Source organism: Camellia sinensis, chromosome 1 (assembly GCF_055761805.1).
Source record: "Camellia sinensis isolate YWXY chromosome 1, ASM5576180v1, whole genome shotgun sequence".
NCBI classification, from domain to species: domain Eukaryota; kingdom Viridiplantae; phylum Streptophyta; class Magnoliopsida; order Ericales; family Theaceae; genus Camellia; species Camellia sinensis.
The window spans coordinates 161,105,116-161,177,204 of NC_138961.1; the positions used below are offsets into that span (position 1 = coordinate 161,105,116).

General features: G+C 36.3%; 1 protein-coding gene, 1 long non-coding RNA gene and 1 pseudogene across 2 annotated transcripts; 2 read left to right on the forward strand and 1 right to left on the reverse strand.

Moving 5' to 3' along the window:
- The first annotated feature begins 948 nt into the window (after window positions 1-948).
- Window positions 949-3,710, forward strand: LOC145798864 (uncharacterized). The gene is made up of 3 exons (XR_014340647.1): window positions 949-1,200; window positions 1,343-1,429; window positions 3,532-3,710. It is a non-coding gene; the product is annotated as an uncharacterized LOC145798864 (long non-coding RNA).
- Window positions 3,711-27,186: 23,476 nt separating this feature from the next.
- LOC114283854 (1-deoxy-D-xylulose-5-phosphate synthase 2, chloroplastic) lies at window positions 27,187-36,959 on the forward strand. The gene is made up of 10 exons (XM_082888094.1): window positions 27,187-27,411; window positions 27,600-27,770; window positions 32,743-32,907; window positions 34,395-34,545; window positions 34,652-34,923; window positions 35,017-35,290; window positions 35,367-35,674; window positions 35,753-36,034; window positions 36,143-36,427; window positions 36,505-36,959. The coding sequence occupies exons 1-10, from the start codon at window positions 27,304-27,306 to the stop codon at window positions 36,649-36,651; spliced, it is 2,163 nt and encodes a 720-aa protein (XP_082744220.1). The 5' UTR covers window positions 27,187-27,303; the 3' UTR covers window positions 36,652-36,959.
- A 1,293-nt stretch (window positions 36,960-38,252) lies between these two features.
- On the reverse strand, window positions 38,253-57,039 carry LOC114283864 (UDP-glycosyltransferase 91A1 pseudogene; annotated as a pseudogene).
- Between the last annotated feature and the right edge of the window lie 15,050 nt (window positions 57,040-72,089).

A 72,089-nucleotide genomic window follows, 5' to 3' on the forward strand; every position in this document is an offset into this window, starting at 1 on the left:
GCAGTTTGAAGTGGGTGTATTGGATTGGTTTACCCGCCTATGGGAACTTGAGAAGAACAAATATTGGGGTTACATTACAAATTGTGGAACAGAAGGCAAGCTTCATGGTATATTAGTTGGGTTAGTATCAACATGCTTCATTTTTGTGACCTTTTATTTTTATGATGTTTTGACCTATCGTGTATCTTGTCAAAGTTTAAGAAGATTGTACTGATTCTGCAGGAGGGAAGTGTTTCCAGATGGCATTCTGTATGGCTCACGTGAATCACATTATTCTGTTTTCAAACCTGCACGAATGTACAGGATGGAATGTGAAAAGGTCGACACTTTGGTCTCAGGTGAAATTGATTGCAAGGATTTCAAAACTAAACTCCTTTACCACGAGCAAGCCAGTAATTATCAACGTAAACATTGGTACTTCCCTCACTCTCATGACATCTTGATGTTGCATCACCTTCATGAGGGTTTATTCAAACATGTGGTAGGCAAATATAGCATGCTAATTTTGGCCTTAGCACAATGGTAAGGCTGCTCTGTTGTGACCTGGGTGTCCCAGGTTCAAAACACGAAAATTACCTATCCATACGTGGTGGTAAAGCTGGGTACATCTGACCTTCCCAGGCCCTGCTATAGTAGGAGTTCATGCAGTGGGTTGACCATTTTTCTGGTGGTATCATATTAATGCTCATCGTTTTCTTTTTCTTTTTTAATAATCTTTATGATGCTACTGGATGTTACTATATTAATTTTCAAATTCTCCTGGAAGTAGTTTCATGTAAACAATAACTTCGATATTCTTATTTTAATTGTTAGAAATTAGAATTCTACTCTCAAAAAGAGAAGTAATTGCTTATAACCAGCTTTGCCTTCCAGTCCCTAGATGTTTGATATGGTATTCAGAATTTGTAATTAATATAGTAACATCCAGTAGCATCATAGTGATAACAGAGTAACTTTATATAGTGATAAAAATGCCACCATATTGTTAACATGGTGAATTAAAAATGCTCCCCTTTTACCACTGGATCAATTTTTTTTCCCTATCCCTTTCCCCTTTTCCTATAGAAATTCACTAGATAAATTTTCTATTAAGTTTGTGACAGTGTTTGTTGTCACTTCATCTGCAGGGATGTTTTAGAGCTGAAGGAGGCTGTTAAAATTAAAGATGGTGAATCGGAGGCTTATATTTCTGAAATTGAGGTCTGATGATTATGTTTAAGTCCTCAGATAACCATGTAATTTTTCTTGTTCACTGTGGTGATGTTTTTTGTGCCTTGATCCTGCTTTTATTTCTTCTCGCCATTCTGTTTTTCTTTCTTACACTCATTTTCTTTATTTGCAGACTATTAGTCAAGCATATGAAGATATGCAGACACAAAACCAACATTTGTTGCAGCAGGTGGCTGAAAGGGATGATTATAATATCAAGGTCTGTATTGTAGTTACTTGCTTCTCCTTTCTTGTTTACCATCTTATTGTTTGTTGTTATGTTATGTAATATTTTAGTATTGTACGCTTCATTATATGTATGTAATGATTCAATATGTTTAAATGCAAATCAATACGTTTAGCCAATACGTATAGCCAATACGCATTTTATGTTAAAGGGGGGTGGCCTTGGAGTGTGGTGGGTGTGGCGAATGGGGAGTGGTGGTGATGGGTGGCCGATTTTGGGATGGTAGGGGAGATGTGTTAGGTTGCACATCGGAAAAATTATCGGTTTCCTTGTCCTTCATTACCCGTGAGTTGTTATTGTTGAATTTATCACTCCTCTCATAAATTCACATTATGTCAATTTTCATGCTCACTTTTATTCATTATGTTAGCAGGCCAATCAATTCAGCAGGAGGTTAATTTATTTAGTTGCAACAGAACACTTACCAAAGCAAGTTGAAGAATCCAAAATGGACATGCCCAAAGAAATTTTTCTTAAAGATTACAAGGTGCCTGATTACTACTTTTGTATGGAATTATTATTTTAGATTGGAATATACTTAGTTTGTATAGAATTTGACATTAAAAATTATTCATTTTTGGATGGTTGGAAGTGAAATGGATGCAAATTGCAAAATGATTGATAATATATGTATTGTTTTGTTTATATACACGGTATAGGTTGCACGGAATATGTACAGGTTATGGACAAATTAAAAACAAAAAAAAAATAATATCATGTTTTTGGCCACTAAATAATTGGTTGCCAAAAAAAAAGTAAATATTTTTAGCGACTAAATAATTAGAAGTTAAAAAAAAATAAAATGAAAAAAACTTTTGGGGACTAAAATTTTAGTAGCAAAATAAAAAAATAGACTTTAGGCGACTAAATTTTTAGTAGCTAAAAAAAATTACACTTTAGGCCACTAAAACATTTAGTAGCAAAAAATATAAGATGAACAAAAAAAACTTTTTGGCTACTAAATAAATTAGTCGTGGAAAATAATTTTAGTTTTGGCAACTAAATGTTTTAGTCGCTGAAAATGCGATATTAATTGTTTTTGAAAGCTTTTGGCGACGGCGAAATAGCTGTCGCAAAAAGTAGTTTAGGCGGTCGCAAATAATTTGCGACCGTTGCTTTGCCGTCGCAAAAAGTATTTGCCACCCCCACATTTGCGTCCCCTATCTGCTGTCGCATAGGCCATCGCAAAGAGTCTTTTGCGACTGTATTTTTATTATTTGCGACGGCTGGTGACGGTTGCAAAAAGTGTTTTTTTTTTGTAGTGCTAATTCATAAATCTCTTCTGTTTTGATTAATGCAGGTTTGAAGCAATATGGTAAGAGTTGCAAGCAATATGGTAAGAGTTTCATGTGGCACCACTATGTAATTCAGAATTTGCACATCAACAGTTAACAGGCTTTGCATAATCAAGTCAACAACTTTTTCCTTGGTAGATATTGATCTCATCTCAAGATTTATAAATGACATTGTTGTACTTTTATATATTATCATTACATTTTTTATTTGATAATTTTTCATCTATTATCGTTACATGACCTTTGTCTGTGGTTAACTGACTATCACTGTATGATTTCAATGTAACAAAGTCATCTCTTATTGCAGGGACGGATTGTTTTATGTGGTTTAAGAAATGGAGCAATTTGTTTTCTGCATGTTCATGTCTTAGGAATAATTATCAATTTTTAAATGGAGATGACAACTTTCTTCTGGCTATTAATTTGTTTTCTGCATGTTCTTGTCTGATGATGAGTTAACTGTTGAAATCTTTTAACATGTGAGTTTTCCTATATTCAAGGGCACGGATAAAATGTTTGCATAACCCTGTTCCTTCTCCTGATCATTGTTGCCCTGTAGTCATAGTTCATATTCAGTTATCTTGAGATATTTGGTCCATTTTTTTCATGAGAATTGATTATTTAATCAAAGTAGTTATTCTTTTTTCTATTGAAGCAGGAGATGAAGAGTCAGTGTGATGAGAAAAGGTCTGACTATATCTTTTGTAAGACTAGAATAGTCTCCATAAATAGTTATATGTTCCTGCGGTTTCTGAATTAATTTGTGTTTTCATTTTTCAGGTCAGAAATTTTTTGGAGAAATGCAAAATATGATCAAAGAATTAAAGAAATTAGTTTTTTAAGTTTTTTCATTTTTTAATATATGTAAGTACAGTTAAATTTTTTTTATTTAATTCCTTTGTATATACTTTTGAATATTTAATTTTCATTTATGAAATATATAGCGTTATTTCATTCAATATGTGGTTATGATTCAAAGTATAGTAGATACTGTGTATTACATTCTTCAAATGTGCATACAAAAATAATATTGATTATTTTTCAAATATGTTGAACCTTTTTTTTATTTCAGATTTTATTAGTTATTAATCACACTTAAAATGTGTGATCTAAATATTTTAATCACTTAAAAGGTGTAATTTAAATGTTATTAATCACACTTAAAAGATGTGATCTAAATATTTTTAATCACACTTAAAAGATGTGATCTAAATGTTATTAATTACACCTAAAAGATGTGATCTAAATATTTTTAATCACACTTAAAAGATGTGATCTAAATGTTATTAATCACAATTAAAAGGTGTGATCTAAATGCTTTTAATCACACTTAAAATGTGTGATCTTAATATTTCTAATCACACTTAAAATGTGTGATCTTCATATTTTTAATCACACTTAAAAGATGTGATCTAAATGTTTTTAATCACACTTAAAAGGTGTGATCTAAATGTTATTAATCACACTTAAAAGGTGTGATCTAAATGTTATTAATCACACTTAAAAGATGTGATCTAAATATTTTTAATCACACTTAAAAGGTGAGATCTAAATGTTATTAACCACACTTAAAAAGTGTGATTAAAAATGACCTCTTTTAATCACACCCCAAAAGATCACACTTGAATAAAACTTAAAAGGTGTGATTAAATAACATACATCACACAAAAAAAGTGCGATCTTTATATGTTTTTGTAGTAGTGCAACCATACCATTATCAGAGGAAAATCCACAGAATTCCTCGCCATATGCCCCATTAAAATCCCTTTAAATATTTCTCTCTCTAGAATATGAAAAACCAACTTCTGAATCTGGTTCAAGTGGCGGACCATTTTCTTCCATTTCTGGAAACTGCTGCTTTGCAAAGTCACCAGCCTGTGGACTATTATCTACTGCTGAAGTTGAGCTAATAGCTATCTCCCCAAACAATGGAGAACCATCCACTCCAGAAACTATGTCATCGTGCTCATAGCCCATGGCTGCCACTCTAGGGGCCGTCGTCATCACCAAAGACCAAGCCACCTTGCACACCATCGGCGGTCATAGCTTCAGTTACCATTAACGTCGTGACAGCTCTGGCTACCATCGGTTCATGCCGATACCATCTCCACCTCATCTTGGTGCTTCATTTCAGACTATCACTCGTCGGAGTCGGATCCATCGATGGCTATTTCCATAGGCGTAGCAGCAGAAGAGGAAGACGCAATGTTATTGTTGCTGGGGCTCGGCCTTATCTGATGAAGAATCAACAACGCGAAGTCGAAGAGAGAGAGAGAGAAATTGTGAGCAAAGAGTCAAATTTCTCTGATATATGTTTAGGGACCTTAGACATCAAAAAATAATTTTGTGGATCTCTTCCATTACGAAAAGTGGGGGAGGGACCCTAGACTAATTTTCCCTTTTTTTTTTAAAACTTTGTTTGGTTAAAAATTTTTGAAAAAAAAAAAAAATTAAAATCAATTTTTTCTCTATTACATATCAATTCCGCTAAGTAGTTCAAATATTGGCACCCTCGAATGACCCCGAATGAGTTGGCATTGATTGTTCTAGTCTTTGGCCCAGTTGCCCTAAACCTACGTGAAACCCATGCGTTTACAAAACAAAGAAAGATGAGAGAGAGAGGTCCACAAATCATTTTTCTCTGAAGTCAAGCGACCTAGCGAAATTGGTCAAGCGACTGCCGTTGATCACGGACCTGAGTGTTCACCGACGATGACGATGACCGCGGCTAACCTCCAACCTTGGTAGACCACCGTCCACCACTCTCTATTTCCTCCGGTTTCTCTGCCAAATCCGACCTCGACCAACCAAGAATAAAGCCTTGTCTGTCAAGCAAATCGCAAACCCTTATCTTTCCTCTTCTTCTTTTGTTCTTTTCTAAATCCAAACTCTAAATCAAAATCAAAATCAAAACCCAAAATCAAATCCAAAATCAAACCCACATCCACAAATCTCTTTTTCTTCTTCGTTCTTCTTTTCTGAACCCAAAATCAAAATCAAAATCAAAATTAAAACCAAACCCACAGCCACAGCCACAACAACAAATCAAAATCAAAATCCACGTTAGACAAAATCAAACAAAATCAAACCCAAATCAGTTCAAAATCAACCCGAGATCTGTTGATGCAGCCGTAGATTGAGGTTCCTTACTCTTATGTGAAATCGAATCAGAATTTGCAAACACTCTCACTTCCTGTCTCTCTACACTTCTCTCACAATATATTTGTGTGATTGTGCAATAGGAAACACTTTATGGTCATGTTTGTTTACTAGCGTGGTAGGGGGATTGGATTGCTATGATTGTGGGTTCCACCCACAACATGTGTGGTGATGATTTGGGAGGGGAATTGTTAGTCCGAGGGGGTTCCCCCTCAGTAGGAAGATTAACTTGGCTAAATTTTGGATAGATGAGGAAAATAGTGAGCGGATTGAGTCTATTTTATATAAAATTTACTTTTTTTAATTTTTTTTTTTACCAAGTGCACGTGTTTGTTTTAATATTTGTTTTAGTTTTTTTAATATAGAAATAATTTTTTAATTTATTTTATATAAAAATAATTTAACAATTCCATCACTAACTATCTCCCATACTATCATCAAAACAAACACACTTCTACTTAATCCTCTTACTAACAATCTCTACATTAACAATCTCTTCACTAATCATCCTCTCATTAATAATCCCACCTAATCTAATCTACCAGACAAATGTGGCCCAAAATTCTCTCCACCTTGTCTGCAAGAAATTTCAAAAATTAAATCCAATACACGACGATTTTCTCTTCTAATCTCTCCCTCTTACTTCTTTATGTTTTTTTGGCTAGTGGATCTCCCTATTATTTCTTCTCCTCTTAATTTTTTGGGAATAAATCTTGAAACTTTTAGAAGAATATTGTGAAAAGAAATTAAAGAAAATTAAAGAAATTATGATTTCTGGATGATGAGAGAGGAATGAATAAGAGGGTTTTGAAGAGTTGGGAGAGAGTAAGATTGTTGAGTCTGAGATAGGAGATAGAGAGGAGAGAGAAAGGATGATTCGTGTGCGTGGGTAATGGAGAGAGACTGTCAACATTTTCGGGCTATTCGGGGGGCTTATATTCGAGTTACAAAGTTTTATTCTATCAATTAATTACTTTTTCTCTCTTTTCACTCGTTCTCTCACATTTTATACATTAATCAATCATTTTTTCTATCACACCCATCTATTTAACTAAAAAAATTAAATGAAATCATCTTAAACTCCAAAACTTTAAATTTTATAATTTTTTTAAAAAAAATTAATTTTTAAAATTATTTTACAAATACAAATCAAACATTGCCAGAGCCTTTTTGCAAGGATTCTCTGCCTAAAGCTTCAACATCTTTTGTTTCAGTTTAATCAAAGCCATGGGACCTGTTCATTATGTGGTAGCGGAAAGCTCACCAATGGCATTAAAATCAAGAGGACCATCTTTTCATATGGCATTAAAATCAAGAGGACCATCTTTACATAAGTTGAGGAGAGGGAAAATTATGTTGTGGTCTTGGAATAAAGTACATATAGTTTCTTAATATGATATTATTATTTGAAATTGTAAGATTTAATATATTTTATTAAAATTTTAAGAAACAACTTAATAAGTGTCAAGTAATAAGTAATGTGAAGTATTATTCTTAAATTACCAAATAACCTTTATATGAAAGATTTTTAAACAAATAAATTTGATTGATAATATCTGCCCATAAATACCCCTTAATTTTGTGAAATTAATGAATGATCTTGGCGTGCATGCACACTAAACTTGATATAAAATATATAATTTTTGAAAAATTTACCCATGTGAGAGCCCAATGGGTGTTTATTCCATATTGCTTTGTGAGAAAATCATACCTCATTGCATAAGTTGACTAACTTCCTCAAATTAGCACAATTCATTTTCCTAAGGGAAGAACAAAATCGTGAGAGTACGCCCAAAACTGACAATATTGTACTAATAGGGGGTTGACTGCTTCATTTAGCAGTGTTTGTGGGAACTCCCTTGTCAGGAAGTCTGTTAACTAGGGATCTATGTGGGAGTCTAATGGGTGTTCATCCCACATCGCTTTGTGAGGAAACTACACTCCCATGAGGGTACACCTAAAGCAGACAATATTGTGCTAATGGGGGGTTGGCTACTTCAACCCATAAATCTCATATGGAAAAATGTTGATCCATTTTAGTCTTAAGAGTTTTCTTATGAACCAATTAGTTTTTGTTTTTTGTTTTGGAAAGTTGTATTTATTTGATTTTGGTGCCATTTAACTTTAAGTGAATGCCTTTTTATGATTCATTTTTCTAATTTTCTAATTTATTTTTAAAATGAGAATGAAAAAGTGAGGTGTAGAAGATTCTTTTTAGAGAAATTGTTAGTTGAAGTATTGGTTGTCGAGCATGAAAATCTATATTTCTGTAGTGTGATTTTTTGGTGTTACATTAAAGTGATACATTAGAGTGTTATGTTTGGAAAAAGTACATTAGAGAGTTTTTGTATGTTACATTGATTGGCGTGTTACATTTGAAATAAAATACACTAAGGAGTTTTTTTAGAATGTTATGTTGTTATGTTTAAGAAAAGTATATTAATGAATTTTTTAGTGTATTACATTAGAGTGTTATGTTTGAAAAAAAGTACACTAATGAGTTTTTGTGTGCTACATTGATTGAAATATTATGTTTGAAAAAAATACACTAAGAAATTTGTTTAGAATGATATGTTATTACGTTTGAAATAAGTATATTAAAGAATTTTTTTAGTGTTACATTGATTGGAGTGTTACATTTGGGAAAAGTGCACTAAGGAGTTTTTTTAGTGTGCTATATTGGAGTGTTACATTTGGGTAAAAAGTTTTTTGCATGTTACACTGATTGGAGTGTTACGTTTGGGAAAAGTGTACTAAAATTTTTTTAGTATGTTATATTAGAGTATTACATTTTTTGAATGTTATATTTTTTTAGTGTTATATTAGAGTGTTACGTTTGGAAAAAAGTACACAGGAGTATTTTTAAATTGTTACGTTTAGTAATTTCAAAACTATGAAAAAACTCACATTTTGGCCATTTATGTAATTCACACCAGAATGAGATCTTTGAATTTATAAGAAAAAAGAAAAAAAACCAAACAATTCATAAAATTACTTTTTGGAATTTATTAATGCTTTATCCATAATGTTTTTATACTTTTGATATATTCAATATTTTTAGAATCCTTATGTTGACAACATTCAGATAATAATTTTGTTAATTATGATTTTTATTTTAGTTTTTGGCAAAATTATGTAAATAGTCCATGTAGTTTACACGATGTGTCAATTTGATCCCTATAATTTCCATTTGCTCGATTTTGCCTTTTAATTTAACAGATTGTGTTATTTTAGTCTAATAAATAACGGTTGTTAAATTAATTTAACGGAAAGTCAAATAATGTGTCAATTTGGTCCCTGTATTTTCTACAATGTGTCAATTTAGTCCCTGTCAAAATTGAGAAAATTGAAACTACAGGGACCAAATTGACACATCGTGTAAAGTACAAGGACCAAAGTAACACATTGTTTGACTTTCCGTTAAATTAACTTAACAATCGTTATTTATTGGACTAAAATGACAAAATTCTTTAAATTAAGGGGCAAAATCGAACAAATTGAAACTATAGGGACCAAATTGACACATCGTGTAAACTACATAGACTATTTGCCTAATTTACCTTTAGTTTTTTAAATATAGAAGTCTAAAATAACGTTAAGATAATAAGCTTTTACTATGTTAATGTTAGTTTGGATTAGATTATAAATGTCTACTCTCTAAATTTAGCATATAAATAACAGAATTTAGCATTTAATGCCAACAGAGTAAAAATTTATGACCTTATGCTGGATAATAAAATTTTACGATCCTCTATTGAACACTTAAACATTAAAATTTAAAAACATAATTCTTTGTTTCAGATCTCATTTCAACCTAACTTTCATTCACTTCAATATCCAAAACAAAAGAGTCCCAGAAAGGGGTGTGAGATTTCTCTCTAGAGATTTTTGGTGCCCCTCTGCCAACTTTTCAGAGAGCTCCAAAAATACGTTTATTGTGTAGATCTAAAAAAATCATGCATAGGAAGATGCTTTTGAGAGTTTCTCTTTGATTCCGACAGTGAAATTGTTTTCCCCCTTGTAAAGGCTTTCGAAACTGTCAAAAATGTTAATTGACACCATCGCCATCACGACCACCACCGCCGAATACAACTTTCCTACCAAGGCTTTTTCGATGCTAATCATCCCTTGGTGTCTCAAAATTTCATCCCATAAACGTCATTTGCATCGTGCAATGTTGTTGAGTTTGGAGGAAGGCTATGGAATTGAAACATGTATAGATAGAAACAGTGGACAAGTACTAATGAACAGCTCTTGTTGAATGATTTCACAACGTTCTAGCTTGGGACGGTTCAGATTCATGGTTGTGGGCCCACCCTTGGGTTATTTTTTATTTATTTAATTTTTTTATGAGATTTGAAGAGACAGTTTAACATTTATGTAAAAGATTAAGGTAATTGAGAATTAGCAACTATTTAACGGAAAAAAAAAACATTTAGGCCATGTTTGTTTGGGTGGACATGAGCTTGGGATTGGACTAATAATCTAATAAAATTATTAATTCGATGTTTGGTTAAACAATTGAAGTGCGGACTAATTATTTTAAACTTGACTATTAGTTAAGATAGGATACATAATCCAATAGATTCGTAGTCCTAGAACTATTAGTCGTGGGAATGTTAATCCAGTCCGCCCAAATAAACATGGCCTTAGTAACCTTGGGCCATGGTCAAGTGGTGTTTTAGGAAAATTTATAATTTTTTATCGAGACACGATAAAGTAGCATGGACTTATTACTTCATGATTGATGGATGACATAGTCACCTAATAATTTTCCATTTGATTGGCTAACATTTCTTTTGTTTTCCATTTTGATTGGCTGACATTTCTTTTGAAACAAACACATATCTCTATTTTTTTATTATTATTATTTTTTTTTCCACACAAACGTTAGCTATTTGTATGATAATCAATTTTTAATGAGAAATTTATTTATAAATCTTATTTAGAGGACTTATAACCCAACAAGTTTACAAAGTATTCTTATATTCTATTTTTTTATTTTTTATTTTTTATTTTTTTATCAGCAAATCAAAGAACTTTATTGATGAAAAAAACTATACATAGCATATGAAGAAAAATCAATAAGGGTGACAAGAACACAACCAAAAGCAGGTTCAAGCCAAGAAAGTTGGTGAGGAACCAACCAAAAGAGGAAAAGGAAACAAAACAACGCCAATGTAGCAGCAACACAAAGATACCATATCAGTAGCCAAAAAATAGAAGAGCACCTTTGCTACAGCCCAGAGAAAACAATACCAGCAATACCAATAGTAGACCTCTCACAGAAACCATCTGGTAGCTCTTAGATGCACTTCTTAATCTGGTCCAGGTTGTTGATGAAATCATTAACAGAGTACATAATCCCTTTTGAGGAAGCTTTAAACCATAAGGGAAATCTGATATTTATAGTTTCACATAACACTGATCCACAAGCCTGCACTCCATTAAATATACAATCATTCTTGACTTCCAAGTAGACCAGAGAGCAATTCGAGGTAATACCCTCCACATTCTCTTAACCATTTTCTTGTGATTCCAGCCTAGCCACCAATGAAATAAGGTATCAATAGACCATGGCACCACCCAAAGACACCCCCGCCATTGCAGCAAATCAGTCCATATTTTCCAAGAGAAGGGACAGTGCAGAAGCATATGAACAACAGATTCATTCTCAACTTTGCAAAAGGCACATAAAATTGAAGCACTACTATTAAGTATACCAATATGCTGAAGAAAGTCACCTGTTTTCACTCTATTCCTCCAAACTAGCCAACCAAAAAATTGTACTTTGAGGGTGTTAGTAATGGGCGCCCATGTGGCATGACCATTAAAATTTGATTTTGAATCCTTATCCAAATAGGTTTTGATTTTGAAATCAAACCTATTTAGGATAACCACTCTTGAAACAGACGTTATCAGTTTGAACTGATATAGATAGATATAATATATATTAGATATTATCTGTATCTTAACTGATATGGATAGATATTATAATATATTAAATATTTGTTATATGGTTATGGGTAATCCAAGAGAAACAACGTTGAGTCTGTTTCAACCCATATTCTGACTCTCTCCCAAGAAACAACGATCAAAGTCATTTTGCACTGTGGTTTGTGTGGGTGATATTCACCATTGTAATATCACCCCACTGCTGGGATTGATTTATCAGACTCTGGAAGCACGTGATTTATCCACGAGGTTCTATCATCGAAAGGTATGATATGATTATTTTATCCGCTGCATAATTGTTTGTTTTTATTTACATTGGTATCAGAGCCATTGATGGATATTTTCGTGTTTCTATTTTTACATGCGTATATATACATGTATATGCATGAATATTAATGGAGGAGGAAGATGAAGTGCACGGTTTTCTTTTTTTTGCATTTTAACTCCATTTAGATTGAGAGAGTGATATACCTCAATTTTATGTTGCTTAAATGTTATTTTTTATGCCATAAATGTTTTTATTGTGAAAAATGGAGTCCGTCAGTACAAAAATCGGACCGGAAAACACCCGGGAAGGCGGCGCGTGTGATTCACGCGCTGTATGACGCCGAGCAGCAGCCCCACGCGCCACCACGCGCCACCACGCGCCGAGCGCGTTAGGCACGCGCCCCCACGCGCCACACGCGCGATCTGTCAGCTTCCTTCCACACGCGCGCGTTAGCCGCGCCGCTTCCAGCCGCGCCACGTGTGCGACACACGCGCGCCATGCGCCGCGCCGCGCCGACTCGCGCCGAGTTGCGCTGAGCCGCGAGCCGAGCCGTTTTTCCCCCTGGCTTGGCTCTAAGGCTCTGTTTGTTTGTTTTTTAATTCTGAATTGCGTTAATTGGCTATAATGTATTCGTTATAGCTTTGTTTTAAGCATGGTTGGTACCCTTAGACTCAGAATTAATTTTTCTTCATTCTGTAAAATTTTGAAAATTTTACGAAAATAAAAAATATTTATTCTGTGTTAATAATTCATTTTTTATGCTTTAAAATGATTCTGGTATTACATAAATAATTTTCTGGGGTTGAAATTTTTATTGTGGACTTCTGAAATGTTTTACTATCTACTGGTAATATTGTCTCAGTTTATCAGTTTCTGGATTTTTTATTTCTAATTTTATGTGTGTTTATTAGTTATTTAAAATTCCAGAATATTTCAGAAAAATTCCAGAAAATTTCAAAATGATGTACACTTTAATTATGGCATAATCTGAATATTGAATACAGCATATTTTTTTTTGGATTTGTAATATGTTGAAATTAGAAGAGCATGATTATTTATTTATTTATTAGAATTCCATTATTAAATAAATATAGCATGAGTTATTTGTAGATTTACATTAAAATGCTATTGTATGGAATTTATCATGCTTTGTATATGCCATAGTCAGTGGGAGGTTATTCGGTTGAGAGAAATCTTTGTAGATTAACTCCCGAAAACCAATATTTTTGCGCATAAATTAAACTAAATTTTGGATAATTGTCACTTGTGGCGCAAGAGATGATTACGAGCATAGCGGATTTTCGATCTTGCGACTTGTGTAATATTGTCACTATTTAATTTAGATTTTTGCGGCAAAATTATATTATGCTAATCAAATTAATCCCAATGCGAATTTCTCTCTAAATTGATTTAGCTTATGGAAGTTAATTTGGTTGACCTAAACTTAGTAGAGATGTTCAAATGTGAACAAACTAATCCCATTCTTTAGATGAGAAAAAGTCTTGGAGACTTTAGGTCAAACCTTAATTGAGCCAAAGTAAGGAAACATGACTCAAAGTCGCCGTGTTTTTGTTGCCTTGTTTGGCACAATAAAAACTAATGTGTGCGCTATAGTTAGCGGCACGCTACATAGTTTTGGTTGGCGAGTTTTGGAGTTATGAAATTAGTAAGCCCTCAATAGATCTGTATATGATCTTGACTAATGAGCTGCGCGGATTGACTTTGTAATTTGACTTGTAAATAATGTTACATCATTGGATGAAGTAACATTCAAGAGTCACGTCATCCAAGAAATGCGAGCTTAAATAAATTAGTCATTAAGTGTAAGACGAGTAGCCAGTACGAGCAGTGTTTTGCTCTCTATCCAATTATTGGGAGTGGATTGAGCGAAATTTCATGCACTATAATAGTGTGCGTTGAAATATCACGTGAAGTTAAAAGATTAGCGCTTAGAAGCTGCAAAATCTATTAACACTGAGTGAAAAGATTAGCGCTTAGTGGCTGCAAAATCTATTAGCATTGCCAACTTGTCTAAGTGTGGACACTTACTGTTTCCACACTTGAGTGTGAAACATGGATGAGGTGCTTCTTTGTGTGATTCCTTTACTAGGCTAACGTTTTGAATAACATTTACCACTAAGCGCAAACGTTGCAGCATAGTAATGAAAAGGTTAAGGCTGACAAGGTTGTTATGACTCTAAGAATTTAACGCATCGCTTGTAAGAGCATTGTGTTGAATTAGACTCTTTAGCCTAATTCGCGCTTAAGTTACTTCAGGAGCTATCATAGTTGATAGCTTATTCTCTCATTCTTGTGGATAGTAGAATTAATTGCAAGTAACTATGAAGCGAGAAATAGAGATGGCAACAGGAGTATCGTCATCTTTCAACTAGATGTATTAAAGTGTATGGAGAATAAAATTGACTTGAAGGTGCAGGGGATTAGCACCTACTAGTTAAATTTGCGACTTAGGCGCAGTTGATATCTCCATGACATCCTTTTTTATGATCTAGTGAATATGACTTAGTCGTGAGTCATTACCTAGTTGGGCCTAAACCTTTAAAACTTGTCTTCGAGAACTCACACATTAAGATGATTGGAATTAGTTTATGACATTGGTCATGAACCAGTGGCTTATTATACTTAATCACATTAATGAGATGATGACACGATGGTTTGAGTAGGCCTTCTCAGGCCCACTCGCTTATGACATCCTGCTCTCATGTGAATGTGTAACTTTGTTCGCAATGGGTGCGCACAAGTAAGTAGGAAAGCCGCAGAAGGTCATTTGTTTTGGCGCATTTAGTCCACTATGATATTTTGTGACTAGATATGTGTGAGGGTATGATAGCTAAACCTCAATCTCGACACATTTATAGATTACGATACGCATCTGAGTCAAGACTATTTGATCTCCCATAAGTCAAAAGTTTAGAGACGATTTTTGACATTGCACATATGAGGTCGAGATCAATTAGATAAGAGTTTTTTGTGCTTTTAGTTTTGACCAAGGTGGCGAGTATCTATTTGAGTTATTTTTCCAGAAAACTCTGTGAAGAGAGATGGATGCTTAGAAAATTGATTATTCCTAGTACTCAACAACACACTGGTGTAGTAGAGATAAGGAATTAAATATTGTTAATGTTAGGTAGATAATGGCGCAAAATGTTTCCCAATTGGGAATTGCACTAGTTTGTTGCCTATATCCCTAACTAAGTGCCCTCCATATCAGTTTTTACACTCCATTTTGAGTAATGGGTTAGCAGAGAGCCATCTATGGGCGATCTGTAACCATTAAGCAGCTTATCTTTATTCTACTTCTCATAAGATTGCGAAGTTAAGACCTAGGGTTCTATAGCGCATTATTGTATGCTGTCTTGTAAACACAAAGGGTCGTGTGGCGCATTATTGTATGCGGTCATGCAAACCCTCCGGGTCATGTGCATATAGGTAAGCAGCTTTGTGGTAGTGTAACTAAGTCACATAAAGTTTTATTAGTAAAGGTGACGTGAATAGAGTTTTCGGAACTCTATAAGATGGAGAATTCCAAGCATAGCGCTCTATGTAGCCTAGTTGAGAATGGAAAGAAATTTCCAATATCCTGGGGACAGTGGGAGCGATGTGTCTACTAATGGATTACTCCATTAGAGCAGAATACTCTACATTCTTAGTTGCGTGGTAGCAAATGTGAAAATTTTCCACGTCATCACTGGGTGATTGAGAGGGAAACATTCATGATTGCTCCGCAAGATGATAAAGAGCCTAGGATAATGCCAAAGGCTCTAGTCTCCTGTTTTTAGAAAGTGGATCAATGTTGCGCAGTTTAAGACAAAGTCTTTGAGGATTAACCTTTTTTTATAATTTGGTTGACTTTCCATTATGACGCAAAACTGTTATAAAGTTATGCGTAATTTGGATAGTCATTTTTGAGGCATAAGGCTCGCTAGATACCGGATGGTCGCACCATTGAGGAAAGTGTAGACCATGAGAAGACTTCCTCCTGGGGAGTGAGGTTATTTTGACTTAGGCTATAATTGACATAAGTTCGGAACATTGATTTGTGGACATTGTGACCCGATTTCTCATTAGAGAATTGGATAAGTAGATCCGTAGGGATTTACCTTCTGCTTTTATGGTGAAAAGTTAGGAGCGCAAAAAGGTTGCTAGTTCCAATAAATCTTTTACAGCCTAAAGCAGTTATCCAAACAGTGGTTCTTAGATTTCGTCAAGCCATGATAGGGCAACGATGATCGATGAAGACCACTGAGGCATGATCAATGGTCCAAAAGAAGTTTTTCCTTACTTAGTCATTATGAGCCAGGAATTTATAAGGTTGTCGCCACCTAGGGTGGGCAGTCCTCCATTTTAGATATGATGGACATGGGTGATGTAATTCATATGCTCGGATGTACGATCCTTAGGGATTGTTTTAGGAAAATTCTCGGTTTGTCTTCGATGACTTACATAAGGAATATCCTAGAACGATTCTAGATGCAAAATTGCAAACCCATTGACTTACCTATCGGTAAAAGCCAGAGCCTTAGCTATTGAGTGAATCCTCAGATTGTCTTTGGGAGAAACAGATGACCTATATTCCTTGTTTTTTTTTTTTTTGTTGTGGGAGCCTAAAGTACGCTATGTGGGCGTATTCGGCATGATAAGTTTTATCTTTGATAAATGGTTAACTGAGTTGTTTAGACATTGACCTTGCTCATTAGACTGTGGATAAAATGCTTTATTAGAAGCATATTAATTTGCTCCTTGTAAAATTCAATGCGCTAGTTGGGCGCATCTGCGCTAGTTGGGCGCATTAAGAATGAACGCAAATTGGTCACCAAAAAAAATATCTTTAGAGAGGTTATTGCGCAAGAGGTAGTGATCTTAAATCATTTCATGTGAGGCGCACATGGTGGATTCCGTTGTATATACTTATCGCAAGAGGTGCTGATAAGGCTTATGTTTGGAATCTATAATTGCGCAAGCTGTGGTCAATTTTTTTTAAATCGATCACTTATTTTGAGATGATGGGATGTTGACACTATTATGGTTTGTGTCATAATGATTAGCAAATGATGATGTCAGCAGGCAAGATTGGCTCACTCACACGAGCAATCGCCCTTGGCGCTTGGGAGCGAGCAAGGATGAGACTGGTGGTTTATTTTTATTCGGAGCCAAGAGAGGCTTAAATCATCCACTATGTATGTCGCCTTGGTTATAACCAAGATGAGGTCGTGTTAAGGACCAAACATGGATGTTAGTACCCACTTTCCATGTTGTGCCTGTTATGATTAGCCAGATTCGAGATCTCATTTGACGCCTAGAAGGCGAGCAAATAGAGAATTCGGGTTAGGCGCTAGAAAGCGACTAGACTAATATCTGTACGGTGTATCGAGTATGACGTCACTCTTTATGGAAGAGTTACTCCACCGTAACATATATTCATACTATATGTGCTTAGCGACCGAGTAATGAGGTGAGAGAATGGATCCCTGCTTCCTCACCGTGTGAGTCTTACGAGTCATTATTGATATGACTTTCATTTATGTACCCTTTTGTGACTTTTGACTATGTCATAAGGTAAGGGGTTGATGTTCTGCTACTTTGGTATGTTGCCTGCGGTCATGCATGATTCGGCCTTAAGGGACATCACTGGGAAAGCGGTCAATCCTAAACTAAATGGCATGAGTGCAAAGGGAAGATCATCTAGTATTACACCACTGTTGTATATTCACTGCCGGCAACTCACATCGCTCTGTATGAGAGGCGAATTGAGTGTGAATATATTGCAAGAATTGAGAGGGTCAAACATGCTCTTTTTGAGGGATTAGAGATGTTTTTTGGACCGGTGTAATTAGATGGGTCTGGGGTATATGAGACACTATTTCTTTTCTTTTTGGGTTGATGTCTCTATGCTGGCTCATTTTGAGTTTCTAGTATAGAGCTCCCACATGCAGGTGTTCTCAGCAGTCGCACGGTGCAGTGGCTAGTATGAGATTGTTCGTTTTTGGGGAGATTGAGATAGAGATGTGGCAGTGTCATGCCAACTCATGTGCGAGTGGGAGATGTTAGTAATGGGCGCCCATGTGGCATGACCATTAAAATTTGATTTTGAATCCTTATCCAAATAGGTTTTGATTTTGAAATCAAACCTATTTAGGATAACCACTCTTGAAACAGACGTTATCAGTTTGAACTGATATAGATAGATATAATATATATTAGATATTATCTGTATCTTAACTGATATGGATAGATATTATAATATATTAAATATTTGTTATATGGTTATGGGTAATCCAAGAGAAACAACGTTGAGTCTGTTTCAACCCATATTCTGACTCTCTCCCAAGAAACAACGATCAAAGTCATTTTGCACTGTGGTTTGTGTGGGTGATATTCACCATTGTAATATCACCCCACTGCTGGGATTGATTTATCAGACTCTGGAAGCACGTGATTTATCCACGAGGTTCTATCATCGAAAGGTATGATATGATTATTTTATCCGCTGCATAATTGTTTGTTTTTATTTACAGAGGGGAATAGCATTATTCCACACAACTTACAGATTTCTAGTTGAGGACCAAGAAGAGAATCACTGAACTTGTATAAATCATAAACCTTGAAGATGCCAGCAATAGAACCATTCCACCCAGGACAATTCTTAACATTAAGATTAAGTGGAGGGGCCTCCCTTAATGTTGCAGCCAAACTAGTAACCTCCTCATTCTCCCAATCATACAGATTTCTTTTGAAAGAGAAGTTCCACTCCTCCAAACTGGTTTTTCCTATCGAAGTAACTAAATAACGAGTCTTCCTTATCATCTAATAACCAAAAGAGTCTAGGGAACTCTGCTTTTAGGCATCTATTACCAAACCAAACATCATGCAAAAACTTAATTATACTCCCATTCCCAATCCTTATCTGAAACTTTTCCAAATAGAACTACTATAGGTTGATTATGACTTGGAATGGCAACAACATCATTCCAGATTTTAGAGTGTCTCACTGAAGAGCTCCTAAGTGGCAGCCATTTGCCCTTCTCAATCATGTATTTACCGCACAATAACCTTCTCCATAGAGCACTAACTTCATTCCCAAATTTCCACCACCATTTAAGGAGTAAGCTAGTATTAACATCCTTTATTCTTCTAATACCCAATCCACCTTGGTCTAAAGTTTTTGATACTTCAACCCTTTTCACTAGGTGGACCTTTATCTTTAAATCATTTTCACCCCCACAAGAAAGCAACTTCAAGCCTTTTAATCTCTCTAACAACTCCAATGGGCATTCTGAATGTAGCACTCTGAGTTTTTCTTCATCGCTTAAGCGATGGATTGGTCGCTCGAGTGGTCTTTCGACTCTTCTAGTACTTTTACAGGTCTGTGATTCTGAGAGTTGTTGATCCTTGATCAACGCAAGTTTGGTCCCTCAAGCAATCTGCCTTATGTGGTCTGAACTTTTGGGAGATGTCATTGTGCGCTCGAGCGGTATCACTTATCTATCTGGTCGCTCGAGTGGTCTGTCCATTTTCAACAGCTATAAAAGTCATTTTTGGTCATATCTAGATCACTTCTCTCTCTCTCTCTCTTCTCTCTTATTCCGCCGTTTTTTAGCTTTCAAGCTCTTCCCACTTGATTTTCATCTACTTCTACCCATCTTTGACCCATAGTCCCTTAGACCTAAAGGTAGAGGGTCGCGAGGGCTTTATTTTAATCTGAGCGGATCGTGTTTTCATCGCCATAGATTTTTTCGATTTTCTCCTCATCGCTTCAAGAGGTAGGGATTTATTTGTTCCTCTTCAATACCTTGTCTATAGATAGACATGTGATAGATTTTATTGCATAAAATCATATCCATTATGGATTTTTTTGAAAATCATAAAGAGGATCTAGGGTTTGAATCTTTGGAGTAGAAATGGTGAAATTGATTGTTGTTGGGTTAATTGGAGGGTAGCTTAACTTGTTTATGTCGAAAAAAGGAAAAAAGCCATAATTTTATAATTTGTCCTAATGAATTAAAAAGGGGTAAAGTTAAATAATATTTGTGTCTTGTTAATATTGAGTTGTGTTATTGCGTTAATAGTATAAAGGGAGAATCAACGTTGATAATGGAATTTATTTGGATTAATCATGTTAAGTTGAGTTGGGTTATGGCTTGGAATCCATGGATGTGATTTTATCGAAAATGTGGAAATTGGTCTTTTTGAAAGAAAAGGATTTGAACAATGTATATTGGAAAACAAAACAGTTGATTTTGAAAAGAAAAAAAAATCATGATGTATTGTAAATTTACAATTTGAACTTGAGGTTGGATTTTGAAACCGTTGAATACTGTTGTCATTATCATTGTTGTTGAATTTAAGGTCAAGTGAGCATCGGACAATCGAATTGCATGTGTTTAAATATTTATGCTTAGAGGTTTTGTCCTTGGTCATCTGTGGAGGATGACATTGTGATGTTGAATAGATTTTGTGTATGTAGTACACTCTGGTCATTTATATTTATCTAAGTTATGTGATGGTTGGAAATGTGCATGTGCTGAGAATAAGAGGTACCATTACCTTCCAGCTAGCACCTGAAAAATTGGCTACGCTAAGAATGTAGGGTGCCAGTACCTTCTAGCTAGCGCTTGGAGAACTTGACAAAGGTACCATTACCTTCCAACTGGTGACTGGTAAATTGGAGTGAGTATTGGAAAGGTGTATCCTTGGCTTATCGTGCTTAAGGCATGTAGAGTGTTGTTGGGTTTTCTCGTTATCATCTCAGTTCCATTTATGTGTTTCATGCATGGTGATGATTATTTTGTAGAGGATGTCAATTGTTGTATATAGTTACGTGGAGAGTATTTTATATGTATCATCTTCATGCTTGTTAGGATGCTTCTATCTGGAAATTGTAATTTGGAATTGGGTGTGAGTTTAGTAATTAGGGAAAAGTATTTGGGCTTCATGAGTTGTTTTCAAACACCGATTATTGTCTAGCAAGTTTAATAAAGAGGTAACACGAAGAGAGAAAAACGAACGGTATTGTGTTGTTGGACAAATCGAATGATTTTGAGAAAAGTACCTAGGTAAGTATATCTTCATGTATAAACCGGCACATATGTTTATACGGTATGACTGAAAGCATTCATGATCATAACTATCTGTATATTGTTATTATTTAGGATCATGTTGGGATCTCTACTGGACTTTATGTTCATCTCACGTTGGTAATCCTTTTTCAAGTGAACATCAAGAAGTGTTTCAAGATCGAAAATCTTCATTATCTACTGGCCACAGAGCCTTTTATTTGTTGGCTGAATGTCGTTGTTGTAAAAGGGTTGAACCCTTTCTTTTTTATGTAATGATGTAAGCCTGCAAGCAGTTTACTGTAATCATGTTACATGTTTGCATTTACCCTGTATACGAATGAAAGAATCTTCATTTACTTATCTTTATTAAGATACTGGAATTTCTATCTGCTATCTCTAAAATTGTTTGTAATAATGGTTTGAAATGTTATCCAAGTAATAAAAAGTGGGGTGTTACACTGAACATAGATAGATAATAGATAGGTAGGCTAGATAAGATAGACTTAATCAAAGTTAATCTACCTACAAAGGATATAAGGCTTCTTTTCCAACCAGCCAACCTAGATCTAACCTTCTCCAAGACAGGCTTCCAAATTGATTTCCTACTTGGATTAGCACCTAAAGAAAGACCCAAAAATTTGAGAGGCAAACCTTGGACCTTACAATTCAAAATATCAGCATATGAGGCCAGAGTAGCATCATCCACCCCAACTCCACACACAACACTCTTATGAAAGTTCATTCTCATACCAGAAAGAATTTCAAAACATCTTAGGACACTTTTTGTGTGTACTAATTGATCCACATCTGCCTCACAAAATAGTATGGAATCATCAGCAAATTGGAGATGAGATATCACAACCTCATTCACCCTAACTTTTACCCATTTTATAATGCTTTTTTCATAAGCTCTATTTATTAGAATATTTAGACCTTTAGCCACTATGTTAAATAGAAAGGGTGATAAGGAATCACCTTGTCTAAGTCCCTTTTGTAGAGAAAACTCCTTTGTTGGTGAACCACTCACCAACACAGACAATCTTGCTTTAAAAACACATTTCCTCATCCAAGATATCTATTTTGATCCAAATCCAAAATTTGATAGAGAGCATTCCCAATTAATTAAATCATAAGCTTTCTCAAAATCAATCTTAATAACCATGCATTTCCTTCTAGCTTTTTTCCATCCATCTACTATTTCATTTTTTCCATCAAGTATACTTCTTCCACCTAAGAAAGGAGATTGAGATTCGCCAATAACTTCAGGAAGAACTGTCTTAAGTCTATGAGCTAGTACCTTTGAGAGAATCTTGAACATACAACCCACCAAACTAATGGGTTTGTAATCAGCCAATCCAATAGGATTATCTATCTTAGAAATAAGAGTGATAAATGAGCTATTAATACCATAGAACAACTTACTATCACTACTAAAGAAAGGGCCTTTTGAGTCGGTTTTTTGAGTCGGCAAATTTTACGGTCGCAAAAGGTAGCCTTTTTGAGACGGCACAGAGTTACCGACTCAAATACCAAACCTTTAGCGTTGGCACCATTGGCCGACACAAAAAATTAATATTTGATAGCATTATTTGAGTCGGTTGAATTTACCGACGCAAAAGATAGAACTTTTGAGTCGGCATAGACCTTTTGCGTCGGCAAATTTGTGCCGACACAAAAAATTAGACCTTTTTGTGTCGGCAACTCATGCCGTAGCAAAAAAAAAAAATTTATAGCCAAGATATATATATATATATATTTACTTGATTATATTTAATAAATATATTTATTTATACATATACTTTTATATTAATATTGAGTGTATATACTATAAATAATATATATCTTGTTTAATATCTGAAAGAGGTATGGTGGTGAAGTGGATTTAGCGTGGTGATCTCGGGTCAAATTGTCCAAATGGTTGTGTGTTCGAAACTTGGGAGCCTCAATGAGAAAATTATGAGTTAAATTTTTTAAAACATTTAACCACTTTTTGAGTCGGCAATCTACCGTCACAAAAAATTAAAACTTTTTGCGTCGACAGATTGCCGACTCAAAAACTTTTTGCGACCCTACCATTTTCGTCCCTTGAGTTGCCATCGAAACCCCGTCGCAAAAAGTTTTTGCGTCGGCAAATACGCTATTTGTGACGGCACGCTGCCGACTCAAAAGCCCTGTTTTCTAGTAGTGTATTAACATGAAAATCCCTCATAAAATGCATTACGTCATGCTTTAATGATTTCCAGAATTTCTGAAAAAATAGGAGATTAAATCCATCTAGTCCTGGTGCTTTATTTCCATTACACTCCTTGATTGTTGCCCTTACCTCATTTTCAATGAAATCAGCTTTAAGGTCTTGAAATGCATAACTTGCTTCAATTGATTTGAAAGGACCTCCCAAAATTGGTCTACTCTCTCAGCTTTCAGAGAGCTGCCTCTTGAAGTGGAGATATACCTTATGTTTTACTGTATTTGATTCCTCAAAAATTTCATCTTCTACTATGATAGAATTAATTGAATTTCTATTCCTTTTGCTACTAGCCATAACATGGAAAAACCTAGTGTTTCTATCCCCGTTGATGGTCGAATTGACTTTAGACTTCTGTTGCCATAGCCATTCCATCATTCTATTGAGCTACCAAACCTCCCCTCTCACCTCTCTTCTTCTAAAATTTTCAACCTCATCTAGTGTTCTATCTTCAGCAATGATGTCAAAAGCATTCAACTCCTCCCCAGCCACTTTAAGTTTTAAAGACACATTCCTAAATACTTCTGTATTCCATTTTTTTAGCTCCAACTTCAGCAGCTTTATGTCATGGCCTTGGTTGTTTCCAAGCTATCTGTGCGGGCACGTAGACAATCTCAAGTTTCACTTGATGATACTAAGTCAGCCTAACTCACAAACTTAAAAGAAAGACAAGTAAGAAGAGCACAAGAGAGTTTGAGAGAATGTCTTGTATTCACTATAAGAAAGCTTTACAACTCTTGGATTCTTGATGGAGCAAATGAGCTCCTCCCCTATTTGTAGACACTCTTGGCCTCTCATAGAACACTCTAGAAGCCACTAGGAAATACATGGAGAAGCTTTCCTTGGAAGCCTTTCTTACAAGCTACAAGAATGTTCTAGAATACTTTAGAAATATCTATACAAGATATTTACAAGTCTAGTATGTACAAGTGTCTTGAATACTCAAGGATGTTCTAGAATCCTCCATGTTCTCTCAAGTGTTGGAATGAGCTAGGAAGTTCTAGATCCTTCCATTGACCTCTATTCTCTCAAGCTCCCATATTTTTTCAAGTCTTCCAGGAGCTTCCCGAATATTCTATTAACCTCTCTTCCTTGAGAATTCCTCTTGGTAGGCAATTCTGTCTAGGTAATTTGGTGGGACGTGACATTTAGTTTCTGAAGCAGAGTGTACCTAGCTCTTCCAACAATCTTGGTTTCATTCCAAAAATTTTTCAAGAATGAAAGAAAACTAGGGTGAATTGCCTACGCATTAATGAATTTGAAAGGCCTAGGCCCCCAATATCTCTTATGTTCCATAAGCAAAAGAGGACAATGATAAGAAATTGTTGTAAGAAGACCCACAGTTTGAAATTAAACTTCTGCAGCCACTCAGGATTAAGCAAAGAGTTATGCTAGGGATCCCAAATAATATTCTACCAAATTTTCTACCAAATCTCTTACATGGATGTAGGACCCACACACACATGGGTGTGAAACTCACACACATATGGGTTTGTGTAGGCTACACACCCATGTAAGAGGTTTAGTAAAAAAATTGATAGATTATTTAGAGTCTATAACATTTCTCTTAAGCAAAATCCTATCAATCCTGCTCCATGTCTCCCTATCATGAGCATTACATCATGTGTACTTCCTACCTGTAACTCACATTTAATGAAATTATTCACCTCTTTCATCTCCTTATCCCTTTTGGAGCTGCCCACTCTTTCACCCATATTTCTGATGTTATCACCCCATTACAACATATAAGAGTTTTAGAGATCAAATTTTTTAGTCTCTAAAAGGGAAAATTTTGTTGTAAAAGACATTTAGGGACCAATTTCTATCGTCGTGAGGATAGTCGCTAAAAGACCGTTTCAAAAAGTAAAAAACAAGGCTTTTAGCGACAAAATTTCAAAAATATCACTAATAAATAAACTTTTAGGGACAAAATACTTTGGTCTCAAAATAGTTTATTTTTTGAAACAAAAAATTTGGTCCCAAAAGGATAATTCATCACTAATGTTCAATGTTCGTTGCTAAAAATATAATAACATTTTTTGCAACAAAAATATTTAGTCCCTAAAAAATAATTTTATCCATAAATTTTAGTCTCTAAAATCTTAATTTTTTGTAGTGCCCATACAGCATGGTTTTGGGAAATCGGATTTTAGCTTTGACAAAGTTACCCCAAAAATTGCATTTATTACTCACCTCATTGGGTGCATATACATTTAAAATATCACAAACAAAAGAATTAAGCAAAGTACCTGACAGAAGAACACATCTTCTATTACTGCAACATTCAAACAACTAACAATATCTAGATCCCAAATGCGAAGCAGGCCCCGTACTAACCCATCTGAATCCACAGCCATAAATTCCATGTTTCTCCTTCGCCACAAAGCTCTAACTTCACTTTCTAAAATATAAGCTTTTTTTTGTTTCCTGGAAAAACACCATATCAATCATTGTTGTTATCATTGAAAATCGAAATAGTCGATTTTTATTTTTTCAATATTGTTTTATGTTTTCACTTTACTGTGTGAATGTTCACAGTGGTATGAACTTAGTTTTTTTAAGAGTAATTGAATGTTATTGTAAACTCTGAACATTCATATTATATTTTGGTATAAATTTTATTTTTTCAAATGTTAGTTATATATTTATTTTTTATTGTGAACATTCACATTGTACTTTGTTAAGTTTTTTTTTTAAATTTTTTTTTTAAGGTTAGTTATATATTTTCTTGTTTACTGTTAACATTTACATTATATTTTGATTTTCATTTAGACTTTTTATTACGTTATTTTTCAATTTTCACATTATAAGAAAGTGTGAAAGTAGGATATTTATTAGTTTCTATAATTTTAAAAGAGTAAAATTTTAAATAAGATATTTATTATTTTCCATGATTTTCTCTTACTATATAGATTCTAATTCAAATGGGTTAAGTATTATGATAAATTACACTTACACCCCTTGAGGTTTGCGTTTAATACATATCACCCCCAGACGTTTGAGAGATTACACTAACCCCCCTTTCATTGTAATTGTTCAGACGAAATGAAAATATTAAACTTATGCACTCTCTCTTTTCTTGCTTTGCTTTACTTCCTCTATTTTTTCTTTTTTTTCTTTCTTCCCTTACCTTTGCTTTACTTTCTTTTTCTAATGTAATCTCCTCTATTTTTCTACTAAGAGTTCTTACCTTTTATATAAGCAAAGAAGTTTGTGAAATGAGACTATTAATCACAAGGGCGAGAATATAATTTTCAAAATGACGAGAATGCATCGGCTGAACAAAACCCTCTGTCAGGGATGGTGATCTTCAACACCGACAATGAAAATCTACGGTATTTTGAAGATGAAAGTCTCCGATATTATGAAAACGGAGATATTGGGGTATAGGTTGTGGTGTGTATTTAAACAAGCAGGTGGTGTGTCATCGTAAGACTAGTAATGAAAAATTAAGGTGTAAACTAAGATATTTTAAAGCACTAAAAATTATTATGTGTGTGTAGTAAGTAATTGTGTATATTGAGAGGATTAGTGATGCGTAAATAGAAGTATCCTAATATTTTTGAAATGTAATAATTATACTACCAAATGATAATTTTGAAAAATTAATATTTATGAAGTGTAATAATTATATTACCAAAAAAATTAATTTTCTCAAAAAAATTAATATTTTGACACCGAGGCAGCATTAACGTACGTAAGGCGCTGCATCCCCACCAATTATAAATTTTGTCGCTGTTCCCTGTGTCTCTCAACAGTCCTCACAGGCTTCTCTTCTCTCTCTCTCTCTCTCTCTCTCTCTCTTCTCCTCATTTCTTCATTTCTTCAATCACCATACTTGATCAGCCATGACGGTCTCAGCCGGGTCTGTCATTAGTCTATCTCTACTACACCCATCACCATCTCCATCCCCGGCCGTGGCCACTCCAAGACGAAGTCATAGTTGCAGAAAACAGGTCAGTGTCAATGCATATATAAAATTTTCATTTTGAGTTTCAAATGCAATTCACTATATCTATCTATCTAGTTTTTGTAACTGTTCTTGTTATGGGTTGTATAAAGATTATGATTTTGGTATTTCTAATGATGTAGTTATTAAGTATCAAATGGTGTATTGTATTGGTGGTTGTTTTGGGTTTTTCAGCTCTACTTGCGAGCTTTGGCCACTGGTTCAGAAGCTAATGGCGAAGAAGGGAAAATGAAGATAAAGAAAGAGAAAGAGGGTTGGAAGATTGATTTCTCAGGAGAAAAGCCACCGACGCCATTGCTGGATTCAATCAACTATCCACTTCATATGAAGAATCTTTCTGTTCAGGTGAAAACATATAGGCTAATATTATCAATCCGATGCCGGATAAGATTATACTTTTCCATATAAGCTAAAGTAAGCCTATTTTGGCTAAATTATACTTTTCACTATTTTTTTTTTTATTTTGATTTTTAAAATTTTATTTTATATATATATATATATATATTTTACTTTAGCTTTTTATATTTCAAGTTTTACCCAATTTATTCCAAAGTTAATTTTATGTTCAAAATTAGATAAAAAAAATAACATATTAACAGCCACGTGATTTTAAAATATTTTATTATATATAACTCACAAACCTAAACTCTAATATAAAAATATAATTTTTATGTTATGTAGCCGTTAGCGTGTCATTATTTATTTAATTTTGAAAAAAAAAAACTTTAAGAGTAAATTGAAAAAAAAATTGAAATAGAAAAGGTCAAAACATGAAAAACAATTTTTAAAGGTTAAAATGAGAAAATAACTAAACATAAAGAACCAAAGTATAATTTACCCTTACATTATTTTTTGCCATTTTGAATTCTAATATTTTAATTAATTTAATTTTGTACCAGCAACATTAAACCAGAAACATTAATTTTGGGATGAGACTATTTTAGTTATTTTTTAAAACTTTTTACTTAATTTAATTTTGTACCAGAAACATTAATTTTGGGATGAGACTATTTTAGTTTTATTTTTTTTTTACTTTTTATGTAAAGAAATGTAAATATATATATATATATATAGAGAGAGAGAGAGGGAGGGAGAGAGAGAGAGAGAGAGAGAGAGAGGCTACTTTGAGGTGTTAGTTTTTTGGCTAAAATATTTAAAAACCAAAATGTTGAATCACATCACTATCTGTATATTTTTATACATTTTTTTAAAAAAAGTCAAAATGACAATTAAAATAACCATTTCCTAAAATTTGTTTCCGGTACAAAATTAAAATTAATTAAAGAGTTTTGTTAACAAATAGCCTAAGAGCATTGGTGTAAGAGCATTGGTGAAGAATGTATTACATTTTTTTTTTTTACAAGAAGAATGTATTAAATGAGTATTCACTTTACTATTATAGAAGGTAAAAAAAAGAGTAATCCCATATATATCAATTAATGCACTAACTAATGTATTAATTGATGACGTGACATAATTTAAGATATTTTTGATATTTGTAATTTATATAATGAGTAGGGTTAATCATGAGATCATAACTAGTGTTGGTACACTAATTGGTGCATGCGATACCACTCTAAAAAAAAAAAAAAAAATTTAAATGTATGCTATTAAAGAATGCTTGTTTTATAGTTAGACCACAATACTCTTTTTAACATTTCTTTACATTTTTTATGGGAAAATTATTGAAATATCCCTTTTCAATTTTGAGTAGTAGAAGAGGTTTAACATGTTTTTTATTTTTTATTTATTTTTATTTTACTAGCTAAAGTCTTTCGATGAAATTTCTCTATAATCATATCAAAGAAATTTCTCTATGAAAATTAAAATTTCTCTATGAAAATATTAAGAGATCCCAACTACTATAAAAATATTATATTTTATTTATCTTATAAAATCTTAATATGAGGGACCTTAAATTTTTTTTTTCATTTTTTATCTACTTTTCAATTGACATTTTAATTTTTTTAACATTTTTTTAATTAACTTATTAAATCATATGTACAAAGACTTTTTCAATATTTATATAATGAAAAATTATGTGACGATTTATTTAACCAAACAAGTTTAACATATTTTTACATATTATTAAAGTTGCAGGAAATAAATTTTCAATTTATTTATAAAATTTTTAAGCTAATAATCCGTACAAAAAATTAATTTTTTTATTTATAAATTTCACCAAATGAACCTATTACGGAGTCTTATCATCTGGAACTATTGCATTGTCTATGTCAATAAAGAAATTTATTGTTGCATTTCATTAATTTGTGAAATAATAATATGAAATGTCAAAAAAATAACTCATAACATGTGCGAAGAATGAAAAAGTCTAGAAGAAAAAAAAAAAAGAAAAGAAAAATGTCAAAAGATAGTTTAGTCTACTATAAAACAAGCATTTTTTAATAATAAACATTTAGTATTTTTTTTTAATTCCTATAATAGTGGAATAAATTAATACTCATTTAATACATTCTTGAGAAATGTGACATAATTTTAAAGGATTTTCATATTTATAATTTGTATAATAAGTGTGGTCAGTAATAATGATATACGGTATGTTGGTATATTAGTTGGTATATTAATTGGTGCATGTAGCACCACTGTTAGCAAAAGAATAATGCTATATGTATCAATTGGTATACTAATTAATATACTAACAGATGATGTGACATAATTTTAGAGGTTTTGGATATTTGTAATGAGAAATGCTAGAGATCTCAAAGTTCTACTACAAGTCTTACATGGGTGTGAGACTCATACAATGTGAGTATGTGAGATATTTGATAGAATTTTTGAGATCTCTAGCATTTTTGTTTGTAATATGTATAATGAGTAAGGTCAGTAATAATGACATAAGTTATGTTGGTATATTAATTGGTATACCAATTGATGCATGTAACACCACCGTTAGCAAAAGAATAATGTTATATGCACCAATTAATATATCAATTAGTGTACTAACAAATACTGTGATATAATTTTAAAAATTTTAAATATTTACAATCTATATAATAAGTAGAATCAATAATAATAATATAAAATATATTAATATATTAATTGGAATATCAATTAGCGCATCTTTAAATTCATGGTTGGTTTGGCTCAATTGTTTGGTCCAACGTCGGTTATGAGGCTGAGGCACGTTGCTCATTTTTGAAGAGCATTTGATAAGATGTGGAACCTATTTTATTATTATTATTATTATTATTATTATTATATATTTTTTTTCCAAGATGATAGGATCTTAATTTGTTGGTAAAGTTATAGGATGATTGACTTATGTGTGGTTATTATTAGCCTTTATTAGTTTTAACTAAGGTTTTGAAAAGTCGTTATAGTCGTTGTAACAATTGTGTTGATGTGGTAATAGTTGTGAGGTGTAAAGGTCGTAGTGTAACGATTGTAGTAATTGAAATCATAATTTTTTTTTATTATTTTTTACATAATTTGAAAAAAAATTGTCGATACGTATATTTTTTCTTTCAGAATCACATTTATTGGAGTTTAAAATAAATTTTGATTAATTTTTGTTAATTTTTAAGTATGATCTAATATATTTTATATTTTCAAATCAGTATAAAAAGAGTTTTTTATATTTTATTTAAATAGTTAATGATTTTAAGAATAATTGATTTTAAATGTTTACAAATTATTTTTTACCAACACTTGAACTAACTGAATAAAAAATATTCATAATTATTAAATGAAACGATTATAAAATAAAATTTGTGCCATGAATTTTTAAAAAAAAAATTATAAAGAAAAAAAAATTCATATAAGATTTTTTTCTTTAAGCTTGCATCACTTGAGTATTTGTCCTTTTTTTTTGTAAACTTTTATTTTTTTTGGGAAAAATGAACCTATTTAGTATATTGTAAAAGGGTATAACGGTGCCTAACTGACCATCACGACTGTCACGGTACTGCCACAGTCGTTACGTAATACCAAAACAGTCGTTACACATGTGAATTTCTATCACACCGCTATAACGGCCGTAACGGGTGGCGGTGACCACCACAACCATTACGTAACAACGTTATGTAACGATTGCAGCCAGGGGCAGAGGCAGTGTATGTCCAGGGGGGCACGTGGGCCCCTCAAGTTTTGATAATTATATTGGTACCCCTATATATATAAATTATATCATATATATCTTCTATAAAATTATAATAATATCCCTTCTTCAAATTATAATAGTCCCTCTATTATAAATTTTCTTTCTAATTACAATGAACCTACTAAAATAAGTCCTTCTATTATAAACCTCCAAAAAGGGTGTACCATATACTAGTTATTACTTTATGGTATTGATATTATAAATTTTCATAACCAAATTATTTTCATTCATAACTAAAATGACTATTATATAAATTCTGATCAAACAACACATCTTCAATTATAACAAAAAAAAAAAAAAAAATTTCAATAAGTCATAACTAATATCAGAATGAATCATTACGAATCATTACTTGATGCACAATCAAAGACCTCTTCAATCATAACCAAAATAACAACCAAAAGAAGTTATAACTAAGTTATATCCAACACTATAATGTGTGATAACTAAATATCACAAAGATCATACCTGCGATAATGATAGACATTTTTTTTTTTTTTAATGTTGTGCTTTATAGAATTTCTCTACTAAAATATATCATTTCTATCTCAACTTATCTTCTTTTTTAATTTTTCAATCCACCTAAAATAGTTACTCCACAATATTTGTATAAAATTTAACATAAAATCCTTTAATTTAAAATTCATATCTATTCAAATAAACTGTTAATATTTACGTTTAGTAATATCTCATTATTGTTTATTATGAGAAAAAAAAAATTAATATTATGAATAATTTGTGTCCTCTCTTCAATTAAGTACGGCGCAATGAACAAATAATGTCCAGAAATTTGATAAATTGAAGATATAACCACTAATATGTTTTCATGAGATCTTCGGTTAAAATTGTTGAGTGAATTATAAATGCAAGTTTGATTTCTCAATTTGATATACCATAGAGAAGTAACTTATTTATTGACAGATATACATCTTTATAACTCTCTGAACGCTTGTTTTGTTTGATAATGAAGAGTAATACTTGTGAGATTGTCGGTGGATATAGGTTCAGTCGAATCACGTAATTCTTTGATACGTTGGGTGATAGTCTTTTGTTTTTTCAAACTATTGTTATCAATTTGCAAAACCACGTACCCTCAACTTTAGCGTGATCGAATTTTCTAGAGAGTCTCGGCACAACATGCATTTGACCTGTTTATTTTGGGTTAATTTTGGTTGGGTGAATATGATGTTGATGCAGGATCTTGAACAACTAGCAGCAGAGGTTAGAGCAGACATAGTACACAGTGTATCAAAGACAGGAGGGCATCTGAGTGCTAGCTTAGGAGTTGTGGAGTTAACTGTGGCTCTGCACCATGTTTTCGACACCCCTCAAGACAAAGTCATATGGGATGTTGGTCATCAGGTCAGTCAGTAGCTCAACTTTGCAAACAAAAACTTAACAATAACTCAAACATGCTACAAAACAAATACAATAATTTCTTTTGTTTTTTTATTTTTTATTTTACCAAAAAGGTACATGAATGCAACTATAAATGCATTGCACATTGTGTACTTTTATAAATAAATTTGTCTTCTTATATTTCCATTAAAATGAATTCAATAATGCTACGTTTACTAGATTTTAACACCATATTAGACTTATAATTTTATTTATCAATAAAATATGTATAATGGGTCTTACCACTCATATATGTGTCCAATAAAACACTAATTAGGTTGACATATCATATGGTAAAGGTGGTTAATCATCGTAGCATTACTAACTTTTGAGAGTTGTTGTTGTCGTTGTTGTTGTTGTTGTTGTTGTTGTTGTTGTTTTTTTTTTTTTTTTTTTTTTTCCCAATTTGTAAGCCTTTTTGATAAAAAAAAAAATTTAAATTTATTTTCAGTGAAATTTTTTTTTCAAAATTAACTCTTTTTTTTTTAAATTTTCTTTTTAAAATCATTTAGTTGAGACGAATGTAAAAGATAAATATTTTTGACAAAGTTAAAAAAAATCCAAAAATAAAATTTAAAAAAAAAAAAAAGTTAATAAAGAAGCTGACTTTTTGATTTTGCCAAATGAAGAGCATGCATAGTGGATTCTCTTAAGAAAATTAAACATAATTTTTCTCAATTTCCGTGCTTCATTGCAGCTGTTAAGCTCCAATTTTGCAGACAAACTGTTATATGTAAGTTTGTTGTTAACTGTAATGGGTTGAGAGAGAGAGAGAGAGGACAGAAAAGCGAAGGGGAGGGAAGGGAAGCCTGACATGGTCAGGAAGGGCTGGCTCAGATTTTTTTATGTTTCATTTTTAATTTTGGGAGAGATGCCTCTTCATTTTTACTCTTAAAAAATAGATTGAAGATTTTGTAATCTAATATTTTAACATTTTTATTGTCACGTTAGCAAATCTTAACACACTATTTTTATCACCTTTTGTCACATAACACATTAAAGAGCAACTTTAATGATAAAAATAAAAATGATTTTTCCAAAGCCATATTATGGCTTGCTACACTACGTACAGAAGTCATTTTTTAGCTATATCACTCCCATGGTATTATGTTATTTTGATACAGTCAACTCCCATATCAATTTTTGACCATTGGAACGATTTCACAAAAGCATTTAGTAATCAAGATTACTCTTTTGCTGATGTGACAAATTTGGCAAAACCAAATCTTGTGCCAAACCAATTTTTGACTTAACATTTGCCAAACCATTGGAGCGTGTATTCTAGGATGCTATAGCTAAAAATAGCCTTGGCTCATGGATTTGGCATATCATTGGAATTGCTCTAACACACATTTTAGAATTAAATTTGTGGTACTTTTGTTAGTCTGTTGTTGCATTCTCTTTCAATGTGTTCAAGATGAATTCTGATCAGAAGAACAAAAATATGGCAGGCATACCCACATAAAATTTTGACAGGGAGGAGGTCTAGGATGCACACCATTAGGAAAACTTCAGGGCTAGCTGGGTTTCCTAAAAGGGATGAAAGCATTTATGATGCTTTTGGTGCTGGCCATAGTTCCACAAGCATCTCTGCTGGTCTTGGTATGTTTTTTCACTTCTCACTACCAAAAAAAAACTATAAATGTAATTCCACAAGGGAACTCTCAAATAATCAAATCAATTTTTTTGTTTTGTTTTGCTTTTGTAGGTATGGCAGTTGCTAGAAATCTTTTAGGGAAGAAGAATAATGTTATTTCTGTGATTGGAGATGGAGCAATGACAGCAGGACAAGCATATGAAGCCATGAACAATGCAGGGTACCTTGATGCTAACCTGATTGTCATATTAAATGACAATAAGCAAGTCTCTTTACCCACTGCTACTCTTGATGGCCCTGCAACTCCTGTTGGAGCCCTCAGCACTACTTTAGCCAAGCTCCAAGCTAGCCCCAAATTCCGCAAACTCCGCCAAACAGCAAAAGTATGCATATATGACCTCTTAAGGTTTTTCATGTTATGTCACTGCCTTTCTGTTATGCTTCGTCTTTCTGATTTCGGTTTTATCTCTTGAAAGGGTATCACAAAGCAAATTGGACCTCAAGCACATGAAGTTGCAGCCAAAGTAGACGCGTACGCAAGGGGTATGCTTAGTGCTTCTGGTTCTACTCTCTTCGAAGAGCTCGGGTTGTATTACATTGGTCCAGTGGATGGGCACAATGTAGAAGATTTGGTCACTATTTTCCAGAAAGTAAAAGCAACGCCCGCACCAGGTCCAGTTCTTATACACATTATAACAGAGAAAGGGAAGGGCTATCGGCCAGCTGAGTTGGCAGCTGACAAAATGCATGGTAATAGAACTACTCCGTAGTCTAATTGTGTCGTAATATTACATAAGAAGATTCTTATCATCCGAAACTCTTTTAGGGGTTGTCAAGTTTGATCCAAAAACAGGACAGCAATTTAAGCCCAAATCCTCTACACTTTCATATACCCAATACTTTGCTGAATCCCTAATAAAAGAAGCCGAGGCAGATAGCAAGATTGTAGCCATCCATGCTGCGATGGGTGGTGGGACTGGCCTCAATTACTTCCAGAAGAAGTTTCCAAGGCGATGTTTTGATGTGGGAATTGCAGAGCAACACGCTGTTACATTCGCAGCCGGTTTAGCCACAGAGGGTCTGAAGCCATTCTGTGCTATCTATTCATCGTTCCTGCAGCGAGGCTATGATCAGGTGAGCCTAAGGCCATGCTACATAGATTTTACTTCTGCTTTTGTTCATCACACTAAAGATTTACAAATGGATATGAAGGTGGTGCATGATGTAGATCTTCAGAAACTACCCGTCCGCTTTGCAATGGATCGAGCTGGGTTGGTAGGTGCGGATGGACCCACACACTGCGGAGCATTTGATATCGCGTACATGGCTTGTTTGCCTAACATGGTGGTCATGGCTCCATCAGACGAAGCAGAGCTAATGAACATGGTTGCCACAGCAGTAGCCATTGATGACCGACCTAGCTGTTTCAGGTTCCCAAGGGGCAATGGAATTGGTGCAGTCCTCCCTCCCAATAACAAGGGAATACCAATTGAGGTTAGCATTTGAACTAACCAACTTCAAAACTGTCTAAGCAAAGAAATCGAAAGCAGTAACTAATTTTTGTTTATTTATTTTGTTTTTTTCCCCTTGGTAATTGAATAGATTGGAAAGGGAAGAATATTGATGGAAGGCAATAGAGTTGCTATTTTGGGTTATGGGTCAATGGTTCAACGATGTGTGGAAGCCGCAGGCTTGCTCAAATCACAAAACATCTCTGTGACAGTAGCCGATGCAAGATTCTGCAAACCATTAGACGCGGATCTTATCAAGAGATTGGCCAATGAGCACGAATTCTTAATCACCGTGGAGGAAGGTTCCATTGGAGGTTTCGGATCTCATGTGTCTCACTTTCTAAGCTTAAATGGCATTTTGGATGGACCCCTAAAGGTAATTGTCCTTGACCAAAAGACATTTATTTTTCTACTGTTTTTTTTCCCTGGATTTTAATTCTAATTGTCTTGCAGTTGAGATCAATGGTACTTCCTGATAGATACATTGACCATGGATCACCCCAAGATCAGATTGAAGAAGCAGGGCTCTCTGCCAGACATATCTGTGCAACAATGTTAACGATGTTGGGGAGGCCCATTGAAGCTTTGAACTTCAAATAATTCCCTGATATAGTTGAGAAAATCATTCACATCTCTCATGATTCTGGTTTGGTTTTATGAGGAGAGAAAACTCAGAAAAAAACCCAACTCCTAGGCTTCTTATCCTTGGTTCTAAAAGACTGAGGTCCAAGGCTCCTTCAAATTCTTTTCCCATTATCCCATTATGACAGACATATCTATTTCAAGGATTTGAAGGCATAAGTTGTGTTTCTGTACATTCATTATCTTCTTTTGTAGTATACAGAATATGTGACTATAAAGTTTCATTTAGTATCCAATGATGCAAAAATTTACTGGGATAGAACAAATTCTGTTCTGTTGCATATTTCCTTCTGTATTGGGTTCAATGAACAGGAATTTAAAAGAAAAAAAAGAAGAAAAAAGAGCAAGATTATTTAGATGATTACTGTCTGACAATTTTGTGCAATAGAAGTAAACTAACAATAAGCAACAATAGCGCAATCTAATCGTTCTATTATGGGGCCACCACTGTCTTCAAATCTGATAAAAGACAGGCATAAACTCATGATGCAGGTGTTGATCAATCAAATAATTACGAATAATTGAGCCATTTAGAAATGAGTTTTTGAATGACGCAACCTAGCTTTAGGGCCCATGATTTGAGAATTTGACACAGACAAGATTTTAAGAACATTATATTTTTATTTTCAAACTAACAGTTGGTTAGGAATATTTTATTTTAGTATAGATTATTCCAGAATTATTAGGTCTTTTAAATTGTGTTTCTTATTTTATGTTTTCTTGTTGTGTGAGGATATCTCCTATTTTTGTTTGTAATCTTTTGTTGTGAGCGATCATTCCATCACCGTTTCTTGCATCATGATGTTGATTGACCAGAACTGCTAGTTGAACTTGAGAGGCCTAGAAACAAAAATGGACATAACAAATTATTCTCCACAGGATCCAATTGTCACAATCCCTACTAACTGTGTTTGAATTACAGGCTTAAGTAAAGATTTGTAGAGTAAAATGAGAAGGGAAGGTAAAAGTGAAAAAATTTAGCTTATATTTTTGTTACTTTAATTGCCCTTTCTTTTTATGTTCCATCCACAAATCACTACTCAAATCCAAAGTCAAATACAACCTTAAATTCTTGAGAATCCTAATACTAGCACTCTTGTTACTGTATGTCATCCATACAACACAATACAAAGTCTGTTTTTCAAATTCTTGCCACTGCTAACATGTTTCCTGAGAAACTATATCTCAGTTGAGTGAAAACATAATAATATCTTTCCGTGCCACAAGAGATCTTGGAAATTAAAACTTTCTCCGGAGAAGGTTCAATTGACCAAACATAATATTATGCAGAACAATAGCAATACAGACCGGACCAAGAAGCAGCAATCCAGAAACTGAAAACAAGCAATAGAATGACGAGGTTAATCACATATGTATACCCAGTAACCCACTTCCGTTCTTTATGTTCAAATTGAATACATATTTTATAAAATATATTTAAAATGAAATGTGTATTATAAATGTAAATTTAATATAATAGGAATCACATCAAAAATAAATTTAGTATATACATCTCATTTTTTGGAATAATTTTTAAAATATTTTCTCTGATTGCTTATTCAGTTTTCTTCCTGAGCTCGCTGTCTATGCTTCTTGAGGAAATCAATCAAATTATCCACGTATTTATCTTGTATGGCCCTGTCAACAAACAATTCACTCATCTCTTTAACCTTGTCCCTGTATATTCTTCCTTCTTCCTCAACCATTACTAATCTCAGTTACTCACCCACTGAGTCTCTCGTGAGCGACCCATCCTGCTCGTCTCTCGGTATCAAGTATGCCATCTTCTTCTCTTTCAAAACCCTACAGTTCAACCCTGTCTCCGCCAAGAAAGACAACAAAATGAGGGACTTCCCGAACTGTATAGCCTTAACCACAGAACTCCACCCAGAGTGAGACAAGAATCCATCCACTGAGTCATGACTAAGTATCTTGAGTTGAGGGGCCCAACTGGTGCAAACCACCCCTTGTCCCTTCGTTCTTTCCTCAAACCCATCTGGCAACTAGGTCACCTCACTATCAGACAAACTGCGCAGATTCCTCAAAACCCAAAAAAATAGTAACTCAGATAGCTCTAACCCGAGAGCTATCTCAGTAAGTTCGGCTTGACTTGGCTCTGCTTCGCTCCTGAATGCAACATAAACCTTGAACCTCTTAGATTGCCCATCGAGCCACTCTTTCATGGTTGTCCAAGCTTCATTATTGTCACAACTATCATAGGCAGTGGTAGGCAGTTGGCCAACTGGTATAATTGGTTTCTGGTGAATCTGTTGAAGAAGTTTTAACCATTCGGGTTTGAACTCGTAAGTGCTTCTCACAGCCAACACGTCACAAGCTTCAATGCTCACTCCGAAGCGATATGTTACTGGAATGTTTTCATCGTTGGCTGTGGCTACGTCGTAGAAGATCCGTTTAATCTTGAAAAGCAGATATGCAATGTTGGATTTAAAGGGATTCCATTTGGGTTTGTTAATGTATATTATTATATTATACTTATCTCTATCTCCTTGTATCTTTATCTCTATCTCCTTGTATCTCTATCTTCTTCTATACTTATTTAGGTTTCTTTTCAGCCTATATATACAGGTTTCTTCTATTGTATTCATTCATTCAATCCAATATAATACAGATACACAATTTTCCTTTTTCTATCAACCATTCTAATATGGTATCAGAGCTCTAAGTTCTACACTTATAGCCCTTTTCTTTTGTCTTTGTGCTTAGTCCTGTACACAGTGGCACTACAGTATTCATTCCATTACCCATACACTTTATTATCTCTGTTCCAGCACTGCTTCATCATTATTTACACCAAAATTTTTTTTCCCTTACCACCAAACTGATTGGAATCTCCTCACGGTTCGAACGGCACCGACCACGTCACCAGAAATTCACCAACGTGCCCTCACGCGCCAATTTTGTGCTTGGTGCATCTTCGTCTTTTGCCGCCACTCTCGCACGCGCCCTCACGCGCCATTCAGTTGCTTGTTGATGTCATCACTTGACGTCAGCCTTGCGCGCACGTACGCCGTTCCTATTGCTGTGCGCCGCGCGTACACCGTTATGCTATTGTGTGCCCACGTGTGCCAATCTGCTTTTGTGCGCCATGTGTCCTTTCTGTTATTGTGCGTCGCGCCTCAGTCGTGCTAATGTGAGCCGCGCCTCTGCTGACATTAGCTTCCCTCTTGCTGACGTCAGCCCTACACCCTGTTTGGCCAAAATTCAATTTTTGGCTTGTTTTGCCTTTTTTTTTTGCACCTTTTCTGATCATTTTGGCCTGGTTTCCAACTATTTTCAATGTTCCGAATTCACTGGTGCACTCTGTTTGATCTAGTTCTACTTCGCCATCACTGGTTCTCCTTTGTGATTTATTATTTAATCACCTCCTGGCTCGTTCAGACAGTTATCCTCAGCACGGTCACTATTTTGGACCCTCTACAATATACAACCGAGAACAGTCTTCAGCACATCTTGTATCTACTACAGTTGCCTCTGGTTCATCATCCGTTGTTACCCTGTCACCACCCTACATTCTTTAGGACATTGAAGCTATTGTCAAAAGGTTATTTCTACCTCTGGTACACCCTCTACTATCTTCTCAATTACTCCAGGTACCTCTTCTTGGTATTTTGATTCCGCTTGTTGCAACTATATGACCTCTAACCCTACACTTTTCTCCTCTATTACATCTTCTTCTACGTTACCTGTTATTCACATTGCTGATGGCTCTCCAATGCATGTTAGTTATATAGGTCATATTTCCACCTCTATTGTTTCTCTACTCCACACTTATCTGATCCCCAATCTTACACTTAATCTTATTTCAATTGGTCAACTCTGTGATCTTGGCCTCACTGTTCTCTTTTCTCCAACTGGTTGTGTTGTACAAGATCTGAAGACGGGACAGACTCTTGGGATTGGTCGTAGACATAGCCGTCTGTATGAACTCATTCACCTTTGCATTCCCTCTTCCAGTCCTTCCACTGTCCAGGCTGCTGCTCCTATTACTCCTCTTGCCTTTTGGCATTCTGGGTTAGGTCATGTTTCCTTTGGTCATTTACGATCTCTAGTTTCCAGTGGTTAGTTAGGTCCTGTTCCAAATGATAAAGTAGATTGTCTATCTTGTCAACTAGAAAAACAATCTACTTTACCATTTCCATCTAGTACCTCTATGTCTCATGCACCTTTTGATCTTATACACTCTGATGTTTGGGGACCAACACCTAATATCACTATAGGGGGGATCTAAATACTTTGTCATTTTTGTAGATGATTTCACTCGTTTTACTTAGTTATTTCTTATGAAGTCTCACTCTGAGTTACCACAAATATACTATGATTTCTCACAAATGATCAAAACTCAGTTTTCTTCCACTATCAAAGTTTTCAGTGCTGATAATGCCCATGAATACAAAGAAACAAAATTTTTGAGATTCCTTCGTCAAAATGGCACACTTTCTCACTATTCTTGGCCTGGTACCTCCCAACAAAATAGTCGTACTGAGCGTAAACATCATCATCTTTTAGATAATGTTCGTGCTCTTTTAATTTCCTTTTCTTATCCTGAGAGCTTCTGGGGGAAAGCTGCTCTCCCAGCTACCTATACTGTCAACTGTGTTCCTTCTCCTACCATCAACAATCATACCCCATATGAGCGCTTATATGGCCAACCTCCTGTCTATGCTCATTGTGGACGCGCCCCGAACGTCTCGGGAGGGAATCCCGTTTTGTTCATTGGGCTTACTACAGTTCGGACTCAATGTCACGATTCTTAATCTGATCTCGCAATATGCAATGCAAGACTGGTAAATCACCAAAGAGTCCAAATCCAACAAATCGTTTTGGAAAATAAATTTTTAAGAAAGAAGTGCCAAACATGGACTGCTTTGCTAGATACAGAGTCGCCACCTAAGTATTTTATTTTGGGGGAATTTAGGAAACCCTGACTCGTGCCTAAGGCCACGTGTCCGTCATCACCAAAGTTGTCTCGGCTCGAGAACTTGGGTACGATTGGGGAAGGTCAGCTATGAGCACCCCCGCTCGCCCGATCCGAAGATCGGCCTGTACTAATCATGATATCTTGTTTTTGAAAACACATGTGCTCTTATTCCAGTTATTAGCTAGGATTACTATGTGATGCGCATAACACACAAGTACAGACTAAATTGCCTAAATTGGAACAAAGCATCGCGTATTCGTTTGTTTGGAAATGGTTTTGACTTTTGCTACTCGCAAGTAGGCTAAAATACGAATTTCGATGAATTATCCCAATTCAAGCAACCCAACCTTCACCCACAAGCATTTAGGCAGTTATATCACGTAAGCAAATTGCCTCATGGTAATCATGCTGTCATGTTAACACTCACATACATGCAAGATGTTAAAGCATAAACGCTCACAGTGCACTCCGAGCCAAAATAAGAAACTAGTTAGTAATCATGCATGATCCTAGTTCATGTTAAGATGGCTAATGCAACGCATGCAAAATGCAACTAAAATAGGCTCGGCTACCCTAAGAATGGCATATAAGATGCAACTTGATACATGTATTCAACTTGGTATTAAAATACAATGCAGTTAGTATGATGCGCCGAGCCCGGTGCATGTAAGACAGATGAATGATGCACGCATGCAAAGCATAGGTATGCTAATTGAAACATGACCTAGAACTAACCATCAAAAGCAGGTAAGTAAAAGGGAAAAAGACGTGGGGTTGGAAGACATTCACACACTCACGTACACTTATTACAAAATTCGCCATCTCGACGGAGGGTTCGAAAGAATAATACAAACCAAATAAATAATTAACTACTCTAGCTAATTAATTATTATAGATCCTTAATTAATTAACAAATTAATTACAAAATAAACTAAGTATGAAATTCAAAAGGCCGCCTTAGCTCCGCCTCGAAATGATTGGATGATGCATGCTCGATTCGCCTTGCTCGGAAACTCGATGCCATGCCTCTGTTGCCTCTGTTTGCACTGTTCTGCACCTCTGAGAATTGTGAAAATCCTAAGGTTGCTTCTGAACCACTCCCTGAGCACTTTGGGATGCCACCGGCTAAGAGAAAACACCACCGGCCATAGAAATACGGTCATCGACCAAAAATAGGGGTCACCGACTTGATATTGGTAGTCGGCCGGCACTAAAAGTGGCCGATCGGCCATTTATTCCTGCAGAACACTGGTTTTGCTGCAGCAGAGGACAGACAGTGCATGTCAAGGAATTTACAAGACAATGTGTGCACAACCACCCTCCCTATCATGTCATGAACTCAAGGGAGTATGGTTCTCGACCCTCAGACCATCAATCACGTATTTCAATGCATGATGGCCAAAGGAGCCGAATGTGCAATTTAATGTTAAATGAAATGCACATAACACATAAGGGACCCCAACCTCTATCATGATTGATCAAGAGGCAAGGGATGCACACATAATGCAATGCTATCTAAGCATGCAAGCAAGCAAGCATGCAATGGACTTGGCATGCAACAACATGCAATAGAACTAACATGTAACAACATGCAAAGGCAAGTATACCTAGACCAATGTAATACATGCATGATGAACTTAACAAAGCAACACAAGCATGCAATCATGTAATATGCAATAGACATGCAACCTAAACATGTGGACATGTGTAGCATGCAACAACATGCAAAATGGAGCAAGCGTGTAACAACATGCAAGACAAGCATGCAACAACATGAAAAGATGGACTTAAACTAACATGGATAGCTCACAAGCATGCCCAAATCAGTGGCCAATATGATGAAAATGAAGCAACAACACACATGCAAACATGCACAAATGCAAGGAACCAAACCTAAGGCTCAAAGTGCAACTCCACCAAAGCATGGTAAGCATGAAATATGGCATACAATCACATATTTTTCAACTCTGAAATGACATGCAAGATGGTCCCGAATCATGCAAACACCTCACACAATGCATGCTAGATGACCCAAATACCGAAACTAGTGAAGTGGATTACACTATATGTCACAACCCGGAACCGCCCCTAAAAGTTTGGGGTATGACCACTTCAGAAACAGACATAAAACTGACATATGTAACATATGGGGCCTGAACGGAAGCACCTGATAACAAAAATCTATTCCATTGAGCTACCACTATTATTCCAGGATCACAAACATTACATTAGGTAAATAATGAGCTTCAGTCACATACCCGCATATATTTAGACCCAGCCCCACAATTGAGCGTATAACAAAAACATTAATGAAAGACAACCAAAGCATAAGCCAAAAACCTAGCAAAACTTTACAAAATGCACGGGCTACATCAAAGTGCCTGGACACACTGAGGCTGACAAAAGAGACAAGCCTTAAGGGTTAGGACTGGCCTCCCGGTGGATTACCTATAGAAACAGACAAAATACAAAGTGAGCGGAACTCAGTGAATAATAGCACATAAATAATATAAAGGTTACCTTGAATATTAAAGCATATAATTGCAGAGGCATATGATTAACTACATTCTGTAATTATTTCCAGAACGGCCATGGGTCCAGTTTTCTTAACGGAGTGGCTTTAAGCCCAGTAATGTACAGAATGGCCATAGCCCCAAAAATATCAGAACGACCATCGGCCCAGAAATAACAGAACGGCCATCGGCCCAGAAATAACAGAACGGCTTATCAGCCTAGAAATAACAGAACGACTTATCAGCCCAGAAATAGCAGAACAGCTTATTAGCCCATAAATAACAGAACGACTTATCAGCCCAGAAATAACAGAACGGCCATTGGCCCAGGAATATATGTATGGATTCAAGAGGTGGCTCGTACGGATTCTAGAGGTGACTTGCATTGCAGCACTTAGTTCCGTACAGCACTTTGTTCCATACCAGAAATTATAGGTCTTATCATGTCATGGCATAGATGGAACAAACAACAGAACAAAATAACCTCAGATTTCATCAGAACAAACTAGTTTCAGAGTTATACAGAGACACACAGATTCTTCCACATGAGTTAACGTAGTTAGTTTACATTTCACAGAATACTAATGATAATTATTAGCAATAAGGATAGCGTATCCCACAGATTATACACGTGCCATCACAATACTATTTGTAGGGACAGAACAATTTACCTCAGAACAGTCTTGATTCATCATTGACAAAACAGAATGATTCGGGATACACAAGCATCATTGTTCCACTTGATCATCATAAATCATTAAAGTTAATTTACGGATAACAAAACATTAATAAAATGCCTTTTAACGGTAAGCAAAATGCACTACTATAATATTATCCACTTATGCTAATCCTCTTTAGCAGATATCTATGTCACAAGACATATATTAAACCAAACAGATGATAGGAGTTCCTGATAGAACATTCGGGGTATTACGTTCCCATTCAAAATATCAAGTACCTGGTAAGCGGGGTTCCTTTCACGAGCTTTTTCTGTTAACCAATTCCATTGTTTCATAACTTGTATGCAGTTTTTATGCGAAATCATAGGGAATTTATAGGTTATCGCACATAACCGATAACCGTTAACCTTAGTTGGAATGCAGAATAATTTCAGAGTCATATCAATGTATACCAAATCTTTCAATGTTTATACCAATTCCCAATCAACATACATGTTAACATATTTGCCCACGGAGAACAGAATGTTAAAAACAATAATTATTAACAGTACTAGATGTACATTGATAGTACTATTACTCACAGTGATAGATTCTGGTAGTAGTGGGACGATATCCTCGCCTTGACCTACAAACACAATGCACATAGTATCATAAGAGTATACCCGATTCCGTACTTTACTCTTAATCAATTAGTCACATCGGTTCTAAACTCCTTAGTCCTTAGTAGGTTATAATCCATGCCTCAGAAAATACAAGGAATCGATAGGAGAAAGGTTCAGACGAAGAAATAGTATAAACTCAGTAAATAGAAAGTGAACAGTCGTCACTAATTTCAGCATAACTATTTATGTATTTAGAATTTGGGAGTCAGACCACTTCCATTGGAAACTAGACTTCCGGGGATTGATATTAGGCTCAAGAATCACTCAAAACGGAGTCCGGATGCAAGAGATATGCTTGTTCAAAGTTACAGGGTCTAAGCTGAAACAGAGGTGGCCGCTCGTGCGGCCCAATTCCGCTTGAGCGGAAGAACCCGGCCGCTCGAGCGCCCAAAAGTAGAATCAAAACCTCTTTTTTTTCCTTCATGTCTACTTGTGCGGTGCCCGTGGCCACTCATGCGGTCTGGGCAAGAATCAGTCCGAAAATGGCTCTTTTTTGCTCCAACTCTTGGTTCTTCCATTTTTAAGCTTAGTTTCTAATATAAATCACTTAAAAGCATGTAAAGTTGCTCTACAACATGATAATTTAACATCAACCAAATGTATTTCCATTTCAAACAAATCAATCTTTGCTTCAAGATTCAAGATTCATGCTTAAACCCCAATCATAAACAAACCATAGAACCTTAACTCAAATGGTCTCAAATCTTTCCATATCATCATGATTTCATAAAATTAATGTCTAGAACACAAGCATTCAAGATGAATCATCATACCTTAGTTCAATCTTGGTCTTCCTCTCAATTCTCCTCTATTTCCTCAAGCCTCCATGATTGATTCCCCTTCTATTTCTTCAATCCCCTTTAATCATCTTCAAACCACCATGGTTGTTGAGTTGTTTTCTTCAAGAATCTTGGTCTCTTTTCCTCTTTCTCTCTCACGGTTCTCTTCTCTTTCAACCTAAGATCTTTTGGGCTCAAATGTCTTAAGTTCCCCAACACACATAACATGCCTCCATATATAAATACACACACACGTAAGCTTTCACAATAAGGAGGGCCAAACACGCCCTTACGAATCGCACAAAATCAAATTTCAATTGAACTTCCCAGATGACTCTAAAAATTATGTTGATCATAAATATTTGCCTTGTTTCGGTTTCTGAAGTCTCTACGGCCTTCAATTTTGCAGTACAAAATTAACCACCCAAACGTGCATTAACGAAGCAGACAAATTAGGGTTCCAATTAACTTTCCCAAATAGTTCTAAAAATTCCCATTAACATACCCAAGTACTCAATTTTGATTTCTGAACCCATATAGGTCGGTAATTCCAGTTTTAAAGTCATATCTCAATAGATAGTTCTTCAATTCCAATAGATATAGTTAAATTAAAACACATTAACCCCTAATTAAATAAGGATGACTTCCTATACGTATTTTGGGGTCGTTACATCCTCCCCACCTTAACAAGTTTGGTCCTCCAAACTTGATTCACCTTGTCACAAGTCTAGTTCCGTCCTGGACATATAACATTTCTCAATCATTAGCCATTCACAATCCTATATAGTCAATTTCGATGGAGTTTGCTCTCCAAAATCATAAGTAATTCATCTTTACTGACTAATTGGTAACCTAATTGATAATAATACTTAATAACATCAAAGCATCGTCTCATTAATCACAATCCTGGTACATTTCAATTTAGTGATCGAAAGGTCTTATCTTCCAAATACTATAACAACTTCAGGGCATTCAGAAATGGGTTTACTCACATATTCGATTACATGTGACTTACAAACTATCATGCATAGTTCAAACTCTTTAGGTTCACAACAATCCCGCCTATCCTAATTCCTTAAAGGTTAAGGAAACATTTACCACATAATCATGTTTCAAGGTATATGCTTCTTACAACAATTAAACCCAGAATCAAAAGTAAGTTCTAAATCAACAACTTCGTGGCTCTTTGCTCACTATCAGAACTAGACTTATCAGTTCGAATTAGATTTCTAACAGACTTCAAATAACAACTCAAATCCCATATCAAGGAATTTCATGTCCGGAGTAAATTATTAGCAAAATCAAATACGGATCAAACCTTAAGGGTTACAATTCTCCAATTACTGTAAAGTATAATCATTTAAAATCCGTGTTTGCTTGGAAGATCTTAAAGTCAACATCATGACATCAAGCACATAATACATTTACCATATAGCTATTATATTCTTGTTCCATGTTTAGTAAAATGTTCCTATCATGGACAAAAACATTTTTCAAAAATGTGTAATACATAAAGCTCATCAAACCTTTCATAATTACACACAATCCGTTGTTCAGAGACATTACTCAGAAACTTATCAGACCTTTCAAAGATTATCAGATGATGGGATAATTCCCAATAGCATTATACACATTTAAATTTGGACAGAACAACCTCTAGTCCATTCATAGGGTCATAGACTTCCTTAAGTATACAGTAATCACATCTATCCAGATTCCATAATGTCTAAAAAAAATTCAACAGTATAACGATAAGGTAATTTAACCTACTAATATCAGAATTAGAATTCGTGATAAGAGCGGTTCAACATGATAGGAAATCAATTCGGAACCACACTATGCGGATTATACAAATCTGCATAAACATGCAAGAGGAGGTAGATACTCGTTAACCCATCATTAACGTGGAATACCCCCATAACCATTTGTTTTTGTCAGAATTCACAATGTCATGCAGAACAGCTTACATTATAACTTTTAAATACAAAATAGGGATTAGTTTGACAATTTGCAATATCTATACAAAAGTATATCGCAGAAATGATTTCTCAATTTTAAACATAGAGGCAGGGTTCTAATTCTTGCAGTAACTTATCAGATTGCCAATCATTTAGGTTTAATGTCAAATTAGTTAATGCTTATCTATTGTTTTACGAGTGTCCTATGGACAGACACATATCATAGGCGGGATTCCTCATGTCATACGACTATTACTTATAAGAAGTCCCAATTACAGATTACAGAGTATACATAAATGGAACAGATTACAGATGACAGATTCAGATTTCAGATTACAGAGCACAGAGGTCAGAATACAGAGTGCAGATTACAGATTCCTGCAATCAAATCCCAATTACACATGATCAATACTCATTAGACACCATCAACTGTTCCCTATCAGAAGTCATCGGTAATTTCCTTAGTTCATGAAATCATATTGCTTACATCCTGTTTTAAGGTTAGTAACCAATTCCCCAGCATAGCTTATCTATTTAGACCGTCAGCAAGAAGTAAATTCACAATTACTCGATTCCTTTCACAATTTTAAGAGGGGTCACTATATGCATGTCTTCTTTTTACAACCGTGCTACTCAACACAATTTCAAGTATTACGCAAAACACATCTTATCAACATATTCAAACACTCTCAGATCTAAACATTGTTAGAGTGTCACATATAGCATTTCCTTTGATCTTAGACATATCCCATACTTAAAGTTTAATCAATTCACTTAAATAGATGCTAAAAAGCCCAATTATATCGTCATCATTTCCCACAGAGGATTATCAACTGATACCACAGATTTTATCTAATCATTTACAGATAAACTGTCTTACCGATCAGCTCAAGTTCTTACCACACCTCCGCAGTGCAATGTTATTGATTTAATCCCATCTGCATGCCTTGCATTATTCACCAATCTATGTAAAATAAACAGAGGTAATAAAAAATATACAACAGACATAGATCGTGATCATCAGAGTTAGCAGGTAGAACATGTACATTTAATGTTGCCATCAAGCTTTTCATGTACTTTCTGAATATTATGCATGATGCCTAAGTCTTACTAGACATCCTAAAGCCCAATGGATTCCTGTGTGAGATGGCAACTCGTGCTCTGATACCACTTGTCACAACCCGGAACTGCCCCTAAAAGTTTGGGGTATGACCACTTCAGAAACAGACATAAAACTGACATATGTAATATATGGGGCCTGAACGGAAGCACCTGATAACAAAAATCTATTTCATTGAGCTACCACTATTATGCCAGGATCACAAACATTACATTAGGTAAATAATGAGCTTCAGTCACATACCCGCATATATTTAGACCCAGCCCCACAATTGAGCGTATAACAAAAACATTAATGAAAGACAACCAAAGCATAAGCCAAAAACCTAGCAAAACTTTACAAAATGCACGGGCTACATCAAAGTGCCTGGACACACTGAGGTTGACAAGAGAGACAAGCCTTAAGGGTTAGGACTGGCCTCCCGGTGGATTACCTACAGAAACAGACAAAATACAAAGTGAGCGGAACTCAGTGAATAATAGTACATAAATAATATAAAGGTTACCTTGAATATTAAAGCATATAATTGCAGAGGCATATGATTAACTACATTCTGTAATTATTTCCAGAACGGCCATGGGCCCAGTTTTCTTAATGGAGTGGCTTTAAGCCCAGTAATGTACAGAACGGCCATAGGCCAAAAAATATCAGAACGACCATCGGCCCAGAAATAACAGAATGGCTTATCAGCCCAGAAATAACAGAACGGCCATTGGCCCAAAAATATATGTATGGATTCAAGAGGTGGCTCGTACGGATTCTAGAGGTGACTCGCATTGCAGCACTTAGTTTCGTACAGCATTTTGTTCCATACCAGAAATTATAGGTCTTATCATGTCATGGCATAGACGGAACAAACAACAGAACAAAATAACCTCAGATTTCATCAGAACAGACTAGTTTCAGAGTTATACAGAGGCACACAGATTCTTCCACATGAGTTAATGTAGTTAGTTTACATTTCACAGAATACTAATGATAATTATTAGTAATAAGGATAGCGTATCCCACAGATTATACACGTGCCATCACAATACTATTTGTAGGGACAGAACAATTTACCTCAGAATAGTCTTGATTCATCATTGACAAAACAGAATGATTCGGGATACACAAGCATCATTGTTCCACTTGATCATCATAAATCATTAAGGTTAATTTACGGATAACAGAATATTAATAAAATGCCTTTTAACGGTAAGCAAAATGCACTACTATAATATTATCCACTTATGCTAATCCTCTTTAGCAGATATCTATGTCACAAGACATATATTAAACCAAACAGAAGATAGGAGTTCCTGATAGAACATTCGGGGTATTACGTTCCCATTCAAAATATCAAGTACCCGGTAAGCGGGGTTACTTTCACGAGCTTTTTCTGTTAACCAATTCCATTGTTTCATAACTTGCATGCAATTCTTATGCAAAATCATAGGGAATTTATAGGTTATCGCACATAACCGATAACCGTTAACCTTAGTTGGAATGCAGAATAATTTCAGAGTCATATCAATGTATGCCAAATCTTTCAATGTTTAAACCAATTCCCAATCAACATACACGTTAACATAGTTTCCCACGGAGAACAGAATGTTAAAAACAATAATTATTAACAGTACTAGATGTACATTGATAGTACTATTACTCACAGTGATAGATTCTGGTAGTAGTGGGACGATATCCTCGCCTTGACCTACAAACACAATGCATGTAGTATCATAAGAGTATACCCGATTCCTTACTTTACTCTTAATCAATTAGTCACATCGGTTCTAAACTCCTTAGTCCTTAGTAGGTTATAATCCATGCCTCAGAAAATACAAGGAATCGATAGGAGAAAGGTTCAGACAAAGAAACGGTATAAACTCAGTAAATAGAAAGTGAACAGTCGTCACTAATTTTAGCATAACAATTTATGTATTTAGAATTTTGGAGTGATACTACTTCCATTGGAAACTAGACTTCCGGGGCTTAATTTTAGGCTCAAGAATCACTCAAAACAGAGTCTGGATGCAAAAGATATGCTTGTTCAAAGTTACAGGGTCTAAGCTGAAACAGGGGTGGCCGCTTGTGCGTCCACTTTGGCCGCTCGTGCGGCCCAATTCCGCTTGAGCGGAAGAACCCGGCCGCTCGAGTGCCCAAAAGCATAATCAAAACCTCTTTTTCCTTCATGTCTACTCGTGCGGTGCCCGTGGCCGCTCATGCAGTCTGGGCAAGAATCAGTCCAAAAATGGATCTTTTTTGCTCCAACTCTTGGTTCTTCCATTCTTAAGCTTAGTTTCTAATATAAATCACTTAAAAGCATGTAAAGTTGCTCTACGACATGATAATTTAACATCAACCAAATGTATTTCCATTTCAAACAAATCAATCTTTGCTTCAAGATTCAAGATTCATGCTTAAGCTCCAATCATAAACAAACCATAGAACCTTAACTCAAATGGTCTCAAATCTTTCCATATCATCATGATTTCATAAAATTAATGTCTAGAACACAAGGATTCAAGATGAATCATCATACCCTAGTTCAATCTTGGTCTTCCTCTCAATTCTCCTCCATTTCCTCAAGCCTCCATGATTGATTCCCCTTCTTTTTCTTCAATCCCCTTTAATCATCTTCAAACCACCATGGTTGTTGAGTTGTTTTTTTCAAGAATCTTGGTCTCTTTTCCTCTTTCTCTCTCACGGTTCTCTTCTCTTTCAACCTAAGATCTTTTGGGCTCAAATGTCTTAAGTTCCCCAGCACACATAACACGCCTCCATATATAAATACACACACACACTTAAGCTTTCACAATAAGGAGGGCCAAACACGCCCTTACGAATCGCACAAAATCAAATTTCAATTGAACTTCCCAGATGACTCTAAAAATTATGTTGATCATAAATATGTCCCCTGTTCCGGTTTCTGAAGTCTCTACGGCCTTCAATTTTGCAGTACAAAATTAACCACCCAAACGTGCATTAACGAAGCAGACAAATTAGGGTTCCAATTAACTTTCCCAAATAGTTCTAAAAATTCCCATTAACATACCCAAGTACTCAATTTTGATTTCTGAACCCATATAGGTCGGTAATTCCAGTTTTAAAGTCATATCTCAACAGATAGTTCTTCAATTCCAATAGATATAGTTAAATTAAAACACATTAATCCCTAATTAAATAAGGATGACTTCCTATACGCATTTTGGGGTCGTTACACTATAGGCATGCAAAGCGATACTCAAATGGCCAAACCAGCCCCAAACAGTCCCTATGCAGGCCAAAACAGTAGCAAATATGGACTAAAATGATGGCTCGCAAAGCATGGAAATGAAGCTCATGCAATGGTCCAAAAATGAGGTATTCATGCATAACTCTCAAACACATTTAAAGAGTGGAAAACATGGGAATATGGCATACATAAAAGCTTTGAAATATGATTCACAATGATGCCAAAACATGGAAACACCTCAAAATACGCATGCAATAGGCTTCAAAACTCAAAGCTAGGCAAGGGTATTGAACTACAACCATGCATAGCAAACATCATTCGACCATGAGGCCCCAAAACAATGCTAAGGCAGTCCAAAACATGCACAAAATCAGTATAAGGCATGGCCAAAAAGAGCTAGAATCAAAGGCCAAAATAGCATGTAATGTAAGCTAACAAAGAGGATTTGCACTACAAGCTTGTGAGACAATCAAGAGGCCACTAAACCAGCAAAAGTCAGAGGTATGACATGCCAAATAAAGCCCAAAAATCCACTGAAACATGGTTAATGCATGCAAGAATGAGATGCTCCCTTGATATGCTATGAAGAGGGTTATTCTACACATGCAAGATGGACATCCAATATGGAAAAACAAGCTCTGGACAGAGCCTATGTAGGTCCTAAAACTCATCAAAAATGGCCTAAAACATGGTTTGGAAGCATGCAAATAAGGGCTCCTTTGTAAGGCTAAAAATGCTTGAAAACAAAACAAGGAGAGAGAGGGTCACCCCTCTCTGATTTTGGCACTCAAAATAGCATGCTAACCACTGAAAATCCACTGGATTTCAGTGGCTAAAAGGCCAAACAAAAGTCAACACAAATGCTCTAAGGCATGACTCAAAACAAGGTAAAATGAAGCATGCAAGGGGGTAGATGACCCCCAACAGAAAAATGATCTTAAACAAACATGCTAAGGGCCTCAAAATAAGACTTTTTTCAGTTTACATTGAAGCTCAAATATGCTTGCAAGTATAGCTAAAAGATGAAGCAAAATAAAGCCTTAAAAGGGAGAAAGTGTGTTACCCTTGTAGCACAACAGGACCAGCAACCTCTGGACCACAAAGACAGCCTCTCAACCTCTTAAAATGGCCTTTAGGATGCTTAGAGTGATGGTGGAGGGGTTAGGTTGAGAGATGGTATGCAAAGGTGCAAGAACCATGCACTTTTTGAGCTTGGATGTAGAGATATAGAGGGAGAAGTCTATTCTTGCCTTAGCAAAATTTTTTGGAACCTCTCTAAAGGAGAGGGAGACCCTTTCTTATAGAGAAACAAGAGGGTTCAAGCTTCTTGGAGAAGCTAGAGCAAAAGGTTCAAGAGGTTCAAACTTCCTCAAGAAGCTAAAACAAGGGTTCAAAAGGTTCAAACTTCCTCAAGAAGCTAAAACAAAGGTTCAAAAGGTTCAAGCTTCCTTAAGAAGCTAAAACAAGGGTGCAAATCCTCCATACACGTGTACGGAGGGCAGGGTCTGTGCTTACCAGCTGGCACAGCTGGTATGCGTAATGCCTGAAAAAGGTAAAGAAAAGGTCTCGGCCAGAAAAAGTGGCCGATCGACCAAAACAATGGTCGGTCGACCAAAAACAATGCCGATCGGCCAACACCTTTGGCCGGTAGGAAGAAAACAGGGCCGGTGGCCTTAAGCCATGGCCGGTGAGGTGTGGGGATGGCCAACAAGCCATTCCCTGCCCTTAGAAGCAAAAACACAAGTGTTTGGTCCACAACCAAGCACAAAACAAACAAGTCGAGAGGTCTTGAGGCAAGGCGTGCAACCGAGACCTCCGAGAACTCAAAACGAACACAAACATAGATGATCATTGAGTGTTCAAATGATGATGTCCAAGTCTTGAGGACGGTCAAAAATGGGGTTTCTACACTCATCTCTGTATGTTTGGATGTGCTTGTTTTGTCCTTCTTCCACCACATGAGCGTTCCAGCTTAGAACCTCAAGCTCGTTTCTATTACTTCTTGGGGTATAGAATTGAACATAAAGGCTATCGTTATTGGGATCCTATTTCTCAATGTCTTCGTGTCTCTCGTCATGTGGTATTTTGGGAAGACAAGATGTTCTCTTCTATATCTAAGTTTCATCTGTCCACTCCTTCCACTATATCATTCTTCACAGATCCCTCTTTATTGTTTGATGAGCTTGATATAGACATTATTTCTGCCATACTACCTCCGGCCCATCGTGAGGATCCTGCTCCGTCTCCTGGTCCCTCTAATGCTCCACTCCCTGATCCTGCTCCTAGTCCTACTATGCTCCCTCCGGCCTATCCTGAGGCTCCTGCTCCACCTTCTGGTTCTGCTTCTGAGGTACCTCTTCATCATTCTACTCGAGTAACACAACCTTTTGTCATTTTTCGTGATTTCATTGTTAGTTCTACTGCATTTTCCTCTCATGAACCTACTTCCTATCGAGAGGCTTGTTCTAACCCTCTTTAGCAGCAAGTTATGACTGATGAGCTACAGGCTTTTGATAAAACTCATACTTGCGATGTGGTTGATCTTCCTCCTGGCAAAAGTATTGTTAGTTGCAAATGGGTTTACAAGCTCAAGACTCATTTTGATGGTTCTATCGAGCGTTACAAAGCTCGTCTTGTTGCCCGGGGGTTTACGCAAGAATATGGGATTGACTATGAAGAAACCTTTGCTCCTGTTGCCCGTCTGACTTTTGTTTATAGCTTACTTGCTGTTGCTGCTACTCGCTACTGGAAACTTTGTCAGATGGATGCGAAGAATGCATTTCTCAATGGCAATCTCACCGAAGAAGTTTATATGCAACCTCCACATGGCGATGACACAGAGAGTGGAAATCTTCTTCTTCTTCTCTATGTGGATGATTGGATCATCACTAGCGATGACACAGTGGGTATCTCTAGTCTCAAACAGTTTCTCAGTCGCCAGTTTGAGATGAAGGATTTGGGTCTTCTCAGCTTGGAAATCTCTCATGATCCGTTGGGTTACTTTCTCTCCTGAGCTAAGTATACTTCTGATCTCTTGGCTCGTGCTGGTCCTACCGATTGCAAGATTGCCTCTACTCCCGTTGATCCTCAGACTTGTCTCACACCTCTTGACGGTCACTTGTTGTCTGATGCTACTTTATATTGTCAACTAGTTGACAGTCTTGTCTATCTCACGATTACTCGTCCAAACATTGCTTATGTTGTTCACATTGTTAGTTAGTTCATGGCTGCTCCTCGCTCTCCACACTATAATGCTCTAGTTCGCATTTTACGATATCTCAAAGGCACTATGTTTCATGGTCTTCCCTACAATTACATGCATTTTCTGATGCTAATTAGACAGGGGACCCTAGTGATTGCCGTTCTACTACAGGATTTTACTTCTTCTTGGGTGACTCTCTCATTGCCTGGCGTAGCAAGAAGCAAACTCTTGTTGCTCGTTCTAGTACTGAGGCTGAGTATCGTGCTCTTGCTGACACTACTCAAGAGCTTGTGTGGCTTCGCTGGCTTCTTTTTGATATAGGGGTTTCTCATTCTACTATGATTAACCTCTATTGTGATAGTCAGAGTACTACTTAGATTGCCCATAATGATGTATTCCATGATTGCACAAAGCATATTGAGATTGATTGTCACTTTATACGACATCATGTTACTAATGGCACTGTTCGTCTTATCTTTGTTATCTCTGCCAATCAGATAGTCGACATCTTCACCAAGGCTCATCCTCCTGGTCATTTCAATGATATAGTTTTCGAACTCAAGTTTGTTGATGCCTACTCACCTTGAGTTTGAGGGGGGTTGTTAATGTATATTATTATATTATACTTATCTTTATCTCCATCTGTATCTCCTTGTATCTTTATCTTCTTTTATAATTATCTAGGTTTCTTTTCAACATATATATACAGGCTTCTTCTATTGTATTCATTCATTCAATTCAATATAATACAGATACACATTTTTCCTTTTTCTATCAACCATTCTAATAGGGTGGAACAGTGAAGTCCTCTGGTGTCTTGTGATCAACTTCTCCACTGAAGCACTTGAGGATTTGTATAGGACCAATAAAGCACAAGGTAGCAACAATGAAGATGCTGAAGAAGACGCTAGAAATGCCAAGTTTGGCAGCAACAGGGCCTAGCTAGTAAGGTGCAAAATCGTAAATAACCCAATCGGGAGCAATATCTGCTAGAAGTTGAGTCATGGGTTGTTGGAGTTGATCGTAGGCCATCTTGAGGTACTTGACATCATCATAGGGAAGATCAATGGTGGACTCTGCGTTGTCGGGGAATTTGTCGACCTGAGGCAATTGAAGCTTCACTAAATTGATGAGAGGAACTAGATTTGAAGGCAATTTGGGGAGTCTGTTGATGTTTCTTGGAGTGGATACAAAGGAGACTGTGACCTTTTTGAGCTATGAGTTTGGAGAGCTCTAAGAAAGGAGTCATGTTACCAAAAACTAACCAAGGGAACATAACTGTGTGTAGGGTGACTGATTGTTAGCAAAAGCTCTAAGAGTTTATCACTTGTTGGGAAAGATGCAAAGCTAAAGCAGGGTGACTGATTGTTAGCAATGCACTCATTATGTATTAGTAGACTTCTATTGTTATATATTCACAAAAGGTGATGTACGTATAATCTCATTTATTTTTCTTTCTCTTTATACCTAAAATAATGAGGTTCATATTTGTAAATATATATAGAATTTACTTATTTGCTTGTTGAAGTAAAAAATGAGGTAAAAATTAAGATTATATTTTTCATTCACAAAACATTACTTGTAAATGACACACACACACACACACACACACACACACACACACACATATATATATATTGTTGATGATGAAGATTCCCTCTAGTCTAAAATCTGGACTAGAGGAGGTTGTTTGAGTCTGTGGACCCCACTACAACCTCCATTTTAATGATCAGTGTTGTTTATTTTGTCGAATACTTTGTGTATTGCATCCACACAAAAAAGAAAAAAAAAAATCTACAACTTGCTCAATTTATTATTTTTGTTATCAAAAAAATATTGATTTATTTTTTAACAATACAATTGTAGTCCACTTTTTAAATGAAAAATATGATAAATTGAACAAATTATAATTATTAAATCGACCTAATTTTTTGTGTGGATGAAATACATAAAGTATTTGACAAAATGGATGGTTCAGATCATGAAAACGGGGTCCGTAATAGACCCCACAAACCCAAACATCCCCCACCAATTCAGATTTTAGACTAGATGGAATCCTCCTCCTATTGTTAACTAATGTTGTTAGGTCTAGCAGTGATGTCCCAGGTTTTGGGCTTGAATAGTTTTGTGCAGTGGAGTAGTATGTATTTCATTCAATGTTTCGTTCGTCGTTTTCAGTTGTTGAAATTTTCTTTCTACTTTTACATAACCTCTCTTAATGTTTCCCAGTTCAAAATTTTGAGTTTTGGGGGTTAGAACTTGCCTTGGGGCATAAAATCATTTTCTGCGCTACTTGGCAAAATTGCTCCTGCGGATTGATGGAACTGCTCGAGCCGAACCACTTAGTGGAGGGGGTTTTTTGGGTAGAATTTTCGCTCGTGCGGAATTAGGAACTGCTCGTGCGGATTTGGGTGACTTTTCTAGGCTGCCTCTGGATCATTCCACTTGTGAAGAGCAATACCAAACAGCTCGTGGGGACTTACGATTCTGCTAGTGCAGAATTGGAATAGCACGTGTGGATTTCGACGCGTTAGTCTCGAATTTTGTGCTCCTTTCTCTCAAAACTGAAGCCAATAAGGTATTTTGACCATTTTTAGCTCTGTCTCTCTCCCCTCTCTCTCTCTCTCTCTCTCTCTCTTTCTCTTTCTCTCTATATATATCCATCTTTGTTCTCCTTTCTCTCTACAAACCCACCAAATTTCAATATTCTCTCTAAGATTTAGTAAGATCTACCAAGAATTTGAGAGAGCTTCTTATACCGAATCAAATACGTACTCACTGATCGAATCAAGTTTTCATTAACAACCATTTTTAGGGTTTTTCTCTCCTTTCCCTTCCAAGCTTGAGGTAGAGATTCTTTTAGAGTTATATATATATATATATTTGCAAGTTTATGTTGAATTTGGAGCTTCCTCTTGAAGTATTGAACTTTGATTTTGGCTCATGAGTTCTTGATGATTTTAAAAGTGGGTTTTCTCATTGTTTTCTAAAACCTCTTGGGGGTATTAACTATATTGTTATGGAGAGATGTTGTCTTAGAAAATCCTTTCAAAAATGAGAAAAAACCTAGTTTTGTGAAAACCTTAGAAATTGGAGATTTATTTTGAGAAAATCATAAGATGTTATGAAATCTATGGTTGTTTAGTCTTATGGTGAATATGTATTCCTATGATTGTGTATAAAGAGGAAATTCCATTGAAAGAAAATGAGAAATGTTTAAATTAAAGCTTGTTGTATAGCTTATTATTGGTTGGTCTTAAAATGACCAAGTGGAAAAATAGAAATTTAACATGTTGAGAATACATAAATGTTAGGGTTGTTATATCATCTTTAGAGTTATATTATGATGATTAATATATGAAAAATGGTTGAAGGTTAATGTTGTATTATTTTATCTCTTGTAATATATTATGATATTGCATTGATAAGAGATGTGGAAAGTGATCACAAATGGAGAATTATGTGGGGGGGAAATTGGAAATGGATTATGTTAATGAATTGAACATTTTTGCATTGCTATGTCATTTTAGCATTGATACGATTGAATTTAATTATTGCATTGAAAAAAGGACATTGTTTTGTGAAACAAGATCATATTGATTTGTTTTTGGGGTAAATACATTGGTAAGTCTAGATAGGGGATGTAGTTGGTATTGATTAAGTTGGCCTGAGTATCCATAGTAAAAGATCGAAAACACGTGCGGAGGAGGTACCGTGTGCCTTCCGATTAGCTACCAGTAAAGTAGGGATTTGGTAATGCTTGTTATGCCTACTTGCAGACACCAACCTAGAGATTACCCGAGTCATATTTATCATCCTGTTGAATTACATTGAAATTATTGAATTGTTAAATTTTCAAGATTGTATTGTGCACAAAGTTTTCAAAAGATAAAGATATATGTTTTTGAACATGGTTTGGCATATGCATTCATCCAATGAGATTGTATAAAATGTATGTACTTTGTGAAGGTTTTCCTACTAGGCTTTGTGCTCACCCCTATGGGATTTTGTGCAGGAAAAAATGTGGTGATCTCGCCAAGTTAGAGGTGTGGAGATATGTTTTGTGAGCACAAGGCTCTTTTCTTTTGTTGTAATTATTTTTGACAAGTCAAGGGTTTTATTTGTATGGGTTTGAAACCACTTTTGTGTCACCGGGCTTTAGCCTTAGAATTTGTAGCCCTTGAGGGCATTAATTCGTACTAAACTTTCTTCCTACATGCTATAGATTCATATTCTAGGAATGTTAAATATATAACTGCATGTGGGGCATTCTTTTGTAAATCTCTTCATGGTTAATGAATTACAAATGTTGGAGATTTGATGATGACGTTAATATTGTGATTTATTTATGCTTACATTAAACAATGGATATTGGTGAATCTTTAATTTATATATTTTCGAGGCGTGACAACTTGGTATCAAACCTACCGGGTTTGAATACTCAGGGCTCACGAGAAATGGTTGTTTATCCACACTGGGTTCATTTCGCTTAAGTAGGATATGTTCCATATATTAAGTGTTACGTGATAACACGTTTATGTGACTAGATAGGTATGATATTGAACTTTTGGGATGTGGGTTGTGCCTATTAAATTTCTTGAGGTCTTATTAGAAATGTACTTGGTCAATACTCATTCTACTAAGAATTCTTGGTATTTCATGGGACAAATTTCATCATAAAGAAATTATCCATATGTGCCTAAGTGTTTGGTGATATGAAAATATATAGAATTGTTATGATAAAACATGTGAGATAAGTTGCAAGCACATTTGATTTTGTGTGTTAAATTGTTTACTTTTATCCTTGATTAGGATGTTAGGGACAGGTCAAGCCCGTAGTGGTAGAGGCGGGAGGCGCGGTAGGCCTGGCCGAGGTGTGCATGAAGTGCCGGTTCATAAGGTTCTAGTACACGAGGAAGGGTTCGGCCAAGCTAATATGGCCGAGCAAACAGGCCAACCTAATGTGGCCAAGCAAATGAAACAAACGGGAGTCCCGGAACAAGCAGGTCAAGCCACAATGGGTGCCCTAGCTCAAGAGATGGCAGGGGCATTGAGAAAGTCAATAAACATTTTGAGGGCAGAGAACCAAGCCTAAGAGAATACCATGGAGTCAAGGGCGAGTTTTCTTACTCAGTGTAGACTGCCCGAACTCACTCCGCACGCGAAGGCGCGAATTGTGTTCTTAGCTACTACAGTTCGGACTCCTGTCACGGTTCTGAATCTAATCTCACAAAGTGCAATGTAAGACTGATAAATCACCAAAGAGTCCAAATCCGGCAAATCGTTTTGGAAAATCGATTTTAATAAAAAAACGCCAAACATGGACTACTTTGCCAGATTTCAGAGTCGCCACCTAAATATTTTATTTTGGAAAATTTAGGAAACCCTGACTCGTGCCTAAGGCCACGTGTCCGTCATCACCAAAGTTGCCTTGGCTTGGGAACTTGGGTACCGGGGGGGGGGGGAAGGTCATGAAATGAGCACCCCCTCTCGCCCGATCAAAGGATTGGACTCTACTAATCATGATATGTTGTTTTGAAAACACATGTGTTCTTATTCCGATTATTAGCTAGCTTACTACGTGATGCGCACAGCATACAAGTATAGACTCAATCGCTCAAGTTAGAACAAAACATCTCATGTTTGTTTTTCGAAAATGGTTTGGAATTGCTACTCGCAAGAAAGCTAAAGCGTGGATTTGCCACCAAACAAAGTGGGCTTAAAACATGATGGTTTGCCACTTCAAGTGGGCTTAAAACTCGCATTTGATGAATTGTCCCAATTCAAGCAATCAAGCCTCCACGCATAGGTATTTATGCAGTTAAACACTTAAGCACATAGCCTCATGGCAAGCATGCTGCCATGGCAACACTTATATGCATGCAAGGATGCTAAAGCATGAACACTCACAATGTACTCCGAGCCAAAAAAAGAAGCTAAATAGAAATCATGCATGATCCTAACTATACAAGATGCCTAATGCAACACATGCAAAAATGCAACTAAAATATGCTCGGCTATCTAAGATGGCATATGAATGCTACACTTGATACATGTATTCAAATAGGAATTGGGATATAATGCAGTTTGAATGATGCGCCGAGTCCGGTGCATGCAATATGAATGAATGATGCACACATGCAAAGCATAAGTATGCTAGTTGAAAAATGTCCTAAAACTAACCATCAAAAGCCGGTAAATAAAAGGGAGAAAGAAATGGGGGTTGGAAGACATGCATCACACACACACACGGTTATTACAACATTTGCCCTCTCGACGGAGGGTCCGAATAATAAGCTAACTAGCTACGCTAATTAAACTAATTATTACAAATCAACTAATTAACTATACTATTCTAGATAATTAATTACAACACAAATTGAAAACTAGCTATGTTAAGCTAATTTAAAATATTACAAAGCAAATATTCTAATTAAGTACAACATATGTAATTAACTACAACTAGTTAGTAAAGCTAGGGCTGTACATGGGTTGAGTCGGACTGGGTTTGGTACTGGCTCATCACTCGAACCGATTTTGTTTGGTAGAAAATTTCATCAACTGATTTCGACCGTACCCGTAGTCAAAACCGTACTATTTGAAACTGACATGGCCGGTCGGATTTCGGGCCAAACCGTTAGGCCGAAAACGATATACTTTGCTCTCTCTCTTCAAACCCAAAGTAGGATGGATCTGGGAGCAGAGTTCGAGAAAAGAAAAATAAAACAAAGAAAACTATAAAGATGTTCAGATTTGGAAGAAAAATAGAAAAAAAACACAGATATATCTATACATATTCCTATAAATCTTCACATAGATTTGAGAGAAGAGTTAAGAATTAAAATTAAAAAAAAAAAGAGAAACAACAATATACAGATTTGAGTGAAAAAATTAAAATAAAGATGTATCTAACATAGATCTAAGCATTATTGTCACCTTCATCATAAATCTAAGTATATCTAAGCATTATCATCATCATCACCGTCAACATTGAATATCACCATTGTTACCGTCGACTACAAATTTCACACAATCGACACTAAGAGTGGGAGATTTAAAGGGCAAAAGGGTTTTTGGGAAGGGAGACCAGAGAGTAAGAGCATGAGAGACAACTGTGAGAGGTAAATGAGAATGTGAAAGGTGAGACCATGAGAGAGATTAAAAGGGAGAGAGACAAACGTGGGATTCAAAGATTGAGTAGAAAGAGCTGAGGTGATAAGGCTATCTTCGAAAAGATGAATATAATCGGTGGAACTGTGACATGGTATACTTAGCATCAGATATATACATCGGTTCGGTCAGTTTTAACGAAATTTCTTGGCACACCCGTCACTCGACCAAAAAATGAACAGATTTGCAGAATAACACCCGCTTCCGACTGTTGAAATTTCGAAATTGTTTGCAGCAAGCTTGGTTCGATCGGTGTGAGTCGGGTTTTTCAGATGAATCAGTTATTTGTACAGCCCTAAGTAAAGTGGTAAAATGGTCTCGCGGGCGAGGGAGGCATGCATGCTCGGTTGGCTTCCTCCCGGAAATCCACTGCCGTACCTCAAGATGTCTCTGTTTGCACACTTCTGTACTTCTGAAAATTATGCCAACTTCCAGAATGTTTCTGACCCACCTTAGGAACATGTTGAGGGATGGTCGGCCAAAAGGGATGGCCATCGGCCGAATTTGATGGCCATCAGTCACTTCTGATAGCTGATCGGCAGCTTTGATGGCTGGTTGGCTACTGCTTCCTGCAATTTCTCCTTTTGCTGCAACAGAGCACAAATAGAGGCATGGCAGTGTATTTGTAAGGAAATGTGCGTGCAACTACACTCCTTATCATGTCTCAAGCTCAAAGGAGTGTAATGCTCGGCTCTCAAGCCATTAATCACGCATCTCAAATGCATGATGACCAAAGAGTTAAGCTTGCACAATGTTGATGAATGCACAAGTAACACATAAGACTCGAGAGGCCTTCACCCTATCATGCACAATCAAGGGGGATGTCGACTAAGAAATGAGGCACGTTTCATTACGTCAAGTATGAAATGTCCCTCGTTTCTTGTGTTTGGATTAACGCCCGATCCAAACACATGCAATGCAACACAAACATGTTATCTTGGCATGTTTTACTTGATTGATTTTGTTTACACATTTTAACATTACCAATCCATTCATTAATCAACTTGTCCAAATATAAGAGTCCTCTAATGAGAGAGAGGTCTATCAAAGAGAATGGTTTAAGGCATGTGAGAGACCAATGCCTTTGACTAGGAGTAACCCACAAAAGAGGGTTGAAGCCATTTAAGCATAGGCCTCAATCCCAAGCATTAAACACAACCTCAAGACTAACCAATCCTCAAAACAAATCAAAAATGAAGAAATGAGGGAGATGATAGATTTTTCAGTGCTAAGGTAGCATGATAAACAAGACTCTAACATGCAAGCACTTCAAGTACAACATGCTAATAGGCTTAAACATTGAAACTAGTGAAGAATACAACACTAGAACCATGCAATACAATGCTCAATGGACTAAACCAGCCCTAAATAGACCTCATGCATGCCAAAACAGTGGCCAAAATGTGCTGAGACGATGGCTTGAAAGGCAAGAAAATGATGCTTATGCAATGGCTCACAAACAAGGCATAAAGGTGCAACTCTCAAGAGCACTTAAAGAGTGGAAAACATGGAAGTGTGACAACACTATATGCTCTGAAATAAGATACCAAATGATGCCAAGACATGCAAATACCTCAAGCCAAGCATGCAAGATACCTCAAAAGTCAAAGCTAGTCAAGGTTATTGCACTACAAGCATGCATAACAAGCATGCAAGAGGTGAGTCCACCAATCAAAATTAGAGTTATAACATGCCAAAATAACACCAAAAATGGGCTGAGACTAAGCCAACACATGCTAGAATAACAAGCCAACTCATTAGGCATGCAAGGCTAGCAAAGAGGATTTACACTACAAGTGTAAGGAGCATGCAGCAAGTGATCAAACCAACTAAAAAAAGAGTTATAACATGTTAAAAAAGTCACAAAAACAAGCTCAAACTAAGCCTCAAGAAGGGAGAAATACATGCTCATTTGATAGGCCAACAACACATGCTAACAAGACAAGAGGAGAGGGGACTACCCCCTCTCATTTTGGACCTCAAAACCACATTTCTACAACTAAAAATCCCCTGGATTTTGGTGGCTAAAATGCCAAACAAAGATGACCTCAAAGGCTTGAAAGATAGCTCAAAGGTTTTACAAGCCAAGGAGCAAAAGGGAGGAAACACCCCCTAGCCAAACAAGGCTTAAACCAACATTTTTAGTACTGAAAATTAGACCCTTGTGTAGTTCAACACCACCCCCCAAAAGAGTCCAAAACAATGGAAAAAGGATGGTGAAGCAAGTGTGCAAAACAAATACAAAAGAGGAGAGTTATACCTCTTGATGCACAGCAGCAAAACAGCGTCTTTTTTGGCTCAAATGATCCTTCAACAACCCAAAAATAAGTTTCAAGGGACCTCAGCCCAATGACATGCAACTTTGATGAAGGAAGTGTATGCAAAAATGTAAGGAATTCTCACTTTCAAGCCTAAAACAAGAGGAGAGATGGAGAATTCTAGAGAAAGGGGAGAATTTGCTCACAAAGCTTCTAGAGAGAGTGGATTCTAGAGTGAGAAGCTCTCAAATTTTCTCTAAGCCTTCAAAATGTTCTAACCCACTTGAATATATGAGATATGGCTTCATATATAGCAAAAAGCAAGAGCTTGGTCCAAAATATCTGAGCTAGGATAGGTGGCACAACCTGGAAACAGCTGGAGGATAAAATATCTTCAAAAATTTTGAGTTTGGGTCACTCTTGGCCGGCCGGCCATCTTTGGGGCTGACCTGCTACTTGTGATGGCCGACCAGCCATCTCCGTCGCCGACTGCACACATTTGTGGCCAATAGGACATTTTGCTCTGCAGGTCCAACTTTAAACGGGCATAACACCTTCATATGGACTCCGTTTCAGGTCATGCTTGTGTCTAAAATGAATCCCCGGAAGTAAGCTTTCAAATGGTGGCAGCCTCACATCAAAATTCCAAGTGTGCTAAGAGATATCCCTCTTTTAGTGAAGACTGCTCATTTCCTGCTAATCGAATTGATGCCTAACTTCAACCGACCATATCTCCCCCATCCGGACTCGGCTTTAGGAGATTCTTGAGTGTAAAATGAAGCCCCGAAAGTATTCTTTCCAACGGTGGTGGCCTCATAGCTTAAATCAAAGTATACAAAAGGATAGGCCCGATTTAGCGAGGACTGCTCGTCTCTCTTTTAACGATTTATACCCAACTTCTTCCTCAACTAGGTTTCTCCTCTCCACTCCTATTTTCCTCAACTTCAAACCCCTAGATAAGGTGTTTTGAAAGATTTTTCAGAGATTTCACCTCTCTTTCATTCATTTCCACTTTGTCCTTGCTCGGTTTTCCGAAAAACGCAACATTTAACAAAATGCGAGCGTCGAAACATCGTAGAAACTTTGTTTGAAAAATGTTTTGAAAGAGAGGGTTTTAAGGTCTAAAATCTTTGGTCAAAATAGTTTTAGTCCAAAAATGGGGTGTAAGGTTGGGATTTGACTCTCTCCTTGCCGCAGAAATTGAACCTTTGCGCTGCACATCTTATCACCAAGTAAACAATCAGTAGCGCCTAAGTCTTAAGTGTAGTCAAAAATAGGGTGTCTACACTCAAGTGGTTTTGCGGGCCAAGCCGAATGAGTTTCACGGTGGCCTTGAGCCCAAGAAGGCGGATGAGTGGCTCGAGCAAATGGTGAAGACATTTGAGATGCTTCACATTAATGATAGTGAGCCAAGAGTGACTATAGTGAGCTACTACCTTAAAGGGGATGCGAGCCAATGGTGAAAGTATGCCAAGGGTAGAGTGAAACCGATATGAGAAGCTTTTGTCATTATTTTCCAAGACAAGTACCTACCTCCCACTGCTAGGGAGAGATTGAGGCAAGAATTCCAAAACCTCAAGCAACTTAACCTGTTCGTGACCGAGTTTGAGGCGGCCTTCCCTAGTTTGTCCTGATTTGCATCGGAGTTGGTGGCAACAGAAGAGCGTCGTTGCACAGAGTTTGAGAAGAGATTGAGAACAAAGATTTTGTTCAAGGTTACAGGGATTATGATCTGAAACTATGACCGTCTTGTAGAGGTGGTGGTACATGTAGAGATTACCGTATAAGCCAAGGATGAGAGACTTCAGGGTTTGAGGTCTAGGGCTAGGAGTCACAGGGGGGACTTTAGACCGAGCAAGAAAAACAGAAGCACTTCTTCATCCCAGCCCCAGTCACAGCAGTCTAGATCTATTTTTCCATTGCCAAGTGATGGCAGGGGGAGGAATGCTCAGGGGAGCTTTACTTGTTTCAAATATGGCCAACCGGGACACAGGGCCAATTCCTACCCACAGAAAGGAAGCGTGTAGCAAATGTTACTACCATCACTGCCTAATCGATCTCAAAGTCAGTTCCAAAGTAGGGGCAAGGATCTACTTGTTTTCAGTGCAATCAGTCGGGGCACTTAAAGAGAGCTTGTCCACAATTAGGAGGCATATCTGGTACATCAGGGTTGAGGCAGACTTCATGCCGTCAGCAAACTCATTTAGTTCAAACCCTATGAGCTAATCAGAAAGCCTCTTTGGCTCAATTAGTTTAGCAAGCCTATGCTCTGAGAGATGAGCAGGTTGATCAGAGGCCATAGGGGCACGTGTATGCTGTTACATCGCTAGAGCAGTTGCCAGGGTCCTCTGTTGTGAGAGGTATTTTTATTGTGTGCAATTCTTTGGCTAATGTGTTAATAGAGACGGGTGCGTCGCATTCATTTATATCTTCTGCTTTTGCTTCTGCATTGGGGTTAGATGTGGCTTAGTTAGTGTCTTCACTCAGGGTAGAGTCACCAGTTAGAGGTAAGGTGGACTTGGACTGTAGGTGTCATGGTTGCGAGATAGAGGTTGCTGGGCGTCAACTTTATTTTGCATTTATATTGCTAGACATGTTGGGTTTTGATGTCATTTTGGGCATAGACTGATTGTCTTCGTATCGTGCCATGATTGATTGTTACCGTCAAAGGGTTACGGTGTGCACCTTGAGTGGTGACTGTTTTTATTTTCTGGGAGACCAAGCTGATAGAGTATTATCAGTTTATGAACCTCGTGGTAGGGGCGAGCATAGTTCTAGTTGTCTTCTTGCAACTCTCTTAGATAATAAAGGTGATGCCAATGATAGTTTGTGAATAGCTGGATGTTTTTCCCGAGAATCTTACTAGTTTGCCACCCTATCGGAAGATCAAGTTCTTCATTGACTTAGTGCCTGACATGACACCGATTTCCATAGCATCGTATAGATTTGCACCCGCAAAATTGCATGAGTTAAAGATTCAACTCCAAGAACTCTTAGACAAGGGCTTTATTTGCCCTAGTACATCACCTTGTGGAGCGTCGACTCTTTTTGCGAAGAAGAATGATGGGTCGTTGTGGTTATATATTGATTACTACAAGTTGAATCAAGTTACTGTTAAGAAGAAGTATCCTCTACCCAGAATAGATAACTTATTTGATCAACTTAGGAGATCTCATTGCTTTTCGAAAATAAGACTTGACGGGGTACCATCAGTTGAGAGTCCGGGAGGAGGACATCCAAAAAATGGCCTTTTGCACGCATTATGGCCATTATGAATTCCTTATAATTTCTTTTGGTTTAACCAACGCTCTTGCTTCCTTTATGGATTTGATGAATTGAGTCTTCTGAGAATTCTTAGACCGCTTGGTGGTCGTCTTTGTGGACGATATCTTAATTTATTCAACCTCCGAGGAGGAACACGAGGAACACTTGCGAATTGTTCTTCACTTGCTTAGGATGCACCAAATACATGCTACATTTGAGAAATGTGAGTTTTGGTTGACTGAAGTGAAGTTCTTGGGGCATATTGTGTCAAGAGAATGAGTAATTGTAGACTCTTTTAAGATAGATGTTGTGCAAGATTAGGAACAACCTAAAAATGCTTTTGAAATCCAAAATTTTTTGGGGTTAGCCGGGTATTATTGTCGTTTTGTAAGGGACTTCACTAGACTAGCCACAACATTGACCAAGTTGACAAAGAAGGGTGTCAAATTCGTGTGGAACAAGACTTGTGAGAAATCATTCCAAGAACTTAAGACTAGGTTGACCGTCGCACCGGTTTTGATAATTCTGGAAAGAGGTTTGGGTTATACCATGTATTGTGATCCGTTTCGGGATGGGCTTGGTTATGTATTGATGCAAGATGGGAAGGTTGTGGCCTATGGTTCATGACAATTGAAAACTAATAAGAATAACTACCCCGCCCATAACTTAGAGTTAGTGGCAGTAATTTTTGCTTTAAAGATTTGGAGATATTATTTGTATGGTGAGAAGTTTGATGTTTTCTCCGATCACAAGAGTCTAAAATACTTGTTTCCCAAAAAGACTTGAATTTACGCCAACAGAAATGGATGGAATTTATGGAGGATTATGACTTCGAGTTACACTATCATCCGGGGAAGCCAATGTGGTGGCTGATGCCTTGATTCAAAAATCTGTGAGTAGTTTGGCAAGTGTGGCCATTCGAGAATAGGACATACTAGGCGATATTAGTGAGTTTGATTTGCAATTAGGCAAGTCTAGTGTGGGTGCTACCTTGTTTACCATGATTGGTCAACCTACCTTGATTAGTAGAGTCATAGAAGCACAACAAGGTGACCGTGAGGTTGAGACAATCTGTGATAGGATTTCCAACGAGAAAGAAGAGAAGGGTTTGAACATATACTCGGACTTGAGTGTGAGATACCTAGACCGTTTGTTTCTGTCGAAATCTTGTCAAGAATAGGTACTCCAAGAGTTTCATCACTCGCACCTTGTGGTACATCTGAGAGGCACAAAAATGTATCATGATCTTAGTCGTCAGTTTTGGTGGAGGGGTATGAAGTGTGATATTGCTTTATTTGTTTCGAAATGTCTTACTTGTCAACAAGTGAAAGCCAAGCACCAAAAGTCAACAGATTTGCTACAACCTTTACCGATAGCCGAGTGGAAATAGGAGCATGTTACCATGGATTTTGTAGTTGGCTTCCTAGAACACAACGGGACAATGATGCCATTTGGGTGGTTGTTGATAGGTTGACTAAGTCTTTGCACTTCATTCTGATGTACACCGACGACTTAGTTGAGCATTTGGCAGAGTTGTACATTAGAGAGATACTCCGATTTCATGGGATCCCTGTGACCGTTGTCTCGAATAGAGATCCTCGTTTTACAGCCCGGTTGTGGAAAAGCCTTCAAGAGGCGTTAGGAACTAAGTTGAGCTTAAACACCGCTTATCATTCTCAGATCGATGGGTAATCGGAGTGTACCATTCAGATTTTGGAGGATATGTTTAGAGCTTGTGTCCTTGATTTCAAGGGGTCTTGGGAGACACACCTACTGTTGATTAAGTTCGCTTATAATAATAGTTATCAGGCTAGTATTGAAATGGCACCGTTTGAGGCCTTGTATGACCGACCTTGTAGATCACCGGTTTGTTGGGCCAAGGTGGGTGATACACTGATGTTAGGCCCGGAGATTGTTAGAGAGACGACTGAGAAAGTTACTCTCATTAGAAAGAGGTTAGCTACAGCTCAAATCCGACAGAAGAGTTATGCCGATAAGAGAAGACGACCTCTATCTTTCGAGGTTGGTGACCATGTATTTCTTAAAATCTCACTCAGGCGGGGTTTGATGAGATTTGGCAAGAGTGGTAAATTGTCTCATAGGTTTATTGGACATTTTGAGATTTTAGATCGGGTTGGAGAAGTGGCATACCGTTTAGCCTTACCGCCATAACTTTCAGGGTTCACAACATGTTCTATGTATCTATGCTTAGAAAGTATGAACCTGACCCTTCACATGTACCTGATTGGGTTGATTTGGAGATAAATGAGGATGCCTCATATGAAGAGCGACCGGTTCAAATTTTAGATACCTGAGAACAAGTGTTGAAGGGCAAGAACATACCATTAGTAAAGGTGTTGTGAAGGCACCATGGAGTTGATGAGGCAACTTGGGAATGAGAGGCAGAAGTCCGCTCGAAGTATTTGGATTTGTTTGAGAATGCTTAGTTGTTCAAGATTGTAATCTCTCTTGTGTTTGAGAATAAATAGTTGCAATTGTAAACCACTTGTTGTCATAATTGTTGTTGTCTTATGAGCATGAGAACTATTGTACGATTGTTATAATTGTTGTTGAACTCGTGTTTATGATTATCATGTTAGTGGTTGTTGGATTGTGGCCTTGGCCGTGGAAAGATTTTGATAATGATAGTAAAATGATGTTGTTGAGATTGAGATTTCCATGTTATAGTTGATTTATTGCTGTTATGGATTTATTTTGTCTCCTATGTGGTCACTACTACTCGGAGTCTTGTTGTTGTTTTGTTTGTGTTCTTTGGATGTGTTGATGAGAGGGGTAACCAAATTTTGGGGGCGAAATTCCTGAGGGAAGGTTGTGATGTCCCAAATTTTGGGCTTGAATAGTTTTATGTAGTGGACTAGTATGTATTTCCTTCAATGTTTCGTTTATCGTTTTGAGTCGTTGAATTTTATTTATTATTTTTTTTCTATTCTTACATAACCTCTCTTAATGTTTCTGAGTTGAAAATTTTGAGTTTTGGGGGTTAAAGCTTGTCTTGTGAAGTAAAATCATTTTTTGGGCTGCCTGGCAAAACCGCTCGTGTAGATTGGTGGAACTGCTTGAGCGAAACCACTCAGTGGAGGGGGTTTTTTGGGCATAATTTTCGCTCGTGCGGAATTAGGAACCGTTCGAGCGGATTTGGGTGAATTTTCTAGGCCAGCTCTGGATTATTTCACTTGTGAAGAGCAATACTAAATCGTTCATGTGGATTTGGGATTCCGCACGTATGGAATTGGAACCTCACATGCGGATTTGGGGTCGTTAGTCTCAAATTTTGTGCTCATTTCTCTCAAAACTGAAGCCAATAGGGTATTTTAACCCTGTTTTTAGCTCTCTCTCTCTATATATATATCCATCGTTGCTCTTCATTCTCTCTATAAACCCACCAAATTTCAATCTTCTTGCTAAGATTTAGGAAGATCTACTAAGAATTTGAGAGGGCTTCTTACACCGAATTGAAGACGGGGACGAGGGTTACATTCTCACCGATCAAATCAAGATTTCATCAACATCCATTTTTTAGGATTTTTCTCTCATTTCTCTTCTAAGCTCGAGGTAGGGATTCTCTTGGAGTTATATGTATATTTTTGCAAGCTTATGTTGATTTTGGAACTTC

Bases quoted from the DNA above. Each gene is read 5' to 3' on its own strand.
- LOC114283854 (XM_082888094.1), top strand. From the start codon at position 27,304: ATGACGGTCTCAGCCGGGTCTGTCATTAGTCTATCTCTACTACACCCA. The intron at 27,771-32,742 runs GTGAAAACATAT...ATGTTGATGCAG, and splicing joins TGAAGAATCTTTCTGTTCAG to GATCTTGAACAACTAGCAGC. The intron at 36,428-36,504 runs GTAATTGTCCTT...ATTGTCTTGCAG, and splicing joins TTTTGGATGGACCCCTAAAG to TTGAGATCAATGGTACTTCC.